This window comes from Lithobates pipiens, unplaced genomic scaffold, assembly GCF_037356315.1.
Source record: "Lithobates pipiens isolate NorthernLeopardFrog02 unplaced genomic scaffold, aLitPip1_a1.2 Scaffold_13, whole genome shotgun sequence".
Lineage (NCBI taxonomy): Eukaryota > Metazoa > Chordata > Amphibia > Anura > Ranidae > Lithobates > Lithobates pipiens.
In genome coordinates this window covers 329,005,871-329,077,959 of record NW_027507718.1, presented here as the reverse complement: position 1 = coordinate 329,077,959, position 72,089 = coordinate 329,005,871, and positions in this window count along the sequence as shown.

Below are 72,089 nucleotides of genomic sequence, written 5' to 3'. Positions count from 1 at the left end.
GTGGTCGGCTTATTCTGGGAGGGTGCCCATGGATGTCCTCCCAGAAACGTACTCCCATGCGCCCCCTGGGGCATGCACCCGAGACTATCCACGACCGGCGGGTCCTGAGGACCTGGTGCATCATGGTAAATGGCCGCTGACAGCGGCCGTTTACCACGTGATCGCTCCGGGTGATCACTTGTAAACAAACCAGCGCCATGTCCGGTTTCTCTCTCCTCTCACTGTACCGATCGGGGAGAGATCAGATGCAACAATGCTGTGGGCTGGATGTGTACTGCCCATAGCGCTGTTCTGTGCTCATTCCGGCACTCATGCAGCCATCCATCCATTCATCCATGCTCAACCATCCTCAGCAATACTCATCCACTCATCCATCCTCAGCAATACTCATCCATCCATCCATGCTCAGCCATCCTCAGCAATACTCATTCATTCATCCTCAGCAATACTCATCCATCCATGCTCAGCAATACTCATCCATCCATCCATACTCAGCAATACTCATCCATCCATTCATACTCAGCAATACTCATCCATCCATCCATGCTCAGCAATACTCATCCATCCACCCTCAGCCATACCCAGCCATCCCATCCACACTCAGCCATACCCACCCAGCCATACTCGGCCATACCCAGCCATCCCATCCATACCCACCCAGTCATACTCAGCCATCCCATCCATACTCAGACATACCCAGCCATCCACATTCATGGCTCAACCATGCTTAGCCATCCCCATTCATGGCTCATCCATGCCACTACAGTGCCTTAAAGTGTAATAGGTGTGTAATAGGTAGTCAAATTAGATTTTAAATTTTTGACCCTAGAACTCCTGATGGTGCTCCCTGCATGTTGTGCCTCTATATGTGGCCAGGCTGTGTAAAAGTTTCACATATGTGGTATCGCCATACTCAGAAGGAGTAGAAGACAATGTTTTGCGGTGTAATTTTTGCCATGTACATGCTGTGTGTTAGAAATATTGTATAAATTGACAATTTTATGAAAGAAAATGCGTTTTCATTTTCTTCCACATTTTCCAAAAACTTGTAGAAAAAAAATACATGTTCAAAAGACTCAGTATGCCTCAGTATGCCTCATATATTATACATTTGGGTGTTTTCTTTCCATAATGGGGTAATTCTTTTGAGTGTTTTTGTTGTCCTGGTGCATCAGGGCCTTCAAACATGCAAGAGGTAGTCAAGAAATTAGATGTGTAATTTATGCTCCAAGAATACATGAAGGCTCTCCCTGCATGTTAGGCCTCTGTATGTGGCCATGGTGTGTAAAAATCACACATGTGGTATCACCATACTCAGGAGGAGTAGTAGAATGTACTTTGGGGTGTCATTTGTGGTATACATATTGTATGAGAAATGCCCTGCATCTACTTATAGTGGCAAAACAGATGATTGCCAAGACCTAGAAGATGCTCACCCTTTCTTTGAACAAAACCAAATTCAGTATGAATTCAGCCCTCCTGCATGAAAAATTAGAAGCTAAACTCAATGATAAAATGGAGAAATATTTGTCCATGTGGCTACCCTGATCATTTTGCTTTCTTCCCGTGAGATTTAATGAACTGCTTTTATCCCCCCTTTTCCCCCTGGTTTCTACTTCCCTCCATGTATTACATGGATTTACTTGTATTTTCATGTAAATTTTCTGTAATTGATCTTAAAAACAAAATAAAAGTTATCTTACCTGGAGATTAATAAATAGGAATTATACTGTTTTTAATCAATAAATATATATATATATATATATATATATATATATATATATATATATATATATACACACACACACACACACACACAGTAATGCACATGAACTTTAATGGCCTCTTAGTCCGTAGGGTTCAGTACTGAGTTGGCCCACCCTTTGCAGCTTCAACTCTTCTGGGAAGGCTATCCACGAGGTTTAGGAGTGTGTCTATTGGAATGTTTGACTAATCTTCTTGGATGAGAAGGCCTGGCTCGCAGTCTCCCCTCTAATTCATCCCAAAGGTGTTCTATCAGGTTGAGGTCAGGACTCTGTGAAGGCCAGTCAAGTTCCTCCACCCCAAACTCGCTCATTTATGTCTTTATGGACCTTGCTTTGTGCACTGGTCCAAATCATTTGGTGGAGGGGGTTTATTCTGTGGGGTTGTTTTTGTTTTTCAGGGGTTGTGCTTGGCTCCTTAGTTCCAGTGAACGGAACTCTTAAGGTGTCAGCATACCAAGGCATTTTGCACAATTTCATGCTCCCAACTTTGTGGGAACAGTTTGGGGATGATCTCTTCCTGTTCCAACATGACTGCTCACCAGTACACAAAGCAAGGTCCATAATGACATGAAAGAGCAAGTTTGGGGTGGAGGAACTTGACTGGCCTGCAGAGAGTCCTGATCCCAGCCCGATAGACCACGGAATGAATTAGTGCAGAGACTGCGAGCCAGGCTTTCTCGTCCAATGTCAGTGCTTAACCTCACAAATGCACTTCTGGAAGAATGGTCAAACATTCTTATAGACACTCTCCTAAACCTTGTGTACAGCCTTCTCAGAAGAGTCAAAGCTGTTATAGCTACAAAGGGTGAACCAACTCAATATTGAACCCTATAGACTAATGCCGTGTACACACGAGCGGACTGTATGGCCTACTTAGTCCGCCGAAACACATTTCAGCGGACAGTCCGCTAGTGTGTGGGCATCAGCTGACTTTTTCAGCGTGCAGTCCGGCGTACTAAGAATTTTGTTTTTTTCTAAATTCTGTCCGTCGTACTCGCATTTCGGCGGACAATCCGGCCGTGTGTATGCCAGTCCGCCGTACTTTTGAAATGAGCAGACTTTTCCCGCCCGGAGAAAAGTCCGCTCATTTCGAGCGGGTATCCAGGTAGGCGGGGCCCGCAAAGGAGACGTCGCTGGCCCTGCCGCCTGGTATGGACTTAAAGGGGAACCCCAACGCCGAAAAAAATCGGCGTGGGGGTCCCCCAAAGTCCACAACAGGCCCTTGTCCGAGCACGCTACCCGGCCGGCCAGGAAAGGGGGGCGAGCGAGCGCCCCCCCTCCTGAGCCGTACCAGGCCGCGTGCCCTCAACATGGGGGGTGCCTTGGGGAAGGGGGGGCCGCGCGGCCCCCCCACCCCAAAGCACCTTGTCCCCATGTTGATGAGGACAAGGGCCTCTTCCCGACAACCCTGGCCGTTGGTTGTCGGGGTCTGCGGGCGGGGGGCTTATCGGAATCCGGGAGCCCCCTTTAATAGCCACCGCGCCTTCTTATAGCTCTTTTACAGGCGGTGGCCCGGTCTTCTGTCGCCGCTGCCGCCGCCTTCCGTTCTTCTTCTTCTTCTTCTTCTCCTTCTTCTCCAGGAGATGGTGACTCGACGCTCTCTCCGGCCACAATGCCAGGGCCGCGCTGCGCGGCCACTTATATAGGGACAAGGGCGGTGTCACATGGCTTTATGTCACATGGGTTGGTCACATGGGTTGATGTCACATGGGGACTATGACATCGTAAGGGGGCGGGGTCACCATGTGACACCAACCCATGTGACATAAAGCCATGTGACACCGCCCCTTGTCCCTATATAAGTGGACGCGCAGCGTGGCCCTGCCATTGTGGCCGGAGAGATCGTCGAGTCAACATCTCCTGGAGAAGAAGGAGAAGAAGAAGAAGAACGGAAGGCGGCGGCGGCGACAGAAGACCGGGCCATCGCCTGTAAAAGAGCTATAAGAAGGCGCGGTGGCCCGGCAGAAGAACCGAAGAGGGGGACAAGACCCCCGAAGTCGGGAGAAAAGGCCGGCGGCGAGGAAGAAAGCCAGACTCCTCCGCTAGCAAAAGAGCTACAAGAAGATAGCGGAGGAGTCCGGCGAGAAGACCCCCGAAGACGGAAGACCCCCCGGAGCTGTGCAATAAAATATTTTAACCCTGTGTTGTGTTTTTTTGTACTTTTTTTCACAGGTGAATGGGTAGGGGTACATTGTACCCCATACTCATTCACATAGGGTGGGGGGCCGGTATCCGGGGCCCCCTTATTAAAGGGGGCTCCCGGATTCTGATAAGCCCCCCGCCCGCAGACCTCGACAACCAACGGCCAGGGTTGTCGGGAAGAGGCCCTTGTCCTCATCAACATGGGGACAAGGTGCTTTGGGGTGGGGGGCCGCGCGGCCCCCCTTCCCCAAGGCACCCCCCATGTTGAGGGCACGCGGCCTGGTGTGGCTCAGGAGGGGGGGGGAGGCGCTCGCTCGTCCCCCCTTTCCTGGCCGGCCGGGTAGCGTGCTCGGACAAGGGTCTGTTGTGGACTTGGGGGGGACCCCACGCCGATTTTTTTCGGCGTTGGGGTTCCCCTTTAAGTCCATACCAGGCGGCGGGGCCAGCGACGTCTCCTTCGCGGGCCCCGCCTACCTGGAGATGCGCTCAAAATGAGCGGATTTTCCTCCGCGTGTGTGGGCGAGTCCGTTCATTTCAAAAGTAGGGCGGATAGTACGGCGGACTTAGTACGCCGTATTAGTCCGCTCAAAAAGTGCCGTGTGTGCACAAGTAGCCCGTTCGGAAATTCCGACGGACAGTCTGGCATACTTTTCCGCCAGACTAAGTACGTCATAAGCCGCGTACACACGGGCGGACGGTATGGCCTGCTTAGTCCATCATACAATCCGACGGACAGTCCGTCCTACTTTCGACTGAACGGACTTGACCACACACGGATGCACAAACAGTCCGTCGAAAGCTTGCGCGATGACGTGTACAGCACGTACGACGGGACTAGAAATAGGAAGTCCAATACACAGCAATGCAACCTTTCGCCGTGTAAATCCTTTCTGAGCATGCGCCATTCTTAGTCCGTCGAACTAGCCTACTGACGAGCGGATTGTCCGCTGAAACCAAAGTATGACGGACAGAATTTAGAAAAATCCGAAATACTTAGTACGCCAGACTGCACGCTGAAAAAGTCCGCTGAAGCCCACACACGAGCGGACTGTCCGCTGAAATGTGTTTCGACGGACTAAGTAGGCAATACAGTCTGCCCGTGTGTACGCGACTATACAGATTGACCGTGTGTACACGGCATAAGACTGAGATGCCATTATAGTTCATGTGCGTGTAAAAGCAGGCATCCCAATACTTTTGACAATATAGTGTGTGTGTGTGTGTGTGTGTGTGTGTGTGTGTGTGTGTGTGTGTGTGTGTGTGTGTGTGTGTGTGTGTGTGTGTGTGTGTGTGTGTGTGTGTGTGTGTGTTAAATATATATTTATTTATTATTTATTTATTTTGCCAAATAAACATTTAATACAAGAAAAGAGAATGAGAGAAAATGAGCCCCATGGCAAACACTGCATACAGTGTTTGCCTGCTTGTGGTACTGTTTTGTCTGGCTGAGACCTACCATAATGAATGATTTGCTGAAATGAGTTATCCGCTTCTGTGTGGAAATTTCAGATCAAGCTTGGTGCCTGTTAAAGAGGAACTGCAGTCTGCTCACATAATTTGTAATAAAAACATCTTTGCCATTCTGAAGCTTCCCTTCAACCACTTTGCATATTATTTTATACAAAATGTGATTTTTGTACTTGAAAAATATGCTTCAGAAATCTCCTGCCCCTAAGTCTGGCTGCAGCCATTTTAACTGTGGGCAGCTGAAGCTGCTGCCTGTTCACTTCCTGGATTTACACACAGAGGCACACCTCCAACTCTGCAGCTCTCATTGGCCCTCTTATGACTCACCCCCTCCCTTCCTGGCAAACTCTCATGAGAGTGAGAGAGAGAGAGAGAGAGCTGTGCATGATGTCATAAGCCTAGGCTAATGACCAGACAAGAAACAGGAAGTGGGCTGTATAAAGTACTTACTGGCAGAAAAATGTTTTACTAACAAAGGTTTTTTTTTTTACAGATACTAAATAGATAAAGATACATATAAAAAGAAGCTTGTGCCTGTTGTCTCAAAGAAAAACATTGTTTTAGTCCTATGTACAAAACCACTACTTATTTTTTTTAAACACCCAAGGACCAGACTCATCTGAGGCAGCAGCAAATGTTACCCCTTACAAAAAAAATACAAAAAGGTAAGTTATTTCTTTTTGGTATCTAATAGGAATTTTCTGATTTCTGATGTAGTGGACCACAGTAGTGCATTGCAGTGTGCTGCACAGCAGGTGTATTGCCTAATGCATTGGGATGCCATTAAAAATGAATGGCATCGCAAAGGCACTAATGAGGTAATGTACGTGTTACCACAACACATACGTGTGAATGGGCCCTTAGGGTTTAAATGTTGCTATTCACATATTTAGTCAAGGAAGTAAAATTTGAATACAGAATATTATATACAGTTTTCCTGGCATATTGAATGTTTTTTTGTTCCTATGAAATTATTAAAATTGTTCATATGAGAAAAAAAATACATGAACCCCCTGGGTATTTTATTATAAAAAATAAAAAATGAAACAAAAATTTTAAATGTCTGTTTATAGTTTTAGCATTAGCAAAAGTTGGTAAGTCTTAGAACTTACTTTTTTTCACCAAGTTCTAATTGCTGTCTCTGCCATGGTTGGGCTAATTTCTGCTCCTTCTCTAGTAACAGTGGTCAGTGTATAGAAACTGAAGGGAAAACTAACCAACAGAGAGGCAGATAGCAATAAAAACACTTCTGTTATAGGCCTATAGTGATATTTTAAATCAATTTGTTTGATTCATTGGAGAATTTTTAGAACCTCTGTTAGGCTTTTATTACAGTCTGGGTCCCCAGTTCTGGAACAGGAAATGAACCAATAGCTCCCCAGGTGGATATCAGAAATAAAAATCAGACAGAGGCTCACTATACTAATACTAAAAGCATAAAAATATGAAATTACTATTATATGAAAGTGCGACACGGAAAACCCCAACTTGTTCCTAAAAAAAATAAAATAATATTATATGTAAATATAAATATATAGATAGTAAACAATGAAACCCTATAATATGCTTAATTTAAAGTATATGTAAACCTTAAATACATTTGGCATCATCCCTCACTATATACAGTTTTGTTATTAAAATAATTTTTTGAGAATATCAGACATCTAAAATAGCATAAATATAACAGCAGCTAGCAAAAAGAGTAATATATAGAGCCCTTAAATATTGACATAAAAAACTATAGCGCTTGGAAAATAAAAATTGTTCATCCAAAAATAATGCTCTCTATCACAAACTGCTCACCAAAAATCTGGGATAGTGGGATCTAATATTTTGGTGAGCAGTTTGTGAACACATTTGATGAAGATCACTGGGTGAAGCAGGGCATTGATTTTGATGAATATTTTTTTTTCTAAGTGCTCCAATATTTTTTATGTCATATTTTTGACAGTATACTATTATTATTTATTTGCTTATCTAGAGATTCTGCCAAAATGTGCACTTCTGCTGGCAATGCCACTGCTAATTTATAGGCAGTGGATTTACATTGTCAGTCTGCAACAGGAGGTGCTGTTATTGGCAAGATCTCTGGATAAGAAACTTTACAACAGACTCAATAAAAATTTACTCAAAAAGACTCATTGCCAAAAATACTGAAGAATCCATATGGAGTATACACTTTAATAAAATGCAGCATAAATACACATTTATAGTTCTAAACACGCTTTATCTCTTTTAGTTATTAGATTTATTTGAATTCCATTGGAGCACAACACTTTCACATAGATCTCTTTTGAAATCTGAGTGCTCTTCTGTAGAAGGATGCTTACTGCAGACTGACTCTTTGTCATGCTCTGTTAAAAGGTTAATTTGTCCATTTAGTTTACAGCCACTCTACTGCTATTATAAAACACAAACAGTATTAATATATGCATAAGCATGCCTAAATTATCCATAGAGATAGCTTTCTGTGACATTTTGAATAGGATTATATATCAGTATCAGATTTATAGAATCTATAATAAAGATGCTTCCCGTTTATACTATCTCATAAACTAGCATTTCCAAAGTTTTGGGGGAGCGGTGAAGCAAAGGACAGGGAGTGAAAACTAGTGGCGGCCTGTCCATTAGGGGAGCTGGCTCTATCCACGGCCGCCACTCCCATGCCCTATCCACGGCCGCTATTCTGACAGGACACCGCCACCCCCTATTCATGCGCATGAATGACAGTGGCGGGGGGTGTTTTTTTTAAGCACCTGAGTAGAGCCAGAGGCTCTAATAGGCTTCAAAATAGGGTGGGCTTGTGGCGCAGAGCATTGCTTCAGAGGCCCACCCAGGTGTTACAACAGCGAATGAATATTCGCTATTGAAACACTGATCCCCAATCTGGCCAATCAGAAGCAGGTCTGAGACCCATTTTCCAATTGGCTGAAAAAAGGAGGGTCGCAATTAGCCGCCGAGGAGGAGGGAGGAAACAGAAGCCACCATGATGCCTGTGGAGAGCAGAGGAAGGGAAAGCCACCACCGAGCAAGGAAAGCAGCTGGTGAAGCCCGGGAGAAGTGCTGCCCACCATAGATGGGGTAAGTGAACCAAACCCACCCAACCGCCGACCGACCAGGGGTGGGGGGTTGTACTGTTTGCTGCCCCCCCTAAAAAAAAAATTACCACTGCCCGACACTGGTGAAAACAGTAGTAAAGAAAAGGAAAAGGCATGATAGGATAGAAGAAACTGTACATAAAAGTAAAACTTACATGCATATATTAATTCTTACAGAGATCACAAGGGTTGATTTACTAAAATTTGAGAGCGCGAAATCTGGTGCAGCTGTATGTGGTAGCCAGTCAGCTTCTAACTTCAGCTTGTTCAATAAAGCTTTGACAAAAAAAACTGGAAGCTGATTGGTTTCTATGCAGAGCTGCACCAGATTTTGCACACTCCAGTTTTACTAGATCAACCCCACAGTGCTTTGCTTGACAATGCATTCATCTGATCATTTTTCATCTTTGAGTGGGCACTGTCCAGACTCAGCATGTGCTTTCAATCATGTAAATCCTTGTGTCTGTGCAGTTATTGGCTGTTTTCACAAATGTCTGACCAGTGGCAGCTGGTGCACAAAATTTTTTGGGGGTCGCAAACAAACTGAAAAATACTGAACCCGCCCCCCATCAATTGCAGACTCACTGTGCCCATCAAATGCAGCCATTGTGCCCATCAAATGCAGCCACTGGTGCCCATCATATGCAGCCAATTGTGCCAATCATATGGAGCCACTTGTGCCCATCATATGCAGCCATTGTGCTCATCAAATGCAGCCATTGTGCTCATCAATTGCAGCCACTGTGCCCATCATACGCAGCCACAGTGCTCATCAGATGCAGCCACGTGTGCCCATCATATGCAGCCATTTGTGCCCATCAAATGCAGCCACTTGTGCCCAGCATATGCAGCCACTTATGCCCATCATATGCAGCCACTTGTGCCAATCAAATGCAGCCAATTGTGCCAAGCAAATGCAGCCACTTGTGCCCATCATATGCAGCCAATTGTGCCCATCATGTGCAGCCACTTGTGCCCCTCAAATGCAGCCACTTGTTCCCAGTATATGCAGCCACTTGTGCCCATCAAATGCAGCCACTTGTGCGCAGTATTTGCAACCACTTGTGCCCATCAAATGCAACCAGGTGCATCCCCCAGCTTGGCTGTCACTTCACAAACCCCCCCTGTGGCCAGTCCCGTGGCTGTTACCACTCGTATGATGGAGCTCTGCTCCTCTCCTGGAGTGACAGGGCTCTCCTCCTTAGCGGGAAGCAGTGGCTGCAGCTTCTGTGTCTGCTCATCTCCTCTTCTGCCAAAGTGTTAGGCATCCAATAGGATCGCCTAATGCTTTGGCCAATCGTGAGACATGTCTCACTGACCTGCCTGCTGATTGGCAGGGAGGAGCGTTAGTGTAAAAATAACAAAAATGTATTCGCTATGCCACACAACGGGGTGGGATCAGGATGCAGTGCTCTGCGCCCGAGCCCACCCTATTTTGAAGCCTATTAGAGCCTCTGGCTCTAATCACGTGCTTCAAAATACACACCCCCTGCCTATCACCGCCACAGTATTGGGCATGTGAATAAGGTGGGCGGCGGAGGTGTCGGGGGGGTGGCGCACAGGCTGCCACTGTGCCTGACACAGATCAGCACACCATTGCAGCCTATAACCGTGTGCTACAAATTTACAATGCTGTAGTCTGTTTGCTGAGGGTGAAGACACTAATGCCTGGTACACACGATGAGATTATTAGATGAATGATCATCCCTTTTTTTTGTATACTAATCTCATGTCGAAACTGAAGAGGTTACTAAAGTACGAAAATTCTCGAACGACAGAACAAAAATTTGGAAGTGATGTATTGTATTGTATTTTCGGATACAGACTTCATCTATTCTCATCAAAGTTCTTCCAGACAGTAAAAATTGGAAGCAGCAGGGCAGGCAATTATTGAGCCTATTCATTAAGCCCCATTTACACTTGGGCATTTAGACACAATTCTGCCCACAATTCCAAATCATAGCAAAAGACACTTTTCATCCTGAAAGGCACCCCAAATGCAGTGGGATTTTGCCGTGGTTGTCATGCAACAAAATATGTGAGAATTACGGCAAAATGCATTGCCAAAATTGCGCCTAGTTCAGGGCCAAAATTTGGTCCCTGAGCTTTTTTGCTGCAACAAACGCGCATAGGGCAGCCCATTCAAGTGAATAGGCTGCCCAATGTGCGACACATGAAATTGTGTGAGAATTGCCCTCACAAAATCACGAGTGGGAAAACGGGTTCCACAGTGTGAATGGGGCCTTACAGGGTGCAATTAAAAAAAAGTTTAATTTTGCAACATAGTTACTGTATTTTTATTAATATCTGAGAATCACAATTGACCAGAATATTTGTGCTTTTGAAAAACCTGACAGCAAAGTACTTTAAATCTGGAAAAAATATTGAAAAATTCTCAAAATTCACACTACTGTGTTTTTGGAAAATTGATTTCATTGGAGTCTGGCAGGCTGTGTCTGCTGCTTATTTACAAAGACAGACTTTGCAAAAATGCATTACATTAAAGATGGTGCAGCTTTAAGACCATACAAACAGAGCAGGAGTCCTTTTAGTTCTCCCACATAGAGGAGCATGTTTCTCCCATGGTTGAGAAGCAGGATTTTTCATTTTATGAATAGAGTAGGACCCACTGATAATGGGGTACTTTGACGCAGTAGTGGACTTAAGCACCATGTGGTCATATGGTGTAACCAAATCCCCATATTTTTTGCTTCTTTTCTGAATATGTTCCGGTGTTTTAAACAACCTTGCAGGATTTAAATGTCATGTTTGTATGTGTGCGCTGCAATCTTTTGTTCTGCTGCTTATTTACTAAGCACCAAAGCTGACCTTCTTAAAATTAATGTAGCACTAACCTCCGAAGGAGCTCCTGGTTAGATTTGGGCTTACCGTTACCTTCTGTTCTCCTCATTGTATGACTAGGGGTTCCCGTGGTAGATGGCCCAGTAACTTGAGAGACAACAGATCCACTTGAATGGATTTTATTTGCAAAACGTAGACAATGAACAGTCTCTTAAATTGGGATCAGAGGGTTGGAAAGGAAGTTAAGGTACTCTCAGTGTCCAAGTCAAAAAATGTTAAAGAACTTGCTTACTTTGACTACATCCAGAGAATAGCCATTCGCAACTGAATGATCACTCAGGTTGGACAGTCCCTCTCTCACAAGGCCTAGCAACCAACAAGGTGCTTTACTCAAGAACAAGTCTGCAACAGACGTTGTAGAACGTACAAGATAATGTCTCTGCCACAGACGTTGTTGTAGAACGTACAAGATAATGTCTCTGCCACAGACGTTGTTGTAGAACATGTAGGGAAACTTTAGCTTGAAAACACTTGTAGGATACCTGGATCTTTCAGCCAGCTTGGTGATATCCACAAGACCAGATTCTCTTGGTTACTTCAGCCCTTCCAGGCTCTTACTAAGAAACCAACCCATACATGATCTTCTTCTGAAGAGTCCTCCCCTGGAATGCTTGAAGTCACTGGGTCTCTCCCAAACCGGAGACGGCACCCAACCACCTCAGAATCCTTCTTTTAGTTTCCTTGCCTCAGGAGGAGGTCAGGAGGACCAGGTCCATGAAGTCAGTACATCATTCTGGACCGGAACCCCGAACCATGTGACGTCCGCATCTTAAGTACCCTCTCCCGGAAAGAACAGCGAGAGCGCCCCTCCCACTGGGCTGGCTCCGAGAGAGAGTAACTTAAGAACCTAACCAGAACATAGTTCTATGCCTGCGAGAAGAGACAGTGCCCCCGGCGGCCAGGCTGAACATCTCACAGTCCAGTCAGACTGATGCTGAAGTCTAATTTAGATAATTGTACCCAAACCAAACTGCAGTTTAGGCAATTTTAACTTTTGAAAAAAACGCATAGCGCATGCTCTTCAGGAGCCGCCGCTACATTATTTTTTAGTGTGTAGTCTTGTCTTGTACTACCTAGATGAAAAATTGTGCACTGAGAATTTATTTAATACCCCTTTTTTTGCACACATCCCACTCCAAAAATATCAGGCCCTTTTTTTTATTTTATTTGAGTAGACCCATCTTGGTGTATTTCGACTCTTACTTTTTAATATACTTATAAATGATATAGGGTCTTTGAATTAAAGTACTATTTCAGTGTTTGCAGATGACACCAAGCTATGCAGTGGAATACCATCCTTACAGGCCAAATTAAAAAGCCAACCTCAATGCACTCTTTAATTGGGCAACTGTGTGGCAAATGAGGTTTAGCCCTGGTTCACATCAGTGCGGCTTTACATTCGTGCTACTCCAGCACGATTTCAAAGATGCAGATCAGTGAAATTTGCACCTCTGATTCCATTGCTGCTGGTGACTTCAGTTAACAGAAGCCTTTGTAAGTCGCAATGAAATCCCCAAAAAATGGTGCAGGAATCTTTTTAAAACTCAAGTGCTTTGAGTCGCAACCATTTAAACAGTTTCATTTCTGGCAATGAGGTGCAACTTATGCGATTTTGAACTATCAAATTGCATGACAAATCACACCAGTGTGAACCAGAGATAAATGTTGACAAATGTAAAGTTATGCATTTGGGGGATGAAAAAACGCATGCATCTTACATACTGGGGCATACTGGGGCCCTGCACTAGACCCTGCAGTGCCTAATTTTAGGTCTCCGCTCCCCTTTTTATGACATCTCAGAAAGCTTTATAAACTCTGGACTTTGAAGGGATGACGTGAAGACTGCAGATGAACAGGTATAACGTATATAGGGGGGCTTGTTTCATCTCTGTGCATCATCTGAGGCCAGTCACTTTACAGGATATATGTAAGGGTTTACAATCACTTTAATTAAAGCTGTTAAAATGCAATCAGAGCCCAACTTGGCATCCCATTTATGTAATAGACTGGGATGAAAAGTGAGAGTGGGAAGTAGAAAATGCACTCAACATTATCGTGGCCTCTGGTTTAGAATGGGGTTTTCCTGAAGAAGTGCAATCTGATTGGGCAAAACATATCGGATTTCATGTCGTCACGCAAGTGACGTACGTGACATCACCACGCACAGGAGCCAACCCAGCTAGCATATGCCAGATGCCAGAAACCATGAATCAGACTGAAACGGAAGTACAGTTAAATCACACTTGTTTAATAATAAAAGGTAATCGGAGTAAACGTAGTCAAAACATAGTCAGAGTTCAGGAACTGGATAGTCAGACAAGCCAAAATGTCAGGGAGTCAGAGATGAGCGTAGTAGAACAGCAAGCAGAATCTGTAGTCAGAAGGCATGTCAGCCAAGCAAGTATTTAACAATAATACAGGAGAGCGTCTCTAGAGATGTGACCAAGGCAAAGGCAGAGATCATCTGGGCTGGGCGGCTTAAGTAGGCAGAACTGACAAGCAGGATATCATCAACAGGTGAGTCACTGTGAAGAGAAAGGAGCTGGCAAATAGCCTACAGCTGAGCGGCCAGCTTTGAGAAGGAAGGGCTGAGCCCAGCCCTGACAGTACCCCCTCCTCAATGACCCCTCCCCCTCAGAGGACCACCAGGCTTGAGGGGAAAATGTCTATGGAAATCACGGAGGAGGACAGGAGCATGTACGTCCGAGGATGAGACCCAAGAGTGTTCCTCCGGACTGTACCCTTTCCAATGCACCAGGTACTGTATGAGCCCCCGGAACCTACGGGAATCAACAAAGGACTGTACTTCATACTCCTCATGGTTCTCAACCTGTACAGGGTGAGAATGAGGCACCGAGGTGGTAAAGCGGTTGCAGACCAAAAGTCTTACAAAATTTGTTGCGACTATTACTTTTATCTGACTTGATGCCAGACATATTTGTATATTCCAACACCTTTTGGTAGCCGTTATATTTTGTGCTTTATTGTATGGTCTATTATCTTAGATGTGTATGTAATAATGTGTTTTATATGATATCTAATGTTTCAATAAACTTTTTCTATATATATTTTTTATACTATATACAAACTATCTTGTTTTCAGATCCTACCATTTTTTCCTGCCCATAAAATCCCTGGGGCAACTCTCTTTAGTTTTTACAGACTCTGCTTTATTACGCAGCAAATTTAAGACCCCATTGTGACAACTCTTCAAGGGGTGGGTCCATGACACCACACACTCAAAGTATTTCTTCGGTCTTCTGGGTTGAATGACACCTGGGGGGACATTTTTCAATTAACAATCTTAGCCTGGAAATGGGCTTTAAAATATTAGGTTTTGAGATTTGTCCGGCAAGCTGTTTTATGATTATACGTGTAAAATTATATGTATATGTGATTCTTGTTCTCAAGTGATCCAGTCATAATAATAATCACACAAACCACCAATGTAATAAAATAAGCTTTAATCAGGGGGGAATAAGGCACAACTAACCACCAGAGTAAAGGGGACTTTTGCCATGGGGCATAAGACTATTAGTAATTATTCAAAAGATTGAATAGCATGGAAAAAGATGGATAGACGATTTTGGTATTAAATATATGCTCTGTGCACAACTTTTCATCGAAGTGTTGCAAGACCTTTTGAGCAGAACACACTTACAATTAAACTTAAAAAGGTCAGCTTTGCTGTCAAAAAGTGGCCTTTTAAGAACGTCTAACATATGCTAAAAATCTTGTAGCTGTGAAATCAATGAAATACATTATTTCTTGAATTCTCAAAATTGCATTAACCTTAAAAGGTAACTAAAATAAATTCAAGCTTTGGATAAAGTGGAGAGGGAAAAAAAAACCCTGTCAATTTTTACTGCTGTTTGTGTCCCTGTTAGGAAGAATCACCCTCTCTATTTGTCCTGTTTACCATTATCATCAAAAGTCAAAGTAAAAGAAAATCCTATATTTTGGGTTGACATCAGAACAGTAATAGAGGGGACATCTTCCAATGAGAACACTAGTTCTGGTGACCCTGGTTACACGCCAGAACTTCCTCACTTTGGAGGGATTTCGTCTCACTTCCTGTTTTGTCTATCGGACAGGAAGTGAAAGGTAATCTCTCCCATGGGACACAAGATGGCAGAAAAAAAAGCCTCCCTTAATTTATCCAAAATGAAAAAAAGGTTTTGTCTATAGTTACAGTGTATAGATTCCTGTTTTCTTGTTGTTTTTCAATCCCACAAAACACATTTGGGGGTTGTTGACACTGTACCATTGTGTGTAATTCTGTTTTTGTGTCACACACGGTTTTTTACAGAAAAAGAAAAGCGTTGTAGAAAATCTTCAGCTTGATCTATTGTGCAAAATACTGAATATCTTATATACGTGTATCATGCTTTCATCTGACATATAATTTTTCACTTTTACAGCTATCAGAAATGTCAGAATATGTAAAATAATGCAAGTCTGTCCCAATCCTCTATAATGTGTTTGTAGACTATGAAGAATAGAGTGTTCATGCATCAGAACTCGTGACTTGCCAAGTGCACAATTCTCAGATGTTCCATCTTCAAGTTTCACAACAAAGCTTGTTCTGTTTTTTTTCAAGACATTCATATCAATATAAAGGGAAAATACATTTTACATGCTTTAAAGAAGAGGTTTTATAACACGTTGTCTTTGTTGCTCTTGTTTTCCTCCAGGCAACAAAGTGCATGTAGAACTTTGTCACTTTTTACTTGCTTTTCTCATCGCTGAGATAGTGTATACGACAACGGTCCTCCTCCCCACCACTGTCCGACCATTGAACTAACAAGGAGACAAACATCTCTTTAGCTATACTTGACAGTCCTTGTCTTGGGCAGCAGGCGCTTTTCGAGACAGGCGCCATCAGTAGCCATGCAGGGTGAGGAGGTGTGTCAGCTATAGGTGTCTATTTAGGAAACTGAGATAGGCTGCGATCATAATGATCTCATTTCAAATCATTAGCGGATTATGTAACGAAGATGATCAGAGGAGAAATTCTTCACTGATCAGCACACATCGCTTCTCTCATTCACTTTTACACAAATGGCAGGTTTATGAAAGTGAGATCTGAGCACCTCACTGGCCTTTCAAACATATACAGTGCTCAGCATAAATGCATAAATGAGTACACCCCTTTTGAAAAGTAAGATTTTAATCAATATCTATCTCAATGAACTCAAGAACAATTTCATATTTTTTTACAAAACTGAGATTTATAGAACATTTGTTTAGCTTATTACATGAAAGTAAGATTAACCACTTGCAGACCGGACCAATTTGCTGGTCAAAGACCAGACCCCTTTTTGCGATTCGGCACTGCGTCGCTTTAACTGACAATTGCGCGGTCGTGCTCCCAAACAAAATTGACGTCCTTTTTTTCCCACAAATAGAGCTTTCTTTTGGTGGTATTTGATCACCCCTGCGGTTTTTATTTTTTGCGCTATAACCAAAAATAGAGCGACAATTTTGAAAAAAACGCATTATTTTTTACTTTTTGTTATAATAAATATCCCCCAAAAATATAAAAAAACTTTTTTTTCCCTCCGTTTAGGCCGATACGTATTCTTCTACATATTTTTGGTAAAAAAATCACAATAAGCGATTATTGATTGGTTTGCGCAAAAGTTATAGCGTTTACAAAATTGGGATAGTTTTATAGCATTTTTATTAATAATTTTTTATTATTTTTTTTTTTACTAGTAATGGCGGCGATCAGCGATTTTTATTGTGACTGCGACATTGTGGGGGACCCATCGGACATTTTTGACACATTTTTGGGACCATTGTCATTTATACAGTAATCACTGCTATATAAATGCAGTGATTCCTGTGTAAATGACACTGGCAGTGAAAGGGTTAACCAGTGGGTGGCAGTGTAGGGGTTAAGTATTCCTAGGGGTGTGTTACTAACTGTGGGGGGGTTGGGCTTTCATTTAGTGAACACTGATCTCTGCTCCAATCACATGGAGTAGAGATCAGCGTCACTAGTTGCTAGGCAGAATGGAGAAATGTTGTTTACACAGCATTTCCTCCATTCGGCCGCTCCGTGAGACGATCGCGGGGATGCCCGCGGCGATCGAGTCCGCGGGTCCAGCGACTGGACTCACGGGGGTCCCGACCAGCGCGGGAGCGCGCTGCCGACGGCGCGCTCCCGATGGCAGGGCGGCATTGAATATTGGACGTACCTGTACGCCAATATGCCTGCCCGTGCCATTCTGTTGACGTACATCGTCGTGCGCTGGTCGGGAAGTGGTTAATAATCTAATTTTGATTACAATATATTATGTTTTACTCTAATTATTTGATGCAAAAATGAACACATGCCTCAGAAAAAACTACTACATCGAGCAATCTGTATGGCATCCATAACTTGTAAGGACAGCACCAAGTCTTCTTCAGAAATGCAAAAGTGGCCTTAGATGTGTGTTTTGGATCATTGTCATGTTGAAAAAGTGCGTGATGACCAAGGGCACGGAGTGATAGTAGCATCTTCTCCTTCTAAATATATAGCAGTACATCTGTGCATTTATGATGCCATCAAAGAAATGCAGCTCCCGGACAACAGCAGCGCTCATGCAACCCCACAGAAGGACACTGCCACCACCATGTTTCACTGTAGGCACCATACCTTTGCGATGCCATACAGTTTTGAAGCAATCAGTTTCAAAAACATTTATCTTGGGCTCATCACTCCAGAGTACAGAGTAGTCTCCGTTTTTAGCACGTGCCCTGGCAAATTCTAGGTGGGCTTTTTTGTGCATGGACTTTAGGGGAGGCTTTCTTTTGTGGACGACACCCATGCATGCCATTTCTCTGCAGTGTACGCCGTATTGTGTCATAGGGAGCAATCACCCCAGTTTGTCTTCTTTAACTTCTTTAACTGCAGTGAACTTGCATGGCCATTTTCTTCAACCCTTCTCATCAGAAGATGCTCCTGTCGAGGTGTTAACTTCCGTAGATGCCCTGGATGTCTCTGTGAGATGATTGCAGTTCCATCTTTGTTACATTTTTGTATCACTTTTGCTACAGTATTCTGACTGATAAGTAAAGCTTTGCTGATCTTCTTGTAGCCTTCATCTTTCTTGTGTAAAGAAATCATTTTCTTCTTCAGGCCTTGTGTCATTTCTCTTCCATGGGGTGCCATTGTTGACAGCATGAAATGTGAAGGGATTTCCTTTGCCCTTTTATAATCAACTGTCTACTGGACACCTGTTTAATGAATAATTAGTCTCACCTGTAGTTGAATTCTTGTTATTTGGGATTTTGTTGTCTAAAATGTAACTTTGCTTCTCAGCCTAGGTTCACATTGGAGCAATTTGACATGCGATTTGAGAGATCAAATCGCATGACAAGTTGCATCCTATTGGAGGCAATAGCACTGTTCCAATCGGTTCGACCCCAATTTTGACGCACCAATTTGCAAAATAGTTCTTACACTACTTTCGCCGATTCTATGTGCGACTTCAATAGACATCTGTGCATGAAGCCAGACAGATGCCTATCAAGAAGCACCTGAAATTGCGCTGACCTTGCTACCTTGAAATTGCACTAGTTCAAATGAAGTAGCACAATTTTAAAGTAACATCAATGTGAACCAAGGCTAAAACTTTCATTGGGGTGTATTCATTTTTGCAACATGGTCTTGAATGAATTTGTTAGGAAAAGTACTTTGTGTGTGCAAATTAACAAATGTTGGTTCACTTGTAATCAATGAGCAATGGGCCGCATTTGTGGGAGTATTTTGTAGTATAGTGTCCCATAGAAAATGTTGATTCTGAAAGGAAAGTATAGGTTTTCTGACAAATCTGTTAGGGTGTAGACATGTGCAATTCCTTTCTGTCCATATACAAATTCGGACAAATTTTTAGTTATTCTGAGATTTGGATGTATCCGAATCTTCAAATGAAATACTAATTAATAGTATCAAATTTAATTGAAATCCATTCAAATTTATTTTGTTTATTTGTTTTCTAATAAATTCCAACTTTTCAGAACAATAAAAAACAACAGTGTAGCCCCCCCCCCCCCCCAGTTCATACGAGGCCCTTATCCGAGCATGCAGCCCAATCATTTTTTAAAAATTAAAAAACACTCTGTCTCCTGGGAGGGACACTATTTTTTTATTTTACATTTTTTAATAAACAATTTCTTGTGGTTATTACTTTTTGACACTTTTTTTGGTGAATGGGTAGGGGTACAATGTAGGGGTACGGGTCCTGATGGCGCAAAAGGTAAGAGGGGCACCCCTCTCTTGTGCCATCAGGATGATAATTATGGATTAGAGTCACTTATCACCAGGCATCCCAATCAATTTGTTGATTATCAAACTCGACGCACACAAGATCAGGTAGAGTCCCCTTTGGAATTTAACAGCACATTTTTTCCCCATGGACGACTTCAGACCCAAAAGGGGACACGAAGAAAGAGAGGCATCAGAGGGGGGAGGAGGATCAGGTCCAAAGAGAAAAAGGCAATAGACATCAGTGGAGTTTTTAATTTGAGCTCGGCTCAACTCTCTTCAGGGGAACAGAGAGTTATTAGCCAGGGACTTAAATTCGCTCCCCCCCAGAGACTTAATAAATTCGAAACTTTTACAGATGTCCATAAATTTATCCGTAAAATGAACATCAAAAGATATATTTTATCTAATCCGGTAGTCACTCATAGGCAGATAAGTGTCAACGCTGCGCCTCAGATTGTAACCACCAATAGTGTATCTGGTGTTAATCCTTCGGCTAGTTTTTCTCAAAATGTGGAGGGTAGAAGTAGGGTGGCTACCATCTGTCATACGGAACTCACTGTTCAACCCTCCAGGTTTTGTTGCCCCTTCTGTTCAGCTCTTTAAAGAGATGGTCGTTAAGGACCTTGTGGCCCTTAAAATACCAAAATTTGGGAGTCAGAATGACTTCCAAGTAGGTTTAAAACAGATCTGCACACTCAGTGATATCGTTAGACGCCCTGCAGATAAAGGGGGTGGGGTGGTTATCTTAAATAAAAGTGATTACTTTTGAACCCTTTCGCTTCAAATCCTACAGTTAAATATAAGAGAGAACTTGTGTCTATAATGGATAACGGATTTCAGCTTGGGATTATTAATAAAAAAGAAAAAGCATATCTGGTACCCTTTGCACCTAGAGTGCTGGTTACGTATTACCTTCCTAAAATCCACAAGAGTCTATCCAAACCTCCTGGCCATCCTATAATTAGCGCTTTAGACTCCGTTACGGCCAGAATTGGGACGTATGTAGATGAGTTTCTACAGCCTTTGGTTGTGGCCACTCCCTAACATCTGAAAAATACTACCCAAGTTATCAAATTGCTGACAGATTGTATATCGAATGAAGGGTGTATTCTGGCAACAGCTGATGTTACTTCCATATACACTATAATTTCACATCAGGACGGACTTGATGCGGTTAAGTTCTATTTGGAAACTGACCATACTCTGACCACTATTCAGAAAGATTTCATTATTAATCTTTTGTTTTTTTCCACAAGCCATAACTACTTTTGGTTTGGGGGCAACTTCTTTTTGCAAACTTGTGGCGTTGCCATGGGTGCCAAGTTCACTCCAAGTTTGGTGAACTTGTTTTTTTATTTTTTTATTTATTCTTTATTTTCCAAATTTTCCAGGTTTTACACTCATTTACAAAAAATATAAGCAATACACCATAATTCATACAACATCGTTTCTATAAGAAAAACTTCCTTTTCCCTCCAGCCTCTCCCTCCCTCCCCCCCTCTCTCACTCAATCCTTCCCCGAGTATTTCTTACTAACATTCCAGCATCTTCAAATAACTTTCAGTTTTTCCAAATTGTAACCAAAGCTGCCACTTATTCGGATACCTCTCCTCTGAATAATCCGATTTGTATATTGTCTCTTCGATATTTCGTATCCTTTCTACTCTGTCTACCCACTCCTTCATCAAGGGAGGATCCTGTTTTCTCCATCTTCGCTGTATCAATGCCTTAGCAGAGTTCAATAAACAAGGGATCAGAGAGTGCCCATACTCTCTCTCCCCTTTTTCAGAGTCATGAAATAGGCATACCCATGGGTCCCTCCTGATCCTTTCTCCTGTTATTTTAAGGATAGCTTCTATTATTTTCCCCCAGAATATCTGTATCTTGGGGCACTCCCACCACATATGTGCAAAGGTACCCACCACCGAGCAACCTCTCCAACACGTTGAGGGGTTCTCACTACTAATTTTTTTTCTTTGCTGTGGGGTTATATACCACCTTGTTAAAAGTTTATACGACATCTCTCTTGTTTGTGAGTCTATAGCGACCGAGTATGTGGTGAACTTGTTTATGGCCCGATGGGAACGCAAAGTAATTGATATAGACCCCCCTGTTGATTTATGTCTTTGGAAAAGGGACTTTGATGATGTACTTGTGATTTTGGAAGGGGATCTACCTTCTCTAAAAGCCTTTTTTGCCAAATTGAATTACAATACTTTGGGTATTATTTTACAACATGAGGTGAGTGAAACGCAGATTCAATTTTTAGATCTCAACATATTTGTTAGAGGTGGACGTTTGGTTACTACCACGTTCTTTAAAGAAACGGACCATAATGTGTTCATTACACTTAACAGTTGCCATCATCCAACGTGGCTGCAAACTGTCCCTAAGGGTCAATTTCAGAGGTTACGTCGTAATTGTACCTCTCTATCCAATTATCAGCAACAAGCTCTTGTTTTGAAAACTAGGTTTATTGATAAAAGTTATGATGAGCGTGAATTGGATGATATTATCCAAAGAGTTTCTGATATGGATAGAGAAGGTATGTTCAATCTTCCGAGGAGAGTTAACCGACAAGTTGATAATAAATGTGTTTTTTCTTTGATTACCAGATATTCCAATCAGCATTTTTCAGTTAGAAAGATTTTTAACAAATATTGGAATATATTGAGAAATGATAAGGTTTTGGGCCCGGTTATCCCTGACCGACCAATTATCATTTATAAAGGAGCCCCCTCCTTACGCCATATGATTGCTCCTAATGTTATTGATCCTCCTTAAACGGTTTTGTTTTTTCAAACAATTAATGTTTTTTTCCCCTGTAGGAAATGTATCATTTGCCAGATTAATTCGTTTAGAGGTAGAAAATGTGAAACATTTAATTCCACCCAAACCAATAAGGTTTAAAACATTGAATCATTTATTACCTGCTCTACGGAGTGTCTGGTATATTTGATTCAGTGCCTGTGCTCCAAACAGTACATTGGGCGTACAAGCTCTACATGTACGTTTGGAAGAGCATGTAGATAACATTAGGAGAGGCTTCACCAAGCATAATCTTTCTAGACATTAAGCTAAACATCATGATAAACAAATTAAAGGTACTTACCCTATTTCTTCCGATTGATAAAATTTGTTCACATTGGAGGGGTACTAATAAGGTTAGGGTGATCTCTAGACTCGAAACATAATGGATTTTCAACTTTAAGTCTTATGTGCCATTCGGATTAAATGTTGATTGGGATATTAATTGTTTTCTTAACAATGCCTAGAGTGTTTGTTTTTGTTATCAAAGTAATTTTTATATTATTATTATTTAATTAATCTATTGTTTCAGGTATCAATTTGTATGGTTTTATTCAAATTTGTAAACTTTTATGCTAATGTATTATGGTTGATCCCAATATGACTCTCATGCTGCGTTGTCTGACGTGTTTTTGTCATTAATGTAGTTGTTTTACATTTCACCTAACCAGTAGTTGGTGCTGTGACAATGTTTTTTATCTCTGTATATGCAGACCCCCCTCAGTAGTGCAGACCCCCCCTCAGTAGTGCAGACCCCCCTAATTAATGCAGACCCCCCTCAGTAGTGCAGACCCCCCTCAGTAGTGCAGACCCCCTTAGTGCAGACTCCCCTTCAGTAGTGCAGACCCCCCTCAGTAGTGCAGACTCCCCCTTCAGTAGTGCAGACTCCTCCTCAGTAGTGCAGACCCCCCTCAATAGTGCAGATCCCCCCTCGGTAGTGCAGACCCCCTCAGTGCAGACTCCCTCTTCAGTAGTGCAGACTTCCCCTCAGTAGTGCAGATCCCCCCTCGGTAGTGCAGATCCCCCTCGGTAGTGCAGACCCCCCTGAGTAGTGCAGACCCCCCTGAGTAGTGCAGACCCCCCTCAGTAGTGCAAACCCCCCTCAGTGCAGACCCCCCCTCAGTGTAGACCCCCCTCAGTAGTGCAGACCCCCCTCAGTGCAGACCCCCCTCAGTAGTGCAGACTCCCCCTCAGTAGTGCAGACCCCCCTCAGTGCAGACCCCCCCTTAGTAGTGCAGACCCCCTCAGTGCAGACCCCCTCAGTAGTGCAGATCCCCCTCAGTGCAGACTCCCCTCAGTAGTGCAGACCCCCCTCTCAGTGCAGACTCCCCCTCAGTAGTGCAGACTCCCCCTGCAGTAGTGCAGACCCCCCTCAGTAGTGCAGACTCCCCCTTCAGTAGTGCAGACTCCCCCTCAGTAGTGCAGACCCCCCTCAATAGTGCAGATCCCCCCTCGGTAGTGCAGACCCCCTCAGTGCAGACTCCCTCTTTAGTAGTGCAGACTTCCCCTCAGTAGTGCAGATCCCCCCTTGGTAGTGCAGATCCCCCCTCGGTAGTGCAGACCCCCCTCAGAGCAGACCCCCCTCAGTGTAGACCCCCCTCAGTAGTGCAGACCCCCCTCAGTGCAGACCCCCCTCAGTAGTGCAGACTCCCCTCAGTAGTGCAGACCCCCCTCAGTGCAGACCCCCCCTTAGTAGTGCAGACCCCCCTCAGTGCAGACCCCCTCAGTAGTGCAGATCCCCCTCAGTGCAGACCCCCCTCAGTAGTGCAGACTCCCCCTCAGTGCAGACTCCCCCTTCAGTAGTGCAGACCCCCCTCAGTAGTGAAGACCCCCCTCGGTGCAGACTCCCCTTCAGTAGTGCAGATCCCCCTCGGTAGTACAGGCCCCCCTCAGTGCAGACTCCCCCTTCAGTATTGCAGACTCCCCCTCAGTAGTGCAGATCCCCCCTCGGTAGTGCAGACCCCCCTCAGTAGTGCAGATCCCCCCTCGGTAGTGCAGACCCCCCCTCAGTGCAGACTCCCCCTCAGTAGTGCAGATCCCCCCTCGGTAGTGCAGACCCCCCCTCAGTGCAGACTCCCCCTCAGTAGTGCAGAGCCCCCTCAGTGCAGACTCCCCCTCAGTAGTGCAGACCCCCCTCAGTGCAGACCCCCCCCCCCTCAGTAGTTACAACATCTTTGTAGAGCATTTATTTCCAATATACACAGGAATCGGCTGCTTTTATTTCCTATTCTGCGCTATCATAAGACGTTGTCTATAGAATGTAAAGTGGAAATTAGATGTCCACATTGTTTTTACACTGAGCACACAGATTCAAAATGGGAATATTGATGCCCAGAAAAAAAAAAAGACTACAAGTATTATAATCAAGTCTTTATTTTAGCTGCCTGTTAAATTATTCACAAACAAATCAACTATGCTTCTGTTCACAACCACAACATTATATTATACAATGCAGCTACAGTGCACCACTGACTAATACTGATCAGAGCCAAGATTCACAGAGAATCTATTGAGCGGAGCCTGTAACACCGGGTCTGTATCCATTAAATAAATGCCACTTATTCCCGGATATCTGATCTGTATATCATAAAAGCACCTGTTGTAAAAAGACTATGCTATTTTGAATTTAATGTTTGCTTTGGCATAATCAAGTAGTTTAGTGAGGCAATTTATAAAGAAAGAGCAGGGTAATTACAAGCTGTACCATGATGAGTAATTTATAGAAAATTGCATTGCTACATGCAAAGAAGATATATATATATTATTATAATAATAACACCTAAAAATAAAAGAAAATGGATGGGCAGCCACCAGGCACTACTTCTGGAAAAGTGAGCATTAGTTGTACATAAAGTAACACAACAGATAGTAGGCCACTTATGGAAACTTGGACCCAGTTTTCTCTCTTTCTCTCTCTCACTTTCTCAAACAGCCTTTCTGAACCAGGGGTGGATGCAGAGTCTAGTCTCGGGAGGGGCGCTGCCAGAAAAAGAGGCGTTGCTTATGGAACTGAATTTAATGTATAATATGGTGTACAGTGGTCAGTAGTATGTAGGGTAGTGTACAGCGGTTAGTAGTATCCAGGGCAGTGTACAGATGTCTGTAGGATGTAGGGCAGCGTACAGAGGTCAGTAGTAAGGAGGGCAGTGTACAGAGGTCAGTAGTAGGTAGGGCAGTGTACAGTGGTCAGTAGTAGAGAGGGCAGTGTACAGAGGTCAGTAGTAGGGAGGCCAGTGTACAGAGGTCAGTAGTAGGGAGGGCAGTGTACAGAGGTCAGTAGTAGATAGGGAAGTGTACAGAGGTCAGTAGTAGGTAGGGCAGTGTACAAAGGTCAGTAGTAGGGAGGGCAGTGTACAGAGGTCAGTAGTAGATAGGGAAGTGTACAGAGGTCAGTAGTAGGTAGGGCAGTGTACAGATGTCCGTAGGATGTAGGGTAGCGTGCAGAGGTCAGTAGTATGGTAGGGCAGTGTACAGAAGTCAGTATTAGGTAGGGCAGTGTACAGTGGTCAGTAGTAGGGAGGGCAGTGTACAGAGGTCAGTAGTAGGGAGGCCAGTGTACAGAGGTCAGTAGTAGGGAGGGCAGTGTACAGAGGTCAGTAGTAGATAGGGAGGTGTACAGAGGTCAGTAGTAGGTAGGGCAGTGTACAAAGGTCAGTAGTAGGTAGGGCAGTGTACAAAGGTCAGTAGTAGGGAGGGCAGTGTACAGAGGTCAGTAGTAGATAGGGCAGTGTACAGAGGTCAGTAGTAGGTAGGGCAGTGTACAGAGGTCAGTAGTAGGGAGGGCAGTGTAGAGAGGTCAGTAGTAGATAGGGCAGTGTACAGAGGTCAGTAGGATGTAGGGCAGTGTACAGGGAACAGTAAGGCAGAGAACAGGGGTCAGCAGGGCAGAGAACAGGAGTTTAAAGGACAAAGGTAAGGGGTAAGTAGGGTGGAAAACAGGGGGCAACAGTGCAATATACAGGGGTCAGGAGGATGAAGAGCACTGTACAGAGGTCATTAGAATGTAGGACAGTAGGGCATACACTGGGGATGATCGGGGGGGGGGGGAGGGCATACACCAGGGGGCAGTCATAATGCTTTAATGATTTCAATTTCTCACTGATCTACATGAAAAGAAGATGCAATCCCATTTGTCAGCTAACAGCACCTCTATCCTAAGCTGCAGTAACTCAGTAGATTCAGCATAGAGGTGCCTGTAAACTAATCCACAAAGTAGTGCTAGCAGAGCTCACCTCCAGGAACATTCACTTCGGCTCCCTCTGCTCAGCTGCTCACACCTCCCTCTTCCAGACGAGCGTGATCTTAGGGGAAAAGGCACATCCCCATCCCGCCCACTCAAGCAGCAGCCTGCAGGAGAGAGGTTGAAAAACTGGAAGAGGTACAGGGGGCAGAGAGTCCAGTCCAGAGGTTTCTCAGCTTAGAATGGCTTCGAGTTGTCCCAGCCGCGGCTCTGGTTACCCGGGGGCGCGCTTGGCCTCTGAGTCTCTAATATATTTTTGGGGGGAGCAATTGCCCCCCCTCCCCTGGATCCGCTTCTGTTCTGAACCTTTTCAACACAGAGGAACCCTTGAAAATACTCTGTGGTCTCAGGGAATCCCTGCTAATAATTACTATGTCTACAACTCACGGAACATTATCGTGATGGTCAGTGGGAAAATTGCTCCTTAAGCCTGGTACACACTTAAAAAAAAAATTCTGTTCAACCCAGTGGGCTGAACGAAAAAAACTGAGGGCATGGGAGGAGCTCACTCTTACTAACTATGCAATGTTAGTACAAAGATCTCCCTGCTGAGCTATTGTGTTCTGACACTCCTGTCCTGCCAGAGCACATTGGTCAGTGGTCGTAGCAGAGTTGCATTGGTCACATTGGTCAGTTGCTCTACACCCCCCCCCCCCCCAGCAAAAAGGACATGCCAAAGCAGGAATCTCACACAAGCCAGGGAGAACATAAACTTACATTGTGATAGGTGGTGGTTTTGAAGCCAGGAATTCAGTTGCTTCAAACAGTAATTATCATTGTACTACTGGCCATGAGACACATTTCTTATTCACACCTCACTATGGTGTCCGTTTATGAAGCAGTGATCAGTGGAGATCCAGAGGATCGCCGCTGATCACAGCCCATAAACAGTTTATAAACCAGAGATAATCAGGGGGAGAAGTGTTTGAACTTGTTCTCCCGTAGTGATGGCCGAACGGTTCGCCCGGCGGTCGTTTTGCGGCGAATTTCGGCTGTTCGCGGTCTGCCCGATCGGCAGACTATTGCCGCCGTTCGCCCGGCGGACTTCCGTGTTTACTGTGTAAAAGAACTTTGACCTATGATGACACATCCATCATGGGGTACAGGACAGCCAATTGAGACATTACAGCACATGGACACTTGGACATTCCCCCTAACTTATAAATAGACCCGATCCGGCGGTCATTTTACATGCTTTCTTCTCTCACTATAGGGAGAGGTTGCTGTGTGGAGCAGGGAGAGATTGCAGTGACCCAAATCGCTAGCTATTTGGTACACAAAAGTTCTTTTCAGGACTGGTATAGGTGTTAGGTGTAGTTCAGGATATAGGTTTGAGGCAGTGCTGTGCTAGTGATTGTTGCAGCAGCCTGAGTGTCTTTTGTCAGTGTAGAGAAAGGGACAGGACGCTGTGTGCTGCAGGGACAGTCAGTTTAATCATTAGCTGTTACTATTAGGTCCACAAAAGTGCTATTCAAGTTATTGTTCCAGCAGCCTCTGTTTTGTCAGTTTATATAGGGACAGGCAGGAAGCTGTGTGTGAGGCAGTGAGGGTCAGTTTAATCAGTAGCTGTTACTATTAGGTCCACAAAGGTTCTTTTCAGGACTGGTATGGTAATAGGCTTGTACACGTATAATATTCTTTCTTCCAAATATAGAAAGAATATTATACTTGACTGCTGCCCTTCTGCTGCAGTCTGCCAATCATTCACAACCTACTTGTTCCACAAAGGTCCTTATAAGGACTGGTAACTTGGTCTAGGGTGCTGCAGTACATAGGGTTGAGTGAGGTACAGTCTGCTATTCCATAAGGACTGGTATAGGTCCACAATACATAGGGTTGAGGTGCACTACTGCTGACCTCTGCCCTATACTGCAGCAGTCCTTCATCAGTATAAGGGACTGACGTACAGTCTGCTAATCAGTCACAACCTACTTGTTCCACAAAGGTCCTTATAAGGACTGGTAACTTGGTCTAGGGTGCTGCAGTACATAGGGTTGAGTGAGGTACAGTCTGCTATTCCGTAAGGACTGGTATAGGTCCACAATACATAGGGTTGAGGTGCACTACTGCTGACCGCTGCCCTATACTGCAGCAGTCCTTCATCAGTATAAGGACTGACGTACAGTCTGCTAATCAGTCACAACCTACTTGTTCCATAAAAGTCCTTATAAGGACTGGTAACTTGGTCTAGGGTGCTACAGTACATAGGGTTGAGTGAGGTACAGTCTGCTATTCCCTAAGGACTGGTATAGGTCCACAATACATAGGGTTGAGGTGCACTACTGCTGACCGCTGCCCTATACTGCAGCAGTCCTTCATCAGTATAGGGACTGACGTACAGTCTGCTAATCAGTCACAACCTACTTGTTCCACAAAGGTCCTTATAAGGACTGGTAACTTGGTCTAGGGTGCTACAGTACATAGGGTTGAGTGAGGTACAGTCTGCTATTCCATAAGGACTGGTATAGGTCCCCAATACATAGGGTTGAGGTGCACTACTGCTGACCGCTGCCCTATACTGCAGCAGTCCTTCATCAGTATAGGGACTGATGTACAGTCTGCTAATCAGTCACAACCTACTTGTTACACAAGGGTCCTTATAAGGACTGGTAACTTAGTCTAGGGTGCTACAGTACATAGGGTTGAGTGAGGTACAGTCTGCTATTCCATAAGGACTGGTATAGGTCCACAATACATAGGGTTGAGGTGCACTACTGCTGACCGCTGCCCTATACTGCAGCAGTCCTTCATCAGTATAAGGGACTGACGTACAGTCTGCTAATCAGTCACAACCTACTTGTTCCACAAAGGTCCTTATAAGGACTGGTAACTTGGTCTAGGGTGCTGCAGTACATAGGGTTGAGTGAGGTACAGTCTGCTATTCCGTAAGGACTGGTATAGGTCCACAATACATAGGGTTGAGGTGCACTACTGCTGACCGCTGCCCTATACTGCAGCAGTCCTTCATCAGTATAAGGACTGACGTACAGTCTGCTAATCAGTCACAACCTACTTGTTCCATAAAAGTCCTTATAAGGACTGGTAACTTGGTCTAGGGTGCTACAGTACATAGGGTTGAGTGAGGTACAGTCTGCTATTCCCTAAGGACTGGTATAGGTCCACAATACATAGGGTTGAGGTGCACTACTGCTGACCGCTGCCCTATACTGCAGCAGTCCTTCATCAGTATAGGGACTGACGTACAGTCTGCTAATCAGTCACAACCTACTTGTTCCACAAAGGTCCTTATAAGGACTGGTAACTTGGTCTAGGGTGCTACAGTACATAGGGTTGAGTGAGGTACAGTCTGCTATTCCATAAGGACTGGTATAGGTCCACAATACATAGGGTTGAGGTGCACTACTGCTGACCGCTGCCCTATACTGCAGCAGTCCTTCATCAGTATAGGGACTGACGTACAGTCTGCTAATCAGTCACAACCTACTTGTTACACAAGGGTCCTTATAAGGACTGGTAACTTAGTCTAGGGTGCTACAGTACATAGGGTTGAGTGAGGTACAGTCTGCTATTCCATAAGGACTGGTATAGGTCCACAATACATAGGGTTGAGGTGCACTACTGCTGACCGCTGCCCTATACTGCAGCAGTCCTTTATCAGTATAGGGACTGAGAGTTTTGTCACAGGGTCATTTAAAAAAAAAAAGCGGTGGGGAAGGTGACGTCGATGATGATGTGTCTAGTGATGTCACGTGGGTGCCCACAAGAGAGGAAGAGGAGGGGAGTTCAGAGGGAGATATGGACCAGCAGATAGGGAGGAGAAGCAGGAATAACTTACATTGCACAGGAGGGACAAAGCAGACTGCAAATGTATCAGGAGCGATTTATCGACCATGTACGCATTGGTGCTCCCAGGACACCGGCACATGGCTCCGTAGTGTGGGCTTTTTTTAACGTGTCCGCTGCTGACAATAGCGTTGCCATCTGCAATCTTTGCAGTCAACGCATTCGTCGCGGTAAGCCCAACACTCACCTAGGGATGACCGCCTTAAGAAGGCACATGAGCAGCCATCACCGAGCCCAGTGGGAGCAACGGAACACACAAAGCCACACTCCAGGCTCTCACCGTCCAGCCTCGTCTTCTACTTCTCCTTCTCCTCTCTCCTCACAATTGTCCTCCACTCCACCTTCCATCACGCCAAGCTCACGTTTTTCTGCAAAAAGGCAGGCTTCCGTGGGCCTAATGTTCGAGCGTAAAAAAAATGATGATGCCGCATAATCCTCTTGCCCAACGGTTGACGGCTGGCTTGTCAGAACTGATAGCCCGCCAACTACTGCCATATAAACTGGTGGACTCGGAGGCCTTTTGCAAATTTGTGGCCATTGGAACACCACAATGGAAGGTCCCAGGAAGGAAGTATTTCTCACAGAAGGGCATCCCAGAGCTATATGGCCATGTTCAGCGGCAAGTGAATCTATCTCTGGCACACAGTGTCGGTGCCAAGATACATCTGACCACAGACCCGTGGTCTAGCAAACACGGACAGGGAAGGTATATCACTTTTACTGCCCACTGGGTGAACCTTCTGACGGCCGTCAAGCATGTAACCCGTGGCACCCGTCTAGATTTGGTTTTACCGCCACGGATTGCATGCAGGCCTGGCCCTTCTCCATCCTCCTCCCTCTCCTCCTCGGCTGACTCCTCCTTTTTTTGCTGCTAGCGTCTCTTCCGCTGCGCCGCCCAAGCTCCCCAGAACCTATTCGACATGCTAGGTGAGACGTTGCCATGCCGTGCTGCGTCTGTTGTGCCTGGAAGCCAAGAGCCACACTGGCCCGGCACTCCTTTCAGCTTTGCGTTCACAGGCAGATCAGTGGCTAACACCACTCAATTTGACAGTTGGTAAAGTGGTGTGTGACAACGGTGCCTATCTGCTTAGCGCATTGAAACAGGGCAAAATCACGCACGTGCCATGCATGGCACACATCTTAAACTTGGTCGTGCAGCGATTCGTTGTCAAATACCCTGGGGTCCAGGACATCTTGCGGCAGGCAAGGAAAATCTCAGCCCATTTCAGAAGATCTTACACGGCTATGGCTCGCCTTGCTGACATTCAGCGGTGACACAATCTGCCAGTCAGATGTCTTATTTGCGATTGCCCGACGCGATGGAACTCAACCTTTTATATGCTTGATAGGCTGCTCCAGCAGAAACGTGCAGTTAACGTCTACCTGTATGAACTCTGCGGCAGAACAGGTTCTGGGGAGCTGGGGTTTTTTTCACCGCGCCAGTGGCTGCTCATGCGCGACGCATGCAGACTTCTGCGCCCATTTGAGGAGATCACCAAACTGGTCAGTCGCAGCCATGGCGTCATCAGTGACATGGTACCTGATGCCTTCTTTATGGAGCGTGCATTGCATCGTGTCATTGATCAAGCTGTAGAGGAGCAGGAGCGGGAAGATGAGGAAGTCGCAATGCTGGATGAATTCCCAGGGGGGGCTACTCTATCTGAGACAAGTCAACAACAGGAGTCTGAAGAGGAGTCAGAGGAGGATGGTGCCGGGGCAGATGAGGAGGAGCAAGAAGAGCATGCTTTAAACCTTTCTGGGATCCAGGCCTTGATTCGAGAAATGCTGCATTCTGCTTTTGCGTGCGCTGGCAGAGGAGCAATTCCCACTCCCAGAGAAGGAGTTGCGGGTACCAATCCAACAGCGCCTGCAAGAAGAGGCCGGTTTGAAGATGTGTTGGTGACTTCGGATATGAGGTCATTCTTTCAGCCGACCCATCGACAGGTGTCATCCGGATCCAGCATCAGGGAACGCCTAGACCGTCAGGTGTCCGACTACATCGGGTTAACGGCCGATGTGGACGCTCTGAGGAGTGATGAACCCCTGGACTACTGGGAGGGCAGGCTTGACCTCTGGCCAGAGCTTGCCCAATTTGCAATCGAACTGTTGGCTTGCCCCTCGTCCAGTGTCCTGTCCGAAAGGACGTTCAGCGCAGCAGGGGGGATCGTGACCGATAAGCGTACTCGCCTAGCTCACGACAGTGTTAACTACCTCACATTTCTAAAAATGAATGAGGCATGGATCTCGGAGGAATTCAACACATGTGACCAGTAGACCATGTATATGTCTATAAACGATTTTTTAATCGAGCACACAGACCTTCTTTCTTCATTTGGCTCACTTCCTTGTCCAAAAAAAGCACACCGTACTATATGCCCGTACCCTCCTGTTTGAAGAGGTTGAGCGGTGTCATATTTCTACTGGGGCTGCTTATTATGAGGGGCTCCCACCATCCCTTTGCTGTGCTGACTTCCTCCTGGGGCTGCTTATTATGAGGGGCTCCCACCATCCCTGTGCTGTGCTGACTTCCTCCTGGGGCTGTACCTCTGCTGTGCATATTATGATGGGCTCCCACCATCCCTGTGCTATGCTTATTATGAGGGGCTCCCACCATCCCTGTGCTGTGCTGACTTCCTCCTGGGGCTGCTTATTATGAGGGGCTCCCACCATCCCTGTGCTATGCTGACATCCTCCTGGGGCTGCTTATTATGAGGGGCTCCCACCATCCCTGTGCTGTGCTGCCTTCCTCCTGGGGCTGTACCTCTGCTGTGCATATTATGAGGGGCTCCCACCATCCCTGTGCTATGCTCATTATGAGGGGCTCCCACCATCCCTGTGCTATGCTCATTATGAGGGGCTCCCACCATCCCTGTGCTATGCTGACTTCCTCCTGGGGCTGCTTACAGTGCAGGTGTCAGTGCTGTATATCATGGTGCTGATGTCAGTACTCTCTATCACGGTGCTGCTGTCAGTGCTGTATATCACGGGGCTTGTGTTAGTGCTTTATGTCACGCTGCTGATGTCAGTGCTCTCTATCACAGCGCTGGTGTCAGATCACTCTATCATGGTGCAGGTGTCATTGCTGTATGTCACGCTGCTGATGTCAGTGCTCTCTATCACGGTGCTGCTGTCAGTGCTGTATATCACGGTGCTGGTGTTAGTGCTTTATGTCATGCTGCTGATGTCAGTGCTCTCTATCACGGTGCTGTTGTCAGATCACTCTATCACGGTGCAGGTGTCATTGCTGTATGTCACGCTGCTGATGTCAGTGCTCTCTATCACGGTGCTGCTGTCAGTGCTGTATATCATGGTGCTGGTGTTAGTGCTTTATGTCACGCTGCTGATGTCAGTGCTCTCTATCACGGTGCTGTTGTCAGATCACTCTATCACGGTGCAGGTGTCATTGCTGTATGTCACGCTGCTGATGTCAGTGCTCTCTATCACGGTGCTGCTGTCAGTGCTGTATATCACGGTGCTGGTGTTAGTGCTTTATGTCACGCTGTTGATGTCAGTGCTCTCTATCACGGTGCTGGTGTCAGATGACTCTATCACGGTGCAGGTGTCATTGCTGTATGTCACGCTGCTGGTGATCATCTCCTGCACCCTCTTCTTTGCCTACCCTGACCTTCCCTCTCCTCCATTGCCTTCATGCGCTCCACAGTCCTGAATTGTCTCAACAATTTCCCATATAAAAAAAGAATGCTTGTAGTTGTCGATCCCAGATTCACCTCATACATGTGTTATGTCATTGGCCATGTGGTGGGATTATGTTTGCACAGCTATTAATTATTTTGTGGCTGCAAATTTGACCTGTAGGTTTGCAAAGTTCGCCTCCCATTGAAGTCAATGGGGCCCGCCGCGAACGTTACGGTTCGCGAACTATCGGCCGCGTTCGCGGTCCGCTTTCGCGAAACATCCCGTCGGAAGTTCGTCCATCACTATTCTCCCACCGATTATCTCCGCACACTGAGAATCCTCATTGAATGACACAGTAACGGCCAATTTATGAAGCTGCGATCTGAGCGCTTCACTGGCGATCTGTGTCAGAATTCACACTCCCCGGTTCACCAGCTCAGAGGTGGAGAATCGGGGAGTGAAGAAAGAATGTGGGGGGATCTGAGGAGGAAAGAGGAAGATAATTAACTTCCTTATGCCTCGTTCAGACCCCCCAACACTGTAACCGTGTCCCCCTGTCATATTTATATATATATATATATATATATAATGTGTGTGTATATACATGTATATATAATGTCTGTGTGTGTATACATGTATATATTATGTAGGGGGACGCTTTATTTTACTAACATTAATCACACCGTGTGTCAGTGTATTGAGCTGTGATAATTTATCACTGGTTAATAAATTGACATCTCTGTGTATCGGTGAATTTCTAGTACTGTAATCTCGTAAAGTCTCACGAGATTCCAGTATTAGGGGCCGTTCTCCAGTGTTAGAAGCTTTTGTAGATCTACTCCGCTTTATAAACTGGCATACAGAGGAGAAAGATCTCCTCTGTGAATGCCGGAGAATGAAGCAGTGAATAGATTTCACTGCTTCATAAAAGGACACCTATGTCCTCTATTGATACTTTATAAATAATAATAAGATGTAATTGACACACCGTTCAAAACTTAACATTGAAACCTCTTTTGTTTAAAAAAAATACACTCCTTTCCAGGGGATCATATACATTGCAAGAAAAGTTTTATTAAACTTTTATGCATATTTTTACTTTTCTCTATTCAAATGGAATTACTAAAATATTAAGTTAGTACCCTAATAAACTGAAGCTGGCCATACATGCATAGATTTATTTAATTCAGACTGTTGGCAAAACAAAACAAAACAAATCTAAATGATTTTGGGTGGCGCAGTGGTGTAGTGGTTAGCACTCTCACCTAGCAGTAAAAAGGGTCGCTGGTTCAAATCCCAACCACAACACTACCTGCCTGGAGTTTTCATTCTCCCTGTGCCTGTGTAGGTTTACTCCATGTGCTCTGGTTTCCTCCTACACTCCAAAAACATGCTGGTAGGTTAATTGGCTTCTGTTCAAAATTGGCTCTAGTATATGAATGGGGACCTTGGATTGTGGGCTCCTTGAGGGTAGGGACTGATGTGAGTGTGCAAGGGTTAGGGACAATTGTAGACACTTAGTAAGGTTGGACTGGTGTCTTTATTCAACCTTCTAACTATGTCATTATCATTATGCCATTATGATTTGTCCATGTACACTAAAAAGCACAGACAGACACATCTACCTTGAGGACTCTTTGGATAAAGGCATGTTCAGATGAAATTTTTTCCACCCAAATTCTTTTAATGACTCAATCAAAGGATGTCAAACAGAGTTGGTGCCAACAGGACCACCCACTGATCAAATTTTGAAATGTATATCAAAATTTAATTTGAAGTGTGTGGCCAATTTGAGGGCTCATTCACACTATGTGCAGTGACTGCTGTTTTTCTGCACTGATAAAATGTCAGGGCCAGGGCCATTAGAAAACAATTGTTTTCTGTGTCTTATTCCCACCACAATGCTGGTGTGATGTGCTCTATGGAAAAATGCAGACCTACTGCCTTTTCCACTGTGCACTGGATGGCACCACAAGTCACTACCCTAAGGACCCATTAACCAGTTCCCGACCGGCGCGCACCGATGTACGTCGGCAGAATGGCACAGGCAGGCATATTGGCGTACAGGTACGTCCATTTTTATATGCCGCCCTGCCATCGCGTGCGTGCCGCCGGCACCACGCTCGCGTGCCAGTCAGGACCCCCGTGAGTTCGGTCGCGGGTCCCACGGACACGATCGCCGCGGGGATACCTGCAACCGTCTCACGGGGAGGCTGAACGGGGAGATGCTGCTGTAAACAGCATCTCCCCGTTCTGCCTAGCCCCAAGTGAAGCAGATCTATGCTCCATGTGATTGGAGCAGATATCAGTGTTCACTAACACAAAGCCCAGCCCCCCACAGTTAGTAACATGCCCCTAGGGACACTTAACTCTTACACTGCCACCCCCTGGTTAACCCCTTCACTGCCAGTGTCATTTACACAGGAATCAATGCATTTGTACAGCACTAATTGCTATATAAATGACGATGGTTCCAAAAATGTGTCAAAAATGTCCGATGTGTGCGCCATAATGTCACAGTCACAATAAAAATCTCTGATCGCCGCCATTACTAGTAAAAAAAAAAATATTAATAAAAATGCCATAAAACTATCCCCTGTTTTGTAAACGCTATAACTTTTGCGCAAACCAATCAATAATCGCTTATTGCAATTTTTTTAACCAAAAATATGTAGTAGAATACGTATCGGCCTAAACTGAGGGAACAAAATGTTTTTTTATATATTTTTGGGGGATATTTATTATAACAAAAAGTAAAAAATACATTTTTTTTCATAATTGTCGCTCTATTTTTGTTTATAACGCAAAAAATAAAAACCGCAGGGGTGATCAAATGCCACCAAAAGAAATCTCTATTTGTGGGAAAAAAAGGACGTCAATTTTGTTTGGGAGCCACGTCGCATGACCGCGCAATTGTCAGTTAAAACGACGCAGTGCCGAATCGTAAAAGGTGGTTTGGTCTTAAGCCAGCAAAATGGTCCGGTCTGAAAGTGGTTAAAACAACAGAAACATGGTGTAGGAAACCAGCATTTCATGTACATTTCCTGCAGCACATTCAAAGCACACTGGGTGGGGGATCTGCTGTGGGTGTCAATGGTACCAATGGCAAGTTACGTGTGCAGTTACATTATTTCTCCTGAAATAGCTAGGAATTGCCTGTTCTTGCTGAGGCTGTAAATTTCAGTCTTGAGTCAATATATTTCCTTTCCAAATACTAATAGGCTCTCTAGACATTTCCCAGCATTTTTGCAACAACTGTTCACATTTTTCATTACTGAGAAACACTAATTTCTTCATTGGTTACAGAAGGCCATTCCACTATACATGCTGACAACAGGAATCAAGGAAATGATTTGTATTTACAGCATATCTCTTGAAGACTCTAGTGAAAAAAAACCTGCTTGAGTTGCTAGATCTACCCACTAGCCACAATAATAATAGTAACAATAGTTAAAGAAAGTATATTCTATCTTTTTTTTTATCAGGAAGAATATATCAAGATATGTGACTCCCTGTTGGATCTGAAAGAGTAAGATCCCTGATTAAGAGCACCAACATATACAGCACCTTGAAAAAGTATTCATACCACTTGAAATGTTCCACATATTGTCATGTTACAACCAAAAAGTAAATTTATTTTATTGGGATTTTATGTGACAGGCGAACACAAAGTGGCACATAATTGTGAAGTGGGAGGAAAATGATAAATGTTTTTCAATTTTTTTTACATATAAATATGTAAAAAGTGTGGCGTGCATTTGTATTCAGCCCCCCCCCCCCTGAGTAAATACTTTGTAGAATCGCCTTTCACTACCAGCTTTGCACATCCAGAGAGTGACATTTTGGCCAATTCTTCTTTGCAAAAGCTCTATCAGATTGGATGGAGAGCATCAGTGAACAGCAATTTTTAAGTCTTGCCACAGATTCTCAATTGAATTTAAGTCTGGACTTTGACTGGACCATTCTAAGCCCTTGTACACACGGTCGGATTTCGTCCGACGGATTTTGTCCGAAACTGGTGTTGCATACACACGGTCGGACAAAGTTGTTGGAAAATCCTATCGTTCAGAACGGGGTGACGTTATTTCGTTACGACGGGACTACGTTCAGGCTAGTAGCCAATAGCTTTGGTCTTGTAATTTGATCTGAGCATGCGTGGCACTTTGTCCGATCGGAAATTCTCTATTAACAATCGGACAAAGTCCAATCGGACCATGTTGTCAGAAAATTTTATAGCCCAGCTCTAAAACTTTGATGTTCCGATGGAAACAGTCCGATGGAGCCCACACAAGGTCAGATTATCTGACAACACGGTCCGATCGGACATTTTCCGTCGGAATGTCCAATTGTGTGTACAAGGGCTAACACATGAATATGCTTTGAGCTAAACCATTTCATTGTAGCTCTGGCTGTAAGTTTAGGGTCTTTATACTGCTGGAAGGTGAACCTTCACTCCAGTCTCAAGTCTTTCAGCAGTTAGTTTTTTAAAATGTAAAAATTTTTGACACAAAATAGTGCTAATTTTTGGTAAAATTTAATTCTTCCTAGGACATCAATCATGTTGTTAAGTTTTACTTCAATATCCATAGTTTTCTGTTTTATAACATGTAAATCCTGACTGCACCACATGATGTCCTGGATTAGCCTTTGGGTGCTGTCACTGGTGAAATTAGCTGATGATTGTTCTTCCACAACCTGTACATCACCTAAAAATCAAAAAAACACACCATGTATTAGAAATATGCAAGCAGACATCGCTTATTACCTGAAGCTGGGGTGTCAGACACTCACCTGTCATGTTCTCAGTCTCGAGCACCTCTCCTTCCTCCACATCCTCAGCTTGTGACCTCTGTTCAGGAGGTGAGGGGTCCCTGGTGACCTGATATCTCCCGATTCTTTGCTCCTCTATGAGAATGAAACAAAAGGTATACTTAGCACACAGATATTTGAGGCAACAAATATGAATGATAAACATTGCTTGGAAGTGGGGTACAATTGTCTGTTTGGTCAGAATTACAAGCTGAAGACATGATTTATGCCCTACTAAAGCTGGAATACTTACCTTTTATGGGCCCCCAAGTATACAATGGAGTACCTGTGTTTGACACCCTAAAAAGTTTGCTCTGGTGTCCCACACTAGTGCACCAGATGTGTAGACAGGTGCTGACTGTCATCTCCATACATTACACTGAATCTAGTTTGCTGTTCCTTCTAGGTTCAAACACATCTAGACAGCAATGTCCTAAACCTCTTTTATTAAATTCAAAAATAAAATTAACAAATGTATTTAATCAGTGATCTGGGAAAACAGCGTATTTATTTAGGAAACGAACGATGCTTACTATGACAGCTTACTGTGCGTATGAACATGAGTAGTAGCCATTTTGAAATGTACAACACCATAAAGAAAAACCCATGGCGCAGCATACAACATTAATAATAATAGGAACACATGAAAAATACTTACTTTTCAAAGAACTTTCTTGATCTTTCTATACTGATCGTACTCCCTTAATTTGAGGTCTGACCAGCGTTTCCTCAATTGATCCTTGGATCGTCATACCCCAAAATTCCTGTACAGACTCTTCACAACTTTAGTCATGATCTTGGCCTTTCTCAGATTTGGGTTTGGGTATGGACCATAATTCCCGTCATAGTCGTTTCTCCTCAAGATGTCGACCATCTCCAACATCTCAGCAAAGGACATATTTGTGGCCTTAAATCTCCTCCGGGATCGGGACTTTCCTGCTTCCGGGCTTTACTCCTCCTCCTCGTTACTGCTATTATGCACCTGGTGTGTCTCCACCATGTTCCTCTCCCACTGCGACGAAAGGGACGGGGAGAGGAATATTCTAGAAAGAACGCCAGGGGCGGGTGACGCGGGCGGAGTTTCACGCATGCGCAGTGCATATCAAGCTTAAACACGTGTGTCGTAACTACGTTCTGTGTGCAGAGGAAGGAGGAATGGAAGCGACGAACGTTAGACCGAAGGTAAGATTTTACCTTTGGTGACATGTGCGGACTATACTGAATCGGGATTAAGGCCTATATTGGCTTTTAAGATTATCCTGAGATGAGTTTTTTGGTCTTTTGTTTGGTCTTGCAGAGAATATGCATCCATTTAAAGATCAAGAATTCCTGGGCGAATTTCTGGATAAATACAGAGATATGAGAAATCTATGGGAGGTGAAAAACCCCTTATAGCATAACAAAGCAGCTAGGAAGGCAACGCTGGAGAAGCTGCTTGTATTTGTAAAGACCCGGGCCCCCAATGCAGACATGAGGTCTCTGGAAACAAAAATTGGTAGCTTGAGAAGCACCTGTAGGAAGGTGTATAAGAAGGTCCAGCAATCCCTGAGGTCAGGAGCAGCAGCAGTCAAGGTGTATGTACCTAGTCTGTGGTACTATAACTGGATGCGCTTTCTTGATGACCAGATTGAGGCCAGGAAATCACTTTCAACTCTTCCAGAACCCCTTCCCTCCAGCCTTCCATCCAGCCTTCCCTCAACCCCAGCTGAGGCTTCTGTGGACCAGCCTGGGCCTTCCATCCAGGAGGAGATTGAGGAGCCCAGTTGGAGCCAGGTATAGGATTTTTATACATATTTTTTATGTGAAAATTATGATTGTTAATTATATGTTATTAATGATAAGAAATTAATGATTTAACAAAAAGTGTTTCACATATCAATAGACAGTAGTGGCCAAATATGATTGGGGTAAGAATGAAAAATGCTGGGCTCAGAATGATAGTCCTTTCTATTTAGTAACATTAAATTTGCAACAGTCATGAGCTGAAAATTGTGTGTGTTTGATGAACAAAAAACTAAAACTCTGTCCCTTTTTCATACACAGGAAGACCTCAGCCAGGACGAGGCTCTGGCAAGTGGCACACAGGAGGAGGCGGGGGAAGGTGACAGCCAGGAGGTGGCAGGGCCCAGTAACACCCAGTCTCAGGTGCCTCCTCTCGTCCTTCCTTACAAAAGGCCCAGGAAGGGGACTAAAACAGAGGAGGCAGCACTGGCCCTCATCAAGGAGGCTAATGACACCCTAAAATCCCCCCTCAATGCTGTAGAGGCCTATGGCATCTACATAGCCTCCAATTTACAGCAAATGGAGGAGGGCCAACGGCGCAAATGTGAAAAAAATTTTTTTACAACCATCCACAAGGGGTTGAGTGGCGAAATAACTGATGACGACCACCTCCTCCTCCCCCATCCTCTTCCTCCTCCTCCTCCTGCCACAGGTCCACCTCCAGAGCCACAGCCTCCAGGGAAGGCTGCAGGGAAGGCTGTACGGAAGATAAGAAAGTGATTGCCTGCCTTCAGTCTGGTCTGAAGAACACACAGCCTGTTGTAGTACCACAGCCTGGGTACATATGTCATCTGCTGCTGCTCCTGTTCTCTGGGATTCCTGGACCAGACTGACCTCCTTTCTATATGGACTTCTCAAGCTACCAAGTTTTTGAGCCACAAAGTTCATGTGTGCCTTGAGGGCCAAAGGCTTCGCAAATTCAAGCACTTTCTCCAGCGTTGCCTTCATCTTTATTTTGTTTTTGCAGTGTGACGAATCTGCTATCTCCCTTACGAACACTAGTTTTACCAGACCGAGCAGTTCCATCTCCTACTGTATTCTCAGCATGCGTGATTTTTTGGCATGTCGGAATTGCATACACACGATCGGAATTACAGATAGAAAGTTTTTCCGTCTGGAAAATTGAGAACATGCTATCAATTTTTGGCTGGCGGAAATACGGACAGCTAAATTCCGATGGAGCATACACACGGTCGCATTTTCCGGTGAAAAGCTCTCATCTGTCTTTTTCTGTCCGGAATTCCGATCGTGTGTACGCAGCATAACAGGTTTTATTCTAAGATTGCCCTGTTTTTGGCTCCATCCGTCTTCCCATCAACTCTGACCAGCTTCCCTGTCCCTGCTGAAGAAAAGAATCCCCACAACATGATGCTGCCACCACCATGTTTCACGGTGGGTATAGTGTGTTCAATGTGATGTGCAGTGTTAGTTTTCTGCCGCACACAGTGTTTTGCTTTTAGGCCAAAAAGTTAAATTTTGGTCTCATCTGCCCAGAGCACTTTCTTCCACATGTTTACTATGTCCCCCACATGGCTTCTCGCAAACTGAAAACGGGTCTTCCTATTGCTTTCTTTCAACAATGGATTTCTTCTCGCCACTCTTCCATAAAGGCCAGATTTGTGGAGTGCACGACTAATAGTTGTCCTATGGACAGATTCTCCCATCTGAGCTGTGGACCTCTACGGCTCCTCCAGAAATACCAAGAGCATCTTTACTGCTTCTCTGATTAATGCTCTCCTTGTCCAGCCTGTCAGTTTAGGTTGACGGCCATGTCTTGGTAGATTCGCAGTTGTGCCATACTCCTTACATTCTTGGATAATGGATTGAACAGTGCTCCATGAGGTGCTAAAAGCTTGGGATATCTTTTTATAACCTAACCCTGCTTTAAACTTCTCCACAACGTTATCCCTGACCTGTCTGGTGTGTTCCTTTGTCTTCATAATGCTGTTTGTTCACTAAGGGTCCTTTCACATGGGGCGGATCAGTTCTGATCCGCCCCGTGGATGTCCGTTTGCTCAGCGGGGATCACTCCGCCGATCCCCGCTGAGCAGGGAGATGACCGGTCCGTCTCTGCACACTGCGCAGGGACGGATCTGTCACAGCGCCGCTCTCCCCTATGGGAGATCGGATGACGACGGACCGCAGTGCCCGTCGTCACCCGATCCGATCCGCAGACGGATGGAAAAATAGCTTTTTCCTCCGTTACACTTTTTCGGATCGGAGCGGGTCGGATGTCAGCGGACATGTCACCGCTGACATCCGACGCTCCATAGAGCTCTATGGAGCACCCGTTCAGGTCCGCCTGAAAAACTGGCAGGCGGGCCTGAACGGGACGTTAGTGTGAAAGAGGCCTAAGGTTCTCTAACAAACTTCTGAGGGCTTCACAGAACAGCTGAATTTATACTGAGATTAAATTACAAACAGGTGGAATCTATTTACTAATTAGGTGACTTCTGAAGGCAATTGGTTCTGCTAGATTTTAGTTAGTGGCATCAGGTTAAAGGGGGCTGAATACAAATGCAAGCTACACTTTTCAGATATTATTTGTTAAAATGTTTAAACCATTTATCATTTTCTTTTCACTTCACAATTATGTGCTTCTTTGTGTTGGTCTATTACATAAAATCCCAATAAAATACATTTACGTTTTTTGATTGCAACTTGACAAAATGTGGAAAATGTCAAGGGGTATGAATACTTTTTCAAGGAACTGTATAGTAACTGTGTATTGACAGGTTCTGCTTATGCTACATCATCCTACAGAGAGCTCACAGTGTAATATACCTACCACAAGTATACCATCAATATGCACATACTAGGGACACATCATTGGTGAAAATCAAAGAACCGAGAGGAATCCCATTCAAATATAATCAAACCCAGCACCCCAGAGCTGCAAAGCCACATTGTTAAATGTTCAGCCAATTGCTTTTGCCAGTTGCTTGTTATTTGATTCTCACCTTGCATGGTAACCCTTTGTACACTTGCCACAGGTAAAAAAAAAAAAAAAAAAAGAATCCCAGTGAGGTGGGGGTACCAAAATTTTGAAACACCACAGTAAACACAGCATCTCAAACATCATATAGTGTACTTGTCTTTCGCTATAACAATTTCACTCTTACACTGTGACCTTGCTCTGGTTGACTATACAGTGTAATCTTTGCATGAACAGGTGCATGTAACCAAATAGAATATCATCAAAAAGTTAATTTATTTCAGTAATTCAATTCAAAAAGTGAAACTCATATATTATATAGATTCATTACACACAGAGCGATATATTTCAAGCATTTATTTCTCTAAATTTTGATGATTATGGCTTACACTGCCAAAAGTACCAATACTTGGTTTAATGATCATGGTATCACTGTGCTTGATTGGCCAGCAAACTCACTTGACCTAAACCCCATAGAAAATCTGTGGGGTATTGCCAAGAAGAAGAAGAAGATGAAAGACACCAGACCCAACAATGCAGACGAGCTGAAGGCCGCTATCAAAGTAACCTGGACTTCCAAAACACCTTAGCAGTGCCGCAGGCTGATCGGCTCCATGCCACACCGCATTGATGCAATAGTTCATGTAAAAGGAGCCCCTACCAAGTATTGAGCACATACTATACTGTATGACATACTTTTCAGTAAGCCAACATTTCTGTATGAAAAAAATTTTTTTTTAGTGGTCTTATGTAATAGTCAAATTTTCTAAAAATACTGGATTTTGGGTTTTCACTAGCTGTAAACCATAATCATCAAAATTAGAATAAAGAAATGGTTGAAATATATCACTCTATGTGTAATGAATCTATATAATATATGAGTTTCATTTTTTTAATTTAATTATTGAAATTACATTTTTGATCATATTCCAATTTTTTTAGATGGACCTGTATGTATTAGACAACATAGGGGTTTCTATAGTGCAGTGTAGACCTATTTTTCTCCTTGATGATTCAAAGGTTGTTGTAGAAGGCTTTGTTCATGTCTCCTCAGGGTAGCATAAAAACCCTGACTTTAGGCAAGACCATTTCAGAATATAGAAAGTAATTTGCACTATGCCTAGTAGTAGGGTCTTTACAGCTCCTTTCAGGCTTCAAATTAAATAAAGCTCTATTTTACTGTAAGGGGATGAAATCTTCCTGAGTATGCATGGATAGTCTGAATTTCTAGTAAATCTACCCCCCCCCGAAGACAGAAAGCAAACAAAAGCTAGGAGTGCCCGAAAAAGGGTCTTTTCACAGCATGAAACAGCTACACGCCCCAGCAAGGAAATAGCTGATTCTGCTCTGTACCATCATCACCAGCAAATTACACTGAGACTGAACCTCGTGGAATGCAATGCCCAAAGGGATTCCACACCTTGCAAGTATCAATAAGAGACACTGAAAGATACAAGAAGTGTTACACCAAAAGTACAGACTTAGTGTAAATGATTTATAGCACATATTTTTATGACATCTTAACAAAAATGATTTTATGAGATCAATGCTCCGCAAAAGTTTACAGTATTAAACAAGACTTAAACATACATAGTTACATTGCTTCACATGGTGGGTCTAAGTTGACTTACAGCTTTAACATTTCACCATTTCTTACTGTTGGCAGTTCTTCATTTTTGGAACATATCTTGAAGTAGGATTTTATTCCCAGTAATTGTAATAAATTATGAAGTGCTCATATATTCAACAACTCTATAAGAAATACATAGCTTGCTTGATGTCAATGTAAATGTGAATGTAAACCCTCACATATACCCAGTAAAGTGAACAGCCTCAGATGATACACAGAGATGAAAAAAATATTCCTACAGAAGTTTTACATGTATATCTGCTGTCTTCCGCTTTATATATACTTTAGAAAGTGCACATCATGTTAGAAATGTTCTCTTCCAGTTCGGCACTGGGAGTCAATTCTTGGCATACAGCCAAAACAGCTGATTGAAGGAAAGGCACACACCCCCTCTCCACATAGACAAAGGAAGGAAGGCATGCACAGAGCTGTGCTGTGACAGGACAAGCTCTCTGCTAATCTATTTATAGCAACCTCCCACGACACTAATTTCAGGCTGGTTCTATCTTAATTGACAGAGAACTTGTCATAAATTGATCCTGTGTCACCCAGGAACCAGTGACCTAGTGATCATTGATGCTGTGCACCCAGTATCCTAGTAACCAAAGGGGTTGCTGTGCCAATGTGCTAGCAAAGGTGGTTGGGGGAGGGGGGGACAAAAAAAAGCCATATGAGGTAGCATCTACAGAGACCACGGGGACACAGTATATCAGAATCACCAGAAACATTTAAAAGCTAACACGTTCTATGGCAAGCATCCTCCGTACTGTGACAACCAATTTAGAATCCACCAAACAAAACAACAAAAACAAAAAAAAAGAATGTTTTTGGGAGCGCATGTGGCAAAAAACAACTGCCTTAGGCTGGGTTCACACTGCTGCGGGGGGAGATCCGGATGTGATTCGCACCGCAAATCACATCCGATCTCCGTAGCGATGCGAGTACAGCCATACAGATAGTATGGCTGAATTCGCATCGCTCCCGCAGCAAACTCGCACGGGACCCTTTTTTTGGTCCGCAACAGAATCGGATCGCATGGGGGTTCACACCATGCGATCCGATTCCTGTGCGAGTCGGCAGATCGCACTGCGATATGCGGACGGATCTGGGGGTGTCATTAACATATCATTGACACTCCCAGCCCTCCGCATAGGGCAGTGTGAACTGCCGGCGGGAGTCATGCGATGCGGGAAAACGCCGCGGATTCGCGGCGTTCCCGCATCGCAGCGGTGTGAACCCGGCCTTAGACTGCAATTAATCTATGTATGCTCCTGGGTCGTCAGATATTTGATGGAGCTATCTCCAAGGCGATATTTGAACATGCTTTCCTTCGCCATACATGCATGGTGACATCCTTTTGTACAGGTTCCATACCTTTTTCCTACAAATTTTTTTTTTTGTATTTTTGTTTTGTATTTTAAAACTAGAATGAGTTGCCTGGCTTATTTGCAGAGCTAGAATTTTATTCAACTGTAACAATCACCGCATAAAAGAAAGTGGAGATGGCAGAATGTTTCGCTTGACCTATAGAGCATTGTGATTTCTCTAAATGAAGCCAGAAACTCCCTTCCCTCCAGTTTATTCTCTTAATTTAGCTGCAAAGGTCCAGCGGTGGCAAGGTTAAAATGATACTAATGTCTATTTTTTTCCCTATAAAAATATCAAACATGTTATACTTACCTGCTCTTCACAGTGGTTTTGCACAGAGCAGCCCTGATCCTCCTCTTCTCGGGTCCCTCTTTGTTGCTCCTGGCCCCTCTCTCCTGTTGAGTGCCCACACAGCAAGCAGCTTGCTTTGGTGGCACCAGAGTCGCAGCTCCCTGTGTCCATTCAAATATGGAGCCCGGCCTCGCCACTCCCCTTTTCTCTCCTTATTGGTTCACTGATTTTGATTGACAGTAGTGGGAGCCATTGGTGCTGTCTCAGCCAATGAGGAGGGGAGTCCCTGACAGCCGAGTCTCTCGTACAAAATTGCTGGATATAGATGGACCTCAGGTAAGTATTAGGGTGGCTAAGGGGGGCTGCTGCACACAGAAGGTTTTTTTTATCTTAATGCATAGAATGCATTAAGATATAAAAAAAAACTTCTGCCTTTACAACCACTTTAAGGGGGAAAACATAACAACATTTTTGTTATGTTTTTTGTTATGACTAGTAGTAGTTAGTCACATTCAGCTAGACTTGTTTGTAATGTTGAAGATGTCTCACCACTTAACAAACTACAGAGATTCATGCTTATGTCACACAAGAGCAAGTCTGTTTCTGTCACCAGTCATATCTTGGGCAAACAATAGATATCACCCATCAAAAGAACCCAGCCTGGCTTTTCTAATTAGAATGATTGCCTGGAGGTTTGAGAGTAAGTTTGGAGGAGCCTATAGGCAAAACAGTCATTGTCTAGTCCTAACAACATTAGCAGGATAGGATGATAATTTTTAAGTATCTTAACCACTTGCCGCCCGCCCTATAACAAATAGACGGTGGCAAAGTGGTTGCATAATCCTGACCGGACGTCATATGACGTGATCAGGATTATGAGCCGCTGCGTGCCCCCGGGGGCGCGCATCGCGGCGATCGTTGTTGCGGGGTGTCAGTCTGACACCCGGCAACTACGATCTCGGTAAAGAGTCTCCGACGGAGACTCTTTACCACGTGATCAGCCGTGTCCAATCACGGCTGATCACAGTGTAAATAGGAAAAGCCGGTGATCGGCTTTTCCTCACTCGCGTCTGTCAGATGCGAGTAGAGGAGAGCCGATCGGCTGCTCCTCTGACAGGGGGGGTCTGTGCTGATCGATTATCAGCACAGCCCCCCCGAGGATGCCCACACTGGACCACCAGGGACGCCACCAGACCACCAGGGATGCCCAGGACAAGGTATGCCACCCTAGACCACCAGGGATTCCAGTCAGTGCCACAATGGATGCCAATCAGTGCCCATAATGGATGCCAATCAGTGCCCACAATGGGCATCACTGATTGGCATGCATTATTGATTGGCACTGATTGGCATCCATTAGTACAATATATTATAATACAATGCCGCCTATCAGTTCCCATCTGTGCCGCCTATCAGTGCCCATCCATGCCACCTATCAGTGCCCACCCATGTCCACCTGTGCCGCCTACCCATGCCCACCTGTACCGCCTACCCATGCCCACCTGTGCCACCTATCCATGCCCATCCATGCCAATCCGTGCCAGCTATCAGTGCCAATTTGTGCCACCTATCAGGGCCCATCCGTGTCGCCCATCAGTGCCACCCATCAGTGCCGCCTATCAGTGCCACATATCGGTGTCCATCAATGCCACCTCATCAGTGCCACTTCATTGGTGCCACCTCATCGGTGCCCATCAGTGCCGCCTTATCATTGCCCATCAGTGTAACCCCATCAGTGCCCATCAGTGAAGGAGAAAACTTACTTATTTGCAAAGTTTTGAAACTGAAACAAAAAAAAACATTTTTTTTTTCAAAATTTTCGGTATTTTTTATTTGTTTAGCAAAAAATAAAAACCGCAGAGGTGATCAAATACCACCAAAAGAAAGCTCTATTTGTGGGAAAAAAATGATAAAAATTTCATTTGGGTACAGTGTAGCATGACCGCGCAATTGTCATTCAAAGTGCGACAGCGCTGAAAGCTCAAAATTGGTCTGGGCAGGAAGGTGTTTAAGTGCCTGGTATTGAAGTGGTTAACATCCAAAAATTGACATTGTTTGAACAATGTGATGAAATATATATCAATATGAATAGATATGAAGAGGAAGTTTTTGTATGTCATCCGGAGGCCCGGCCCTTATGATGTCACTGCCCATGATGGGCAGTGAGGTAATAAGGGGTGGGCCTCTAGTGACCCCGCCCCATACCAATATAAGTAGTGGCACACCGCGCACCCAGTATTTGAGCGGGAGAAAGCGTTGAGTCAACATTGAAAGAAGAACAGAGGGAGAAGACAGCGGGGAAACTAGCAAGAAAATAAAGGAGAAGAACCGCGAGAGGCAGAAGACATCAGCGGAGGGGACAAAAGAGCCGGAGAGGGGAGAAGAAGTCAGAAGAGACCCCGGAGCTGCCTAATAAATTACTTTAAAAACCTGTGTACTGTGTTTTATTTTTGACACTTTATTTTAGGTGAATGGGTATGGGTACAATGTACCCCATGCTCATTCACATATGGTGGGGAGCCAGGATCTGGGGCCCCCTTGTTAAAGGGGGGCTTCCAGATTCCGATAAGTTCCCCACCCGCAGACCCGAAACCAATGGCCAGGGTTGTCGGGAAGAGGCTGTGTCCTCATCAAAATGGGGACAAGGTGCTTTGGGGTGGGGGTGCAGGGCCCCCTGCCTCAAAACACCCACCCCCCATGTTGAGGGCATACGGCCTGATATGGTTCAGGAGAAGGGATGCTCGCTCGTCCCCACCCCCTTTACTGACCTGCCGGACTGTGTGCTCGTATAATGGTCTGGTAGGGATTTTGGGAGGACCCCACACAGTTTTTTCGGTGTGGGGGATCCCCTTAAAATCCATGCCAGACTGAAGGGCCTGGTATGCTCTTGGAGGGGGAACCCATGGCATTTATTTAAATTTGGCATGGAGTCCCCCTTCATCATCAGAGCACAAGTCACATGCGAAAGTCAGATCAGTTCTGTTTAGACTGCGATCCGACTTTGATCCGACTTCAGTGATATCCAATGGGCTGAAGTAGGATCAAAGTTGGACTAAAGTCGTGCACAACTTGAAGTTCAAGTGTGAAAGGGGTCTCAACTTTACAACTCCTTTAAGTTTGGTTGGCAACATTTGCCTATTTAACCCTGTCATTCAGCATTGCTGCCTGAAATACATGTCCATATGCATGTGGGTGTTAAGTGTTAAAGTTGTCTTAGGACAAAGAGACTGTAAGATGTTTGCCTGGATTATGTAGTGATTGGAATCAATAGGACAATTATTATCTGCAAAGAAATGTGCTAAATTACAGCAATTATCTTATGGAAATTGTTAATAAAAAATATTGTTTCAATAGTTTAAAGTGGTTGTAAACCCTTACAAACCACTTTGACCTACAGGTAAGCCTAGATTAAGGCTTACCTGTAGGTCCAAGAAATATCTCCTAAACCTGCACGGTTTAGGAGATATATGCAGAAAGACAGGCACCACTGTCTACGGCGCATGTGCCGTAGACAGCGGCGCGCAGGCGCACTGAGCACGCCGCTGTCAACGGTGATATTCCGCGAGTGGCGGCTCCCGTGCACATGCGTGGGAGTGACATCATCGCGGTTTTGTCGAATGACAGCGGCGGAGCAGCGAGACCCACCGAGAAGATGGATGCTCCAGACTAGAGGGGACAGCGGTGACTTCGCTGGCTCCCGTGTCAGGTAAGTGACACATAATGGACTACTATGCGATGCATAGTAGTCCATTATGCTTTACCTTTGCAGGGAATCAAAGAGGAAGTAAACTCATCAGGGTTTACTTCGTCTTTAATGGTAATAGTTCAAATAAACTATTTTTTTTGTTACCTCATCATACATGACAATATTAACTTCTGTTAATGTACTGATTTGAAGCTAAGTTTGCAAACTGAACAGAATCTAAGAGCCTATTTACACTTTTACACAGAGCACAACTCATGCAATTTGCTGCATGAAAATGCATGTCAAGTAGAAATCATAATCTTTCCTACAATATTTGGCTGGTTTACATCTATGCAATTTACTGTACAAATAGAAAGGGAAACGATATATGTCAATTCATACCTACATGTGTTCACTACCACAGCCGCTGCGACACACACTGAACAATGTGATCCAGCTTTATAAAACCTTCCAACTAACATTAGTGAAGGTTGTAAATTCCTAAAGCTGAGTTATTGTGAGTTTGAGAACCGGTTAAGAACTGGATCCCTAACTTTTACTGATGTGCACTACCATTTTAGGTATGTACAATTTATATTCCAGCCACATGACACATACAAAGATGCAAAGATTGCATAAGCTTAAAGAATGTAGTTGGTACAATAAATATACCATAGAACAAGAAAAATTCTGACATACAAAACAACTGAACTTATTCTCTCTGGAGAAGAGACGCTTGAGAGGGGATATGATTTCAATTTACAAATACCGTACTGGTGACTCCACAATAGGGCCATAACTTTTTTGCAGAAGGGAGTTTAACAAGACATGTGGCTACGCATTAAAATGAGAAGAAAAGAGCTTTAACCATAAACTACGTAGAGGGTTCTTTACTGTAAAAGTGGCCAGGATGTGGAATTTCCTTCCACAGGCGGTGGTCTCAGCGGGGGGCATCAATAGTTTAAAAAAAAACTATTAGAGCACCTGAACAACCACAACATACAGGGATATACAATGTAATAATGACTTGACTTGATGGACTTGTGTCTTCACATAGTAATGCACCACTGTGTGTTCTAATACATTATGCCAGAAAACAATGCTGCAATGGCATTATTAACACAATACACATATATGGAAGTATATCCAAAGCCATCTGTGTTATATTGGGGAAATTTATATTCTATTCACTTCCTGTCTAGTAGACCCAATTGAAAGTGAAAAGAAATCTCTCCATAGTGAGGAAAATCCCCTCTTAGGCAGGTGTCACCAGAACAGGTGTCCTGATGGGAAGGTGCCCCTCTATTCTTGCACTGGTGGGAACACAACATTTTGTATTTTCCCTCACAAATCCAAGAACAAATGCAGAGGGTGCATCACCCTGAGAAAGAAACAGACAGCAATACAAAGCTGGCAGATGTTCTAACCTTTCTCTCTCCAAAACAGAGGAAATAAAAAAAATGTTTTGGCTTTAGATATGCTATAAAGTGGATCTTCATCCTCCCCTCAAATCTCACCCTACACCCCTTTTCTCAGAATCTGATTTTTTTGCTACTTTTCTGGAGAAACCCACCCCACACCCCACACATCTCAAGAATGATGTATGGAGTAGTCCACAGCCTCCTGGAATGCCCACGTCACGCATCCCAAAAGGCCTCAGAGTGCTCTACTGCACTGTGATGCATCATCAGGGTCCTGGCTGACTTATCCTGGTACTTACAGCTACCAATATCAATGCAAAAAACACATTTAGTACATATCTGCAATACATACTGTATACATTTCCCCATGTTTTATTTTCAATGCAGATTTCATGGTTGGTACAGAGAATGGGTGCAGATATAGAATACTTTCTAAATATTTTATATTACAGATATATAGATGATGTACTGATAGTATGGGAAAGAGACACAAATACCATTCCCGATATTTCCAATATTGTAATAATAACTAAGCAGCTCTCATCTCTACTAGCTATTCAGATTGACATAGCATTGTTTACCTCGAACTTCACCTCTACATCACCGAAGACCAATTTCTCTTATATAGAACTTTTTTTTAGGAAAGTAGATGCTAGCTGTTAAAGTTGAAAAATTAGATCAGCTTCAATGAATTTGGGAAGATTGTACCATCTTCTAAGATTTCAAAAAACAATCTGTAATTCTGACAAAGAGATTCAAACAAAAGCATTATGTCAAAATTACAGGGAGAAAGCAAGAAACTTGAAAGAACCAAAAATAAAAAGACACCAAAAAGAATATATCACACATTGCATAACCAAATACAATGCTAAACATAAAGAAATTGAAAAGATTTTGAAGACTCACATTGGCATATGCTCTGCAGTGACCCCTATCTCAAATAAATCTTACCAAGGAAACCACTTTTCAATTTCAGAAGAGCAAAAAGGTTCAACAAATACATTGAACCCAGGTGACTAAGGACTTTCTTTAAAGCAACAACTAACACACAACTGGACCTATAACCAGGAACCTATGATCAGGAGTTTCAGGTGCCAAAATTCAAGATGCATGACATATTTACCCTAATATCCAACAGAACCAAAATCACCACATCCTGAGCACTAAAGAAACATACCCAAATAAAACAATTATAGCATGCAAAACCAATTACAATATATTTATTAGTGTGCCTCTGTGATATCTAATATGTGGGAAGGACAATGAAAAAATTCAGGTCAAGTACTGTTCAACATAGGCGTAATATTTTAAAAGGTTTTCTGGAATATAGCATATCAAAACATTACATTCTCTAACATAACACATGTGCTGTTAGTCTAGGCTAGGGTTGTGCTAATTGCAAAAATACAAATCTCTAGCAAATATTATAAATTCAGAAGATTCAAGTCAGAGGAGTCTTTTTAGATTTCTACCCTTAAACACTACATTCTGTTAGATTAAATGAGAAAATAGAATCAGCAGATTGATATGAATCACTAGATAAACATATTTTTCATTATAAATCTAATCATTCCTACACAGAATTGTTTTGTTACTTGCGAAAATACAATCCTATATTGGTACAGTAACCATCAGTATATTGTATATTCATGTGAAATTGTGGCCCCCCAGAGTACGTTCTTCCTGAATATTTCAGTTAAACAATTATAATGCATTTTCACCTGTTTACCTGCTCCGTACATGTTTTTTTAAATATATACATCTATTATGCTAAGCTTCTATTCTCTTTGTCTAACTTCACAAGTAAAACTAGGATTGGGCCTCAGTAAGCATTGAGAGGGACCAACTAAGGAACCTGTATGGAGACAGAAGGTCCCTTGGTTGCACTGCTTCATCATACTCAAGCACCTCCCCTAGAACCACCTCTGGTTGAGCATACCATCTGTAATCCCATCTGCAACCTCCTCATATCTACACTCTGATCAAGTAGCAATCCCTGATTTCTTAATCAAACAATACAATAATGGCTAACCCACCTTACCTCTCTTTCTTTTTTTCTTGTGAGTTTCTGCCTTTTCTTGATTTTTCTGAGAACAACAAACAAGACAAACAAACAAACAAAAACAAACAAGACGAATATCACATATTTGCTGTTCCAGGCCATCATGGTGTAAAACTGCTCAGTCGATGGTTCTGACAAAGACAATTTACATCATAATACTCATGGGGCATCATTCTTTGTGATACCTTTTACATTCTGCTCCCGTCCTGTCAAATTCCTTCAAGCTATTTATAACGACTGGGAAAATGATTTAATTCCATCATATTTTGCCTAATTTTGCAAATTTGGCATCTGGAGAGGCTGCTGCACACAGAAGGCTTTTTATCTTAATGCATACAATGCATTAAGAAAAAAATTCTTCTGACTTTACAACTTCTTTAAACAAGATATTTTTGTCCTATGTTTAAAAATGAAATTAGTATAATTACATACAGTATATTAAAAAAAATGCATTCTTAAGATTCTATCATTTAGTACATCATTTAGTATACCATATGGATTACAGACAAGCACATTTGCTATAACTCTTCTCAGTGCCCTTAAATATTTCATAAAATGCACACTCACAAACCGACTCTCATTCATAATAATTAAGCTAATTTAGGTAAAAAAAACAACAACTTTTTTTTTCATGACAATAACTGCGTTTTGCAGCTTTACATAACAGAAAGGATAGGCTTATAGTCATTATTTTTTGGTTCCTTTTTTACCATTTGTATCAGTTGTTTACTAAGGGAGGGGGATTCCTATTACTATGCTGACACTAATAACCAAAACCCTTCCCCTTGGCTGTTCTCCCCAGGACAGTATTTAATGAAATGCATGACTAGTATGTTAATTGCACAGCTTTAGGCATAAGATTTTTTTTGCATTAATTAGAAGTACAATTTGCACTTTAGTGACCAGTGCACTTAAGATACAGGCAGTATACAAGTGTGATGAACATGGTTATTAAGAAGCTTTTTTGTCATTATTTGTCAAATTGTACTACAAACATGCCGCCTAGTGTTAACTAGAAGGAAGTACATATCATTTGTATGATAAAGCTTTGTCAGCAAATTCCACTGTTAATTCCTAATAAGTGTACTGCAAACAGGATGATTTGTAAAAATAAAAGAAATTTGAGGATCTAGAAAAACAAAAATATTTTTATATTATAGAGTCGAGAACAGAAGAAAACAGACTCCTCCAACTTAGTATGAAACCCAGAAGCTAGAGTTTTTTTTTTTTAGCAAGCAATAAAGGAAATCTCAGAGAAAAGAGGGAAGGGACCTGCGTCCTGCCCTTTACTCCAATATATGGGATTTAAAGGTATGTCAAAATTAATATATTTATTTTGCAGTACAGGACACCAAAATCGATTCATAGATCATGTGGTGTCTTCAAGAAATAATTTGTGGGGTGAGCAACAACAGTAGCAGCAACAGGCCAAACAAGAAGTTTCAAGAGACCTGAACAGACAGTTGACAGAAGAAGCACCTTGCAGCTGAAGCGCACATCAGCAGCGCCTCAAACAACCACCTGATAATAGAAAATTTAAACTGAGAACAGAGGATCCGGCGGTGGCCCTTCAATTTGTGAGAAAAGCAGAGTCCAGGTGATTTAAAAAGCACTTCAACATCTCTGAGAGACTGGCTCAGGTAGGGAAAGAAGGACACATTCCCTCTGAGCATAAACCCTACAAATGGCAAAATAAACACCCAGCTGGGTGCAAGAAAAGGAAGAGGGATCCCATAGAGGGACCATTCTATGAGGAAACAAAAGAGGAGTCAGTTCCCAAAGAAAGATATGGAAGGTAGCCATAGATGACAGTTCTGACCCAACTCATAAAGTCAATCATAAATAGTTGGACATTCCTTCAAGGCAGGGCATGGGGAGGGAGAATGACATTCCCACAGAAGGTGATAAGAAGAGCACTAGCAAAGCAAGAAGAACTGGCCTCCAGCATACTTTGTCCCCATGCAGTCAGGGCTAGTGCAAGGATCTTTGAAACCCTAGGCGAAACCTAATTTTGTCGCCCCCCCCACCCCCCGGCTGCGCCCCTGACTCCACGTTACCCTGCCCTTGCTACACATGTGACCTATCTGACCCCTACACTGACCCCCTGACACATACACTAATCCACCTGTCTCTACTTTCTGCACTACTCACATCACACTGACCCCTACAGTGACCTACCTGATAATTACACCGACCTACCTGGCACCTACACTAACCCACCTGACACCTACATTGACAATTACACTGACACCTACACTGACAATTACACTGACCATCACACTGACACCTACACTGACCACCACACTGACACCTACACTAACCATCACACTGACACATACACTGACCATCACACTGACACATACACTGACCATCACACTGACACATACATTGACACCTACACTGACCATCACACTGACACCTACACTGACCATCACACTGACACCTACACTGACACATACACTGACACTGACCATCACACTGACACATACACTGACCATCACACTGACACATACACTGACACTGGCCATCACACTGAAACATACACTGACCATCACACTGACACATACACTGACACTGGCCATCACACTGACACTGACCATCACACTGACACATACACTGACCATCACACTGACACATACACTGACACTGACAATCACACTGACACTGACCATCACACTGACACATACACTGACACTGACACATACACTGACCATCACACTGACACATAAACTGACACATACACTGACACTGACACATACACTCACCATCACACTGACGATCACACTGACCATCCCACTGACACATACACTAACACATACACTGACCATCACACTGACACATACACTGACCATCACACTGACCATCACACTGACCATCACACTGACACATACACTGACCATAACACTGACACATACACTGACACTGTCACATACACTGACCATCACACTGACACATACACTGACCATCACACTGACCATCACACTGACACATACACTGACACTGACACATACACTGACCATCACACTGACACATACACTGACCATCACACTGACACATACACTGACCATCACACTGACACATACACTGACACATACACTGACCATCACACTGACATGCACTGACACATACACTGACCATCACACTGACACATACACTGACCATCACACTGACCATCACACTGACACATACACTGACACATACACTGACACATACACTGACCATCACACTGACACATACACTGACACATACACTGACCATCACACGGACACATACACTGACACTGACACATACACTAACCATCACACTGACACATACACTGACCATCACACTCACACATACACTGACCATCACACTGACATACACTGACACATACACTGACCATCACACTGACACATACACTGACCATCACACTGACACATAGACTGACCATCACACTGACCATCACACTGACACATACACTGACACATACACTGACCATCACACTGACACATACAATGACACATACACTGACCATCACATGGACACATACACTGACACTGACACATACACTAACCATCACACTGACACATACACTGACCATCACACTCACACATACACTGATCATCACACTGACACATACACTGACCATCACACTGACCATTACACTGACACATACACTGACACATACACTGACACATACACTGACCATCACACTGACACATACACTGACACATACACTGACCATCACACTGACACATACACTGACACATACACTGACCATCACACGGACACATACACTGACACTGACACATACACTGACCATCACACTGACACATACACTGACCATCACACTGACCATCACACTGACACATACACTGACACATACACTGACCATCACACTGACACATACACTGACACATACACTGACACATACACTGACCATCACACTGACACATACACTGACACATACACTGACCATCACACTGACACATACACTGACCATCACACTGACACACTGACCATCACACTGACACATACACTGACCATCACACTGACACATACACTGACCATCACACTGACACATACACTGACACATACACTGACCATCACACTGACACATACACTGACCATCACACTGACACATACACTGACACATACACTGACCATCACACTGACATGCACTGACACATACACTGACCATCACACTGACACATACACTGACCATCACACTGACACATACACTGACCATCACACTGACCATCACACTGACACATACACTGACACATACACTGACACATACACTGACCATCACACTGACACATACACTGACACATACACTGACCATCACACGGACACATACACTGACACTGACACATACACTAACCATCACACTGACACATACACTGACCATCACACTCACACATACACTGACCATCACACTGACCATCACACTGACATACACTGACACATACACTGACACATACACTGACCATCACACTGACACATACACTGACTATCACACTGACACATACACTGACACATACACTGACCATCACACTGACACATACACTGACACATACACTGACCATCACACGGACACATACACTGACACTGAGGCCGCGTACACACGCGGGGACTGTTCGCTCAACTTTGTTCGTCAAACAGTTTCAGCGGAAAGTCCGCTCAAAATTAGCATGGACGGACTTGCCCACACACGACGAACGAACAGTCCGCTGAAACCGTGCGCGATGACGTGAACGGCACGTATGACGGGACTAGAAAACGACGTCCTATACACTGCAATGCAACCTTCGGCGTGTAAATTCTTTCTGAGCATGCGCGAGACTTAGTTTGACGAACAAGCCTACACACGGGCGGACTGTCCGCTCAAACCAAGTTTCAGCGGACAGTTTTTCGGAATTTCCGAAAAACTTTGTTCGTCAGACTGTCCGCTGAAACTGTCTGCTGAAGCCCACACACGAGTGGACTGTCCGCCGAAACACTGTTCAGCGGACAAAGTTGAGCGAACAGTCCCCGCGTGTGTACGCAGCCTGACACATACACTAACCATCACACTGACACATACACTGACCATCACACTCATACATACACTGATCATCACACTGACACATACACTGACCATCACACTGACCATTACACTGACACATACACTGACACATATACTGACACATACACTGACCATCACACTGACACATACACTGACACATACACTGACCATCACACGGACACATACACTGACACTGACACATACACTGACCATCACACTGACACATACACTGACCATCACACTCACACATACACTGACCATCACACTCACACATACACTGACACTGACACATACACTGACCATCACACTGACACATACACTGACCATCACACTGACACATACACTGACCATCACACTGACACATACACTGACACATACACTGACCATCACACTGACACATACACTGACCATCACACTGACACATACATTGACACTGACACCTACACTGACCATCACACTGACACCTACACTGACCATCACACTGACACCTACACTGACACATACACTGACACTGACCATCACACTGACACATACACTGACACATACACTGACACTGGCCATCACACTGAAACATACACTGACCATCACACTGACACATACACTGACACTGGCCATCACACTGACACTGACTATCACACTGACACATACACTGACCATCACACTGACACATACACTGACACTGGCCATCACACTGACACATACACTGACACTGACAATCACACTGACACATACACTGACACTGACCATCACACTGACACATACACTGACACTGACATATACACTGACCATCACACTGACACATAAACTGACACATACACTGACACTGACACATACACTGACCATCACACTGACACATACACTGACACATACACTGACCATCACACTGACACATACACTGACCATCACACTGACACATACACTGACACATACACTGACCATTACACTGACACATACACTGACCATCACACTGACCATCACACTGACACATACACTGACCATCACACTGACACATACACTGACCATAACACTGACACATACACTGACACTGTCACATACACTGACCATCACACTGACACTGACACATACACTGACCATCACACTGACCATCACACTAACACTGACACATACACTGACCATCACACTGACACATACACTGACCATCACACTGACACATACACTGACACATACACTGACCATCACACTGACATACACTGACACTGACACATACACTGACCATCACACTGACACATACACTGACTCATACACTGACCATCACACTGACACATACACTGACCATCACACTGACACATACACTGACACATACACTGACCATCACACTGACACATACACTGACACATACACTGACCATCACACTGACACATACACTGACACATGCACTGACCATCACATGGACACATACACTGACCATCACACTGACCATCACACTGACACTTACACTGACCATCACACTGACACATAGACTGACACATACACTGACCATCACACTGACACATACACTGACCATCACACTGACCATCACACTGACACATACACTGACCATCACACTGACACATAGACTGACACATACACTGACCATCAGACTGACACATACACTGACCATCACACTGACACATACACTGACCCATACATTGACCATCACACTGACACATACACTGACCATCACACTGACACATACACTGACCATCACACTGACACATACACTGACCATCAAACTGACATACACTGACACTGACACATACACTGACCATCACACTGACACATACACTGACACATACACTGACCATCACACTGACACATACACTGACCATCACACTGACACATACACTGACCGTCACACTGACACATACACTGACACATACACTGACCATCACACGGGCACATACACTGACACTGACACATACACTAACCATCACACTGACACATACACTGACCATCACACTCACACATACACTGACCATCACACTGACACATACACTGACCATTACACTGACACATACACTGACACATACACTGACACTGACACATACACTAACCATCACACTGACACATACACTGACCATCACACTGACACATACACTGACCATCACACTGACACATACACTGACCATCACACTGACCATTACACTGACACATACACTGACACATACACTGACCATCACACTGACCATCACACTGACACATACACTGACACATACACTGACCATCACACTGACACATACACTGACACATACACTGACACATACACTGACCGTCACACTGACACATACACTGACACATACACTGACCATCACACGGACACATACACTGACACTGACACATACACTGACCATCACACTGACACATACACTGACCATCACACCAGGGCCGCTGATAGGCCAGTACAACTGGCCCTGCTGTACCGGGCCTGACCAGCAGGGGGGCCCGGGCAACCTGAACTGCAAAGTAAATTTTTAATGAAAAAAAAAAAAAAGATTCTCCTCCACCGATCATCGTCCAGCCGCTCGGTAAAGTTTTTTTGTTTTTTTTTTACAGATGTGCTTAATCTGTTCTGTATGCGGCTGCAGGGAGGGGGGGGACTATTTGTTGTATTTCGGGCGCGGAAGAATAAGTCTTCTGCGCCCGCTCCTCATGCTCCGCACACCGCACAAGTCCTGGCCAGCATATCCTATGGTGTTGCGGAGTGATATTCTTCTCTCTCTCTCTCCCCGCGTGAGAAGAAGTAGCAGAGTGAGAGGAGCAGAGAGAGCAGGGGCCCGGGCAATCGAGCTATTGTGGACACTCAGGAAGAGGGAGAAAGATCTCTGCTGGGGCCAAGGCAGCTGAACTAACAATTACACAGGTGAGGTGTATGCTTGCTTGGGGGGGAGGGGCAGGGGGGGGCTTGAAGTTCAACATCTACTACTACTCTGCAATACATACCCTGCCAATACTCTGCCAATACTCTGCCAATACTCTGCCAATACCCTGCAATACTTACCCTGCCAATACCCTGCCAATACTCTGCAATACTTACCCTGCCAATACTCTGCAATACTTACCCTGCCAATACTCTGCCAATACTCCGCCAATACTCTGCCAATACTTACCCTGCCAATACCCTGCCAATACTCTGCAATACATACCCTGCCAATACTCTGCCAATACTCTGCCAATACTCTGCAATACTCTGCCAATACTCTGCAATACTCTGCAATACTCTGCCAATACTCTGCCAATACTCTGCAATACTCTGCAATACTCTGCAATACTCTGCAATACTTACCCTGCCGATACTCTGCAATACTTACCCTGCCAATACCCTGCCAATACTCTGCAATACTCTGCAATACTCTGCAATACTTATCCTCACAATACTCTGCAATAAATACCCTGAAAATACTCTGCAATACATACCCTGGCAATACTCTGAAATACTTACCCTGACAATACTCTGCAATACATACCCTGACAATACTCTGCAATACGTACCCTGACAATACTCTGCAATACATACTGTGAGGATCAAGGTATAAGAAAACCAAGATGGTTGACAGTATGTTTTACTAAATGCTTATCTTGTCTGTTTCATTCTCAGTATCTTAAAGACACATCATCCTTAAGTCCGGGTGGGTGCAGTCACGTACACATAAGAGGAAACCTTATCTTAAGGACCATCTGCCACATCAGCTCTAAAAGCAGAAGACGCCTAGAGAATTGCCTTTTATGGAAATTGTTGTTGTGTTTCAACATTCCTGAAGCCTGTCTTTTGTGTATATAAGAGACCTGTGTTAATAAAGAGTCTCAGAGTTGGGTGCAGTCTTCTGAGCAGAAATACTGAGAACTTCTTTCCGTGTCTCTTTGCTTAGATAAGAACTCTAATAATAATTGGGAAACGGTAACATAACTTGATGAGTAGGTGACTTGCTGTAGTCACACCTAACATTTTGGCGCCCGAACAGGGACTCGCTGAAGAAACTACAAGAGGCGAACGAACATAAGGACGGAACGAAGAGGTCGGGCACATCAGGAACCACAGACAAAACCTGCGCAGGTAAGAAAAGCTTTATTTTCTTATAAACTCTGTGCTTCTTAGATTTGTGCTTCAGGTAAAACCAACCTCTGTAGTAAGCGAGTCTTGAATTTAATATTTGAATTGTTCTTCAGGTAAAACCAACCTCTGTAGTAAGCGAGTCTTGAATTTAATATTTGACTTATGTTACCGTTGTTTCTTGTCTGTCTCCTTGTCATCTGTCTGTTGTGACTGAGATAAGCCCTGTTTGTATGGTGTGAATTGAAACATATATCATCCCAATGAGTAACGGAATGCGCCTTTAACTCGTAAGAGTACTTTGGGGGTCCGACACTTAAGTTTGATATACGCTTTTTGATTCATGAGCCTAAAAACGGGTTGAAAGTATAAGTCCTGACTACCTCGATAAAGCAGGAATAAGAAACGAATGCTGAGAGATTCCATGGTAATGGGAAGGGAATAAGGTCTCCACAAAGTCCGGAGATCTAGTTATATGTGTTTGGCCACCAAAAGGAATGCTTGTATATGTTGTAGCCGTCAGTCTGGTCATAATATTTGTCAGTTGGCTAGCATATAAAGTAATTCGATTTCAGAAATCTCATCCAGGAGAGGTTTTTAGTATTTTGGCACCCTAGGAGGAGAAGGCAACGAGACACTTAGTAAGTGATCCAAACGTCACCTAGGCAAGACTGTCAAAATGGGCCAGACACATGGTAAACCCCAGGAGGAATCTCAGAAATGTTATGCTGTTAAAGACATAATTACAATGTTGTATGGGAAGGACAAGGCACAGGGCACGAATAGAGTTCTCAAGAAATTTGGAATGGATGGAGAAAATGGGCTAAGTGTAGAAGGTTGGGAGAATATAAAGAGAGACAGACAGGGAGAGGTCCTGCAGAACAGATGGGTATCACAAATACAATGTTTAATTAAGGTTTCCAACAGGGCTAAAGAGGAGGGATGGAAGTATTGTCATGAACAGGGTGGATGGGACATGAAGGTCCGACGCAAGAGTCTCCCTTCAGCTCCCGAGGATGGAGTAGAAACGGAAGGTACTCCACCTCCTTATAGCACTACCAAACCGGGTAATGAAAGACCAAAACTTTATCCTTCCTTAAGAGGAAGAGGATGGGTATGCCGAGTATGCGGTACCCAGAATACAGACTGGGCACAGGAATGTGTACATTGCGGAGCTCAAAGACCAGAGCCCGTAGCTCCAGTCCACAGTCGGACTAGGGTAATACAAGTAAATAATCCAAATGCGGGTCAAGCAGGACAGCCACCTACAGTGACTCGACAAGTCGTTCTGAGGACATGGACACCTTGGTCGGCTGACACTCTTATGGCATTAATACAGAATGCTCCTGATCCCGTAGCAAAACCTGCCGCATTCTGTAGATTCGTGACACAATTACTAGACACACATGAAGCAGCTTGGCAAGATGGGGAAGATTTGTGTAGACATAAAATGACACTGACGATGTTTAATCAATTTATGAATGAAATTGCTCCACATAGACCACAAGGGGATCCAGCGGCAGATCCACCAGGAATACACCCCCGTCACATAGACTCTAGACCCCTGTTTATTAATCAGTTACGAGAATTTTGCCAAGGGAAACAGCAGGAAAGGGGTTCGACAGCGCCCATAAAACAGTCCCCAGGTCAGACTGTTACAGAATTTTACCTCAACATGGAAAGCATGATGGCTGACGAAGGTCTAGATTTAGCCTTACCCGTCACCATTAGGGCTTTCAATCGACAGTTTATGGAAGGATTAGTACCCCAAATAGGTGACAAATTGAAGGCATGTACTCCCGAATGGAGAGCCATACGGGACAGAGGAACATTGTTGCAGAAAGCACAAGGCATAGAGGCTGATTTAGCAGAAGCTAAACACAGAAGGACACCAGGAGTTAACACTGTTGCCCGGGTCAATGAAGGAGGGAATTCCTCCCGTAAACCTCTTACCTGTTATTACTGCAACAAGGTGGGACATATAAAAAGAAACTGTAGGAAAAGAATAAAGGACGAACAGGAAGGAAATACGGACAGAGACACGAGGGACAACAGACAGAGGCGTACCAACGATAGGGACGATCCGACAGCATGACTTGCCCCAGTCCTAGCTGAATCAGAGAATAAAATGCTCCACATGTTGATGAAGGTGGAAGGTAAACATATTCCTTGTTTAGTTGACACAGGAGCATCACGCAGCTTATTATCTGATTCAGTAGTCCCTCCACACATGACCTCCCGTGACACCATACCCATAAGTGGTTATGACGGTCTTTTGTCCGATGCCCCACTGACTAAACCTTTAAAAGTAAAAATAGGAAATCACATGTTTTTGTCACGCTTTTTGATTTCCAGAGGAGCCCCTACTAATTTATTAGGAGCAGACATTCTTCAGAAAATAGGAGCAAACATTACTTATCATCCAGATGGTATGGTCACCCTAGCAATAGGAGATGACCCAGAGGGTATAGAAATCTGTAATAAAATACAATGTTTGGAAGAAGAACCAGAACCGTCCAATACGCCCTCGCCGGAAATAGATCAAATTCTGTCTAGCCTTCCGGAAGGGCTATGGGAAACACATCCAGCAGACGTTGGGCTTCTGCCCATACCCCCGGTTACTCTACAGCTGATTCCAGGAGCAGTTCTCCCTCAGCAGAAACAGTACCCACTCAGTGCGCCCCAGGAAGCAGCTATAGAACTACAAGTGGAGGCTCTACTCAAAAGTGGAGCATTAAAAGAAATACAGTCACCAGCCAATACCCCATTGTATCCAGTCAAGAAAAAGACATTGGGGGATGGCCCAGTAAAGTATAGAATGGTACAAGACCTAAGGGCAGTAAACAAAATATTGGCCCCAATAACGCCACTAGTACCAAACCCGCATACTTTACTTTCAGAAGTACCATCAGATAGCTCCTCATTTACAGTTATAGACTTGGCTAATGCTTTCTTTTCTGTACCCCTGGCGGAGGAATGTCAACCGTGGTTTGCGTTCCGTCTCAAAAACCGCCAGTTGACCTGGACACGCCTACCGCAAGGGATGGCGCATTCGCCAACTCTATACTCGCAAGCCCTACAGACAGTGTTGGGGGAATGGCAACCACCTGACACTTGTGTATTGTTGCAATATGTAGATGACCTATTGTTATGTTGTCCGGATAACGATACTTGTTTAAAAGCCACTCTATCATTGTTACAATTCCTGGCTGAAAAAGGGTGCAAAGTGAATAGAACTAAGTTACAGGTATGCCAGAAAAAGGTTGTCTTTTTGGGCCACTGTATATCCCAGGGGACTCGACACCTCACTGAAGAACGAGTCCAGGCCATAAGACAAATGAATGTCCCACGCAACTTTAAGCAACTTCGTATGTTTCTGGGAATAGTGTCATATTGTAGACAATGGATACCACATGCCAGTTCTCTGATGCAGCCATTATATGATTGCTTGAAAATAGTACCCTATGTACTCACAGAAGCAGGTCATAAATCTTTTAGCACCTTAAAAAAGTTACTAATTTCGGCACCTGCGATCGGGATTCCTGACTATACCAAAACATTTCATTTGTACATTGCTGAAATCACGGGACACGCAACAGGGGTGTTGACACAACAACACATCAAACAAAGGCCGGTAGCATACTTCTCAGCGGCTCTCGATCCTGTCTCTAGAGGATCACCGTCCTGTGTACGAGCAGTCGCAGCAGTGTCAATTATCATTGACAAATCCTCAGAAATTGTCTTAGACAATCCTGTAGTGGTACATACCACACATGACATACACGCCATCTTGTCACAGGTTCAGCCAAAACACATATCAATGGCGAGGCAGCTGCGTCTGCAATGCACCTTGCTCCTACCTCCCAATGTTACCTTCCAGCGATGCACTTCTTTTAACTTAGCACAACTTTTACCCTTACAGACAGATTTGACAGGGGGGAGTAATGGTGAAGGCACAGCACAAGAAACTCAGGATTCTGACACACTTTCATTTCATGACATAACATCTGATGAACACGATTGTTTTCAACTTATGGAACAAGAGACCACGGGGTTCCCACATGTCACAGACACACCCATTGCAAATGCAGAACACACACTGTACATAGATGGTAGTAGATTTGCCGATGACAAAGGTAAATATCACACAGGTTATGCTGTGGTAACGGACACACAGGTAATTGAGGCAAAATCACTACCAGCACACATGTCTGCACAAGAAGCGGAACTAACAGCTTTAGAAAAAGCCTTAGAACACTTAGAGGGACAAGAAGGGAACGTTTACACTGATTCTGCATACGCCTACGGTGTGGCACATGATTATGGCCACATATGGAAAGCTAGAGGTTACCTTACAGCAGCAGGCACACCTGTTAAACATGGTGAAGGAATCAAAAGAGTCCTGAACAATCTTCAAAAAGTTAAAAGAGTAGCCATTATGAAGATAGCGGCACACACGAGCGCAAAAACAACTGAGGCAAAAGGAAACACATTTGCAGATTTAGCTGCAAAGAAGGCAGCTCTAGGGGAAGTAAGCCCTGAGACCTTAGCCACGGTACAGGTGAGTATGCCCGAAACCACATGGCAGCAGCTGATCGAACTACAGGAACAAGCAGGGACTACTGAGAAGGACCGTTGGGTTAAGGAGGGAGCTGCACCAGGCCTTGACAATGTATGGAGAGAGGGAGAAAAAATATGTCTACCCGCTTCTCTATACCCCGCAATGGCAGCGGCTGTCCACTTGCCCACTCATGTCAGCTCCAATTCTATGTATAGGATTGTAAGCCAAGGATGGCTAGCCCCTGGATTCAGTAGTACTGCAAGGAACTACTGTGCTGCATGCCAAATCTGTCTGTTAAATAACCCAGGACAGAGAGTGAAAACCCCACGTAAACATCAGGTCCGGGCCCAATATCCCTTTCAGAGACTGCAAATTGACTACATACAAATGCCCAAGAGCAGCCCTTTTGAATTTGTTCTCGTGTGCATCTGCCTATTTTCAGGCTGGCCAGAAAGTTATCCTGTGAAATCAGCTACGGCAAAAGCCACCGCCAAGAAACTGATTACTGAGCTGATACCTAGGTTTGGTCTCCCAGAAACAATAGAATCGGATAGGGGGACACATTTCACGGGAGAAATAATGCAAAATGTGATGGCAATGTTAGGGGTTCAACAAAGTTTTCACACCCCTTACCACCCACAGAGTTCAGGATCAGTAGAAAGAGTAAATGGGACAATAAAGCTAAAAATACAAAAAGCCATGCAAGAGTTAAATAAACCATGGCCTGAGTGTCTACCCTTAGCTTTGTTCTCTATTAGGTACACTCCAACAGGAAAAACCGGGTTATCCCCATATGAAATACTTTTTGGGAGTGTACCCAGATTAGGTTTATATTTTCCTCAAAGTATGCAATTGCAATGTGATAGTTTAACTACATATGTGATACAATTGCAACAGCGTCTAACTAAAATCCACAAGAGTGTGTATTCTTCTCTTCCAGACCCTAATTCTGTCACAGGTACTCACGACTTACAACCGGGAGACTATGTGTATGTAAAGAAACATACCAGGAAGACACTGGAACCAAGGTTCGAGGGTCCTTTCCAGGTGCTATTGACTACAGCAACCTCAGTGAAATTGGAAGGGAAACCTACCTGGATCCACGCTTCACACTGTAAAAAGGAGCCAGTTGGCAAATGACAACATGTATCTTTTTATTCTTTTTGTTTCAGTAATCCTGGCCAATAGTTTGGTTGCCTCACAGAATGAAATTCGCAAGGATGAAGGATTTTCTAAAAAAATGTTATTACTGAAGTTTAAATATGCTTATGCTCGGAAGTCAGGATATGAGAAATGTTGGGTTTGCAGTAAATTACACCCCAGCACGGCTAAAATACCACTGATGGCAGTTCCTATAAATTATACTGATCTTGCTAACAGTAGCATTAACATAATTGGAACAAATACCAGCAAGACAGTAATGTTTAAATCGAATGGCCTCGCCTTTCCCCCTGATTGGTGTTTCAACCTAGGGAACACAACGGGAGGAAATAGAGAATGCCAAGACAGCAAGTTTAACTTGTCCATTGTCGTATTAAATGGAAGCTTCTACCCCAGTAATACCAGTACACACCAGACATTATCTGACTTCCTCACTAACATTGTGGATAATAAGGTTAGGTGGTTAGTGTCCAACCTTTCCCTCTATGGATACACCTCTCGTTATAGACGTAATATCAGTTCAAGTCCAGTAGCCTTAGGAAACAATATATACATCTGTTGTGGGGATAAGTGTTATACCTGGATACCTAGAAGGGCTCAGGGATGGTGCTACCTCGCAAGTTTGGTACCAGTAATGGGAGTAGTGGGTGATGAACGAGGTGATCACCTACTAGAAGCTAGTATGCACCCCAGATATCCCCTCAGATATCGTAGCAAAAGAGAAATATTTTTAGAGCAGGACATGGCATGGGCTTGGTTCCCGTCCTGGACAGGATGGGGTATAGACTTAATGAAGCGACTAAATAACTATACTGGAATAATTAATGATATTTTGGAGAAAAACTCTGATGACATTACTAAGTTAAATCTAGAGACCAGAGCCATCACAAAACAAATAGAATTACATGAGTTAGCGATTGAAAGTATGAGTGCAGCATTAACAGGACTCTGTGAGACCACAGAAGACTATGAATGTTGTACTTGGATACATAACACCAGCATCGAAGTACCCGATTATTATGACATCATTGCACAACACCGCACGGAAGTAAAGGATCTACAGGAGAAGGCCCGTAATATTGGCCGTGACTGGGATCCTTTTGGTGGAACTTTTAGTTTCTCAGGGTTATTTTCTTGGTTCAAGAAGGCAGCAATGACGATTATAGTAGTGCTTATATTCATATTTCTCATTTATTTGTGTTTTAAGTTGTTTATGTGTTTTTGCAAGAAAGCCAAGGTAAATGCTGTAGAAAAGATGGAACTTTTGTAAGTTGATAAGTTGGATAAGATAGATGGATTTAGTTTCTTGACATCACCCATCTTTCAGAAAGGCCACTCTTCCTGAATTTTAGATGTTGGTACTATCCAGGGGGATGGGTGTATACCCCTCTGACAACTCGCGGTCAGGGAGAGTACTTTGGACATAGGCCGACTAGAACTTGTTCAGGTGGACCCAGGGTAAGAGGGAAGGGTGATGTCAAAGGGGGAAATTGTGAGGATCAAGGTATAAGAAAACCAAGATGGTTGACAGTATGTTTTACTAAATGCTTATCTTGTCTGTTTCATTCTCAGTATCTTAAAGACACATCATCCTTAAGTCCGGGTGGGTGCAGTCACGTACACATAAGAGGAAACCTTATCTTAAAATGGAAGTAAACCCTTCCAAACAACTTTGACCTACAGGTAAGCCTAGATTAAGGCTTACCTGTAGGTCCAAGTAATATCTCCTAAACCTATATGGTTTAGGAGATATTTGCCCGAAAATGGGCACCGCTGTCTACGGCGCATGCGCCGTAGACAGCGGCGCGCAGGCGCACTAAATGCGGCAAGTCCAAGAATGGATTTGCCAAATTTGTCTACTCCCGTGCGCATGCGCGGGAGTGACGTCATCGCGGCTCCGGCGAATGGCAGCGTCGGAGCTCCGAGACGCGACTCCCGTGCGCATGCGCGGGAGTGACGTCATCGCGGCTTCTCCGCTGTCATTCGTCGGAGCTGCGAGAGACGCCACAACCAAGATGGATGCGGCGGACTACAGGTGACAGCGGCGACTTCGCTGGCTCCTGTGTCAGGTAAGTGACACATAATGAGCTACTATGCGATGCATAGTAGTCCATTATGCTTTACCTTTGCAGGGAAAAAAAGAGGAAGTAAACCCATCAGGGTTTACTTCCTCTTTAAGGACCATCTGCCACATCAGCTCTAAAAGCAGAAGACGCCTAGAGAATTGCCTTTTATGGAAATTGTTGTTGTGTTTCAACATTCCTGAAGCCTGTCTTTTGTGTATATAAGAGACCTGTGTTAATAAAGAGTCTCAGAGTTGGGTGCAGTCTTCTGAGCAGAAATACTGAGAACTTCTTTCCGTGTCTCTTTGCTTAGATAAGAACTCTAATAATAATTGGGAAACGGTAACATAACTTGATGAGTAGGTGACTTGCTGTAGTCACACCTAACAATACCCTGCCAATACTCTGCAATAAATACTCTGACAATACTCTGCAATACTTACCCTGCCAATACTCTGCAATACTTACCCTGCCAATACTCTGCAATACATACCCAGACAATGCTCTGCAATAAATACCCTGACAATACTCTGCAATAAATACCCCGCCAATACTCTGCAATAAATACCCTGACAATACACTGCAATACTTACCCTGACAATACTCTGCAATAAATACACCGACAATACTCTGCAATACATACCCTGACAATACTCTGCAATAATACCAAAAATACCATTTTATTTATTTATTAATGGTTTGTATTACATATAGATATTAAAGAGGTATGTTCTCATCTGAAAACAGTATTTCTTTTGGATAATCAAACCTATAACTGGCTGGAGAAAAACAAATATCACTTGTAGACAAACCTACTCTTTATTTCAAGGCGGGGTCTGGGGAGGGGCAATGGGTGGGGTCAGGGGTGGGGCTGAAGGAGGGACCATGGGCGGGGCCAGGGAGGAGCTGAGGGGGCCCCGTCAGGTAGGCTGTATGGGGCCCCATGATTTCTATCAGCGGCCCTGCATCACACTGACATACACTGACACTGACACATACACTGACACTGACACATACACTGACACATACACTGACCATCACACTGACACATACACTGACCATCACACTGACACATACACTGACCATCACACTGACCATTACACTGACACATACACTGACACATACACTGACCATCACACTGAC